Source organism: Nicotiana tabacum, chromosome 22 (assembly GCF_000715075.1).
Source record: "Nicotiana tabacum cultivar K326 chromosome 22, ASM71507v2, whole genome shotgun sequence".
Lineage (NCBI taxonomy): Eukaryota > Viridiplantae > Streptophyta > Magnoliopsida > Solanales > Solanaceae > Nicotiana > Nicotiana tabacum.
The window spans coordinates 38,524,625-38,596,713 of NC_134101.1; the positions used below are offsets into that span (position 1 = coordinate 38,524,625).

Genomic DNA, 72,089 nt, shown 5'->3' on the forward strand with positions numbered 1-72,089 from the left:
AATCATCATATGAACCTATTGGAACCTTCAAATCCCGATTCCGAGGTCGTTTACTCAAAAGTCCAATCTTAGTCAATTCTTCCAACTTAAAGCTTCCGAAATGAGGATTTTCTTTCCAAATCAACTTCGAACTTTTTGAAATTAAATTCCGACCACACGTGCAAGTCACAATACCTAAAGTGAAGCTTATCAAGGCCCCAAACCGCTGAATGACGTGCTAGGTCTCAAAATGACCGGTCGGATCATTACATTCTCTCCCACGTAAACATACGTTCATCCTCGAACGTGCTAAGAACTGCTCCGGAGTTGTCCAAAATCATTGTTTAACACCTCGTGCACCTACCCTTTCCACCACAACTCAGTTGAGCACATTATCTCGAGCCAGACTGAAAATCCTTCATGCTACCTTAGCTAACAAGCTTTAGAACCAAATTCCAATATTCGAAATTCTCCACGATACCAGATTCTAACACACGAACACCATATCAATCACCAGACACTGAACCCACGTGACCATGCTCCTCCGCTGAAACCACATCATGTACCACATAACTCATTTGCCCAAGGCAATCTCCCCCAAGCACAACAACTGAAAATTCTATTGACCCGAAGCCCGTAGTGTACCTCATAACATATATAAGCCCTGTTCCAACTCTCGCAATACTGCCACGACGGAAGAGATCCATGGTCCATCAGTTCCTTCTTCGCGATCGCGTACAACTACCCGCAATCGCGATGCACAACACCAGACGCCCCAAACAACTCTACACGATCGCGGATGTCCTATCTCGATCGCGTATAAGGAAACCATCAACAACCATGACAGCAACTTCAGCAGATCCCATGAGTCGAATTTCAATCTGTTAACCATCCAAAATCCACCCGAGGCCTTCGGGACCCCAACCAATCATACCAACCAGTCCCATAACACATTACGAACTTGCTCAAGCCTTCAAATCACATCAAACAATATCAAAATTATGAATTACGCCCCAATTCAAACTTAATGAACTGTGAAAATTCAAACTTCTACAATCGATGCCGAAACCTGCCAAATCACGTCTGATTGACCTAAAATTTTGCACACAATTCACATTTTACATTACGGACCTACTTCAACTTCCGGAATAGGATTCCGACCCCGATATCAAAAAGTCCACTTCCGATCAAACTTCTCAAAAACCTTCAAATTTCTAGCTTTAGCCAAATGACTCCAAAATGACCTTCAGACCTCTGAATCTACTTCCGGACGCGCTCCCAATACAAGAATCACCATACAGAGCTATTCCCAGGATCAGAATCCCAAACGGACATCGATAACATTGAATTGCACCTCAACCCAAATTTATGAAATTCTTCCAAAATGCCAACTTCCACAATATGTGCCGAAACGCTCACGGGTCATCCAAAACTCGATCCGGACATACGCCCAAGTCCAAAATCATCATACGAACCTGTTGGAACCTTCAAATCCCGATTCCGAAATCGTTTACTCAAAAATCCAACCTTAGATAATTCTTCTAACTTAAAACTTCCGAAATGAAAATTTTCTTTTCAAATCAACTCTGAACTTCTGAAATTTCACTTCCGACCACGCGTACCAGTCATAATACCTGAAGTTAAGTTGCCCATTACCTCAAACTGCTGAACGACATGCTAGAGCTCAAAACGTCCGGTCGGGTCGTTACATTCTCTCCCACTTAAACATACGTCGTCCTCGAACGTCCTAAGAACTGCTCTGGGTTGTCTGAAATCACTGTTCAATACCGCGTGCACCTACTTGTGCTACCATACCTCAGTTGAGCACATTGGCTCGATCAAATTTGAAAATATTCTCTTTTATTAAGGCAAATAAGCCTTAGAGCCCAGTTCCAACATCCGAAATTCTCTGCCAGGCCGACTTCCCACTTACGAACACTGTATCAATCACCATACGATGTACCAAAATATGACTGCATACCTTTGCTGAATTCACACTATGCACCGCAATATTCACATGACCATAATAACATTCTCTGATCATAATAGCCGAAATCTCACGAATCTGATGCTTACAATACACCTCATGACATATATAAGTCTTGTTTCAACTCTGGCAATACCGCCATGACGGAAGAGATGTGTATAAATTCATAACCAATTACCGAGTCAACAAACCATTGAACCTCTCCTCTTAACTAGAATCATCACCTCATTATGAACCAAATAATGGTATTTGCTCTTTAATATACTTCATATAATCCGATCGCACTGATCCCAGATCCAAAAATCTTGTCTCACCCAGTATAAGTTGTTCAGGCAACAAACCACCTCAGACACGATCAAAAGTCTCATATAATGCCACAATGGGCCAACAAGCTACCCACTCGAACGTGATACATTAGGAAAATGAACTCTGGAAGGGATTACTCAACGCACGCAACTAATTAGACAACCGCAAATGTGTTATGAACCTTCCCCAGAAAATGGAAAACCAAACGCACGAAAATAGATATAGGGGACTGTAATCAACATCCCACTGTTGCGGCGCATAACCCAATCCAAACAACATACCTGTGGTGGCGTGCCACCCGATCCGCACAAAAAGAATCTATTGGGAAATACTTACCGAGCTAGAATTCTCATTACTACAAAATATCCGAATATCGGACACAAGCATGCTAAGTGCATCATACCATCCCTGAGAGGATCGACAGCGCCATACGCTACAAAACTCAAGCACAACTAAGGTGCGATATATGATCTGAATCTCGAGAGCCATCCTACTCACATAACATCATCGCTACGCGGAACCTCAACACATAGGAAATTTATCAAGTCGTTTCACAACTCTCACAGCATAATATAGTATTACATGAAATAGCCGACGACGAAATAACATCCAATGTCCGAATACTCCTCCATAAGGAGCGCTAAGCTGAAATGAACACATCCGTCCCGATATAGAGCCCACATTCATATCTAGATCCATCCATAGACCTCAAGCCGATTCGGATCGCACCGTACTAGTCTAATAATCTTTCAAGGGTTCATAATAACCCTTTTTCCCCATAACACACAAGAATAACTATCATATCCGGAACAAACCTCCACAGTCCACAATCAAATGAACCGAGCGCCCTCCAAGCTTAAATTCTCACATGAACAATAGTACCGCAATCTCCATACTTGGTTCCAATCTTCGATCAATCATGTGACTACATGTCACACTTATACAATCTTCCCGTGGAACGTGCTCCCATGACCTTCCGCACTAGATAACAAGTTTGCACATTCATACCACAGGCCGCACAAATGCTGTAAAGCAAATCAAAAATCCGAAATCACTACTCAAAGCCTCTTACACAGGACACCAATCTCAGGTGATGCTAAAGACAATACCAGCTTACTCTAACCATCTGAATCCTTTCCTGCTCATCCGAGCTCTTGACATTCTTGTCGACACCAAACTGCAACCTTGATCCTCAACTTCCGAATCCCATGCCGATCACTTCACTTAATCATGCCAATGCGCAAGAGTGCAAGAATTTCATCTTAACTTCCGAATTATTAATAGGGTAAACACTCCATCACATAGAAACCTTTTACTTAACTCATTCCAAGAGAACCATCGCAACACGCGACTGAATCCTCATATCCGCAGAAAATACCAACCTCAGGTAGTGGTCTAAACCACCATAACCCCTCCGGGATCCATCTGCACATAACAAGCCATAATACTCGAAAGCCTCCAAATAAGATAGGTTACGGCAACCGTCAAACCTCGCACGTACTGTCAAAAATCACATGAATAACCCAACACACTGAAGGTGCTGATCATTGCCATCATCATGCCAATTCATCCATTGCTAACCAAACCCGACTTCTCCTAATTTACTCTAGATTTTCCTTAGAATTAACGACAACTCCTTTATCAATATAACAAACTCAATCTGCACTCATCCCGAGTGACCCCATTTCACGAGACCACATTGTCCCCAAAACCCACGAACCATCTCATACCCTCATTGTGCGTATGTTTGCATCTTCAACTAGTACACCTATTTTGGAAAATCCCCCTATGAATCCGAAGTTATTTCCTTCCATTCCTCCAATGCTACACCGCAACCCGAAGATAACGTAGAATACTCCAAGCTTATTTATCATAATCCACCGCAGAAGCTCGATATTCAACCATACTACAAGCTTAAAATCCTTAGGCACCCCACCTTAACTTTTGAATCCGCTAGGACCATTATTGAGAGTCACCCGTTCTGACTTGGTCCCGAATATAATCAACTCCAAGGCTCCGCTAGCACATGAGTACCCTCTTAAGGAAGCACCTAGCTGAATCATCTTCCTTGTAACTCACCTTTACACGAAGCATAATTCCTGAATCTTCCCAAAGCCTGAGCATGAATCGATAAGGCCAACTATAGCACACATTCCTCAAATCGCTTGCTCAGATTACCACTGATGCTCTCTTTCCTTAGTCGTAATAACCCATCAATATGCCGATAACCAGAAATCTTACAAATAGACGACCATGAAATCCAACTATAGGCAGTGAGACTCTCTCACTTAGCTTGAAGCTACCATTGCATAACTCTAGAACCCGCCAAGATTCTTTCTTCATTGTTGAACTGATCTTGCACAACCAACTCGTCAAATTCCTCGAAATCCTTCCATTTGACCTTTCATGAACACTCTGAATCACTAACCACATTCACATATTTGACCTCTATCGGATAACCAGTAGAATTCTTTTGTGACATCCCCATCAACACTACGCAACCGCTAACCTGCTCACAGGAGATAAATTCTATGCCGACATCATCCAATGTCGCTGCACTGGGTACAATAACTACAAAATCAGTAACACATCCTGAGCTCGTGCTCATTCACCAGTTGTACATGTCCGTTCACTCCTCATGGACATCAACTAAAGGTGCGACAAGACATTCCAATCCAAAGTCATGTTGTATCCTTCTTCATATCAAGAAACTCCCTCTTGTCACACCCAATCTTCCTCAATATAGCAGCCAATATTCCAAATTAAGTCCGTAGACCTAGTCCACCATGAATCCCAAATCACTCTAAACTTTCTCAAGGTGTGTAGTCATCCTACCACAAAACCCACATGCTACTCTGCCACTCTCCTACTTTGGTCAAACCCTCTCCTTTAAGCAACTACTCGACTTCTGTTTCTCACACTTGGTCTTCTAGGAACTTAACCACCACAATACACCTTCCACATGTCCTTCATCATCCTTCGCTGCCCAGTTGTTGCCTTAAATCAAAATCTACCTCTGTAGCACTTGAACCGATAGACCGCTACCAACTTCAAACCCTTCCGGAAATTATCTTTCTCGAACCATCAATATCGGGAATGTCGATTCGATCCTGAACCATTGCACACTGCGACCTCTGACAACCACTTTCTCGGTACCATTTATAATACTCTACCCCAAGGCGAATTGAAGGAAACCATAACACCGGCAAACTTAACACATCATAACCAATCGAGGACGATGACACCACATCACAGGCGAAGATTCCACCACGCTCAAAAATATCGAGTCCCGCTACTCCATCAACCCAAGTCTGAGCATTCTTAGTTCGATTGTCTTTCCTTCGCCGGAAATAAAATACTGGATCTCTGAATCATGCACCGAGTAAACCTCCTTTCAAGTCATTCACTGCTTCGACTCATAGACATGCATTTTTTCATTACACAAACACGGTGTGATAGCAATGCACGAATCGCCATACCAATTGACTCATAGCCCCAAAACCATTAGAAATACCGCTACTGAGCTGAGATCACAGAAAATCCTTCCACAAGGCGATGACGTTAGCCCCCAATCAAATATACAGGGAGAAACATCATGTTCTACATCATTAGTGCCATTAAAATTCCTTGATTCCAATTTATAATAAGCGCTTCGCGTTGCGTAAGATTGAATAGGATGGAAATGAGGGCATAAGCCTCAAAGGAATCGAATCGCACGATGAGGAATCAAGAAGGGAAGTGCTCCTAACAGCCCTGTAACCCCTCGAAGATAAGTACAGACGTCTCCGTGCCGATCCGCAAGACTCTACTAAACTCGCTCATGACTCGTGAGACCTAAGTGAACCTAGTACTCTGATACCATGTTGTCACGACCCAAAATCCGTTAAAAATCGTGATGGCGCCGGACTCCACTGTCAGGCAAGCCAACACTAAATAGTTAATTAAATCCTCATTTTAATATTTTTAAAATCGTAAATTTACTTCAATTTAACTAGCAAAAGATGAATTTTACAGAATAATTAACAATGTTTTCCAAATTTCAATGCTGAACACCCCATACTCATCCCAGAACCCGGTGTCACAAGTGCATGAGCATTTTCTAGGAATTTAAAATAAAATACAATAACTGTCCGGAATATAACTTTAGACAAGAAGACAATACAATACTCTGCAGGAGACTCTGCTGGCTGCGGGTCGTACATAAGCTGCAACTCACCTAAGTCCCCGTAACGACCGCGCCTCTGCGCCTACAAGGCCATTATTCATATATGTACCTGCACAAAACGTGCAGCAAGTGTAGTATGAGTACGTAAATCAATGCGTACCCAGTAAGTATCCCGCCTAACCTAGAAGAAGTTGTGACGAGGGGTCGACTCGGACACTTACTATGGGCTATAATCAATATACCAATGATATGATAAATTATGGATTTTTATGAAGCAGCGGTAAACACAATAACATGAGACAGGTAAATAGTTCTCTTGTTAATAAGGGATTTCCAAATTTATTTTCATCTTTTAACAATTTATATCTCCGGCCAATGAGGCCATATCAATTTATCAATTTATCTCATACCAGGGAGGCAACATCATTATTTATAAATTTTAAGGCAAGCAATACAAGCATGCGCAAATCATACCGAGGTCGTACGACCCGATCCAATAAATATTTAAACTGTGCACTGCCAGAGGGTCGAATGGCGCGAACCATAGATGCATCTATTTACTACCGAGGCGCTCGGCCCGATCCACAAATAACATTTATTTTCAAGAAAATACAAGTTTCTCATTTACAGTCAAGTATCTTATACAAATCTTCAAGTAAGTGGATTTAACTTTATACAATTCTTTTATCAGTTTCTATCATGACTAAGTGATTATATTAGCAAGTAAGGGCACAAACATTCCAAGTATAACATGATACGGGTCCTAAACTACCCGAACAATAGCATAATAGTAGCTACGTACGGACTGTCGTCACCTCGTACGTACGTAGCCCCCACAATTAGATACAAACCTTTGTTTAATTCACCAATGGGGTTAATTCCCTCTTACAAGGTTAGAAAGGAGACTTACCTCGCTCCGAAGTTCATAACCGGCTCCCAAGCCATTCAATTAACTCAAATCGATGCCCAACGCTCCAAAACTAGTCAATAAATGAGCAAATCCACAAATATATACTCTAATACTCATTATAATCCAATTTATAACAATTCTCAACTTCGTTCGAAAAGTCGATAAAAACTACCCTTGGGTCCACGTGTCCGGATTCCGAAAATTTTCAAAGATAAACTTTACCCATAACCCCACGATCTCAAATATATAATTTATTCTCCATTTTATGCCCAATTTCTTAATCAAAATCCAAGAATACTAATTTCTAGATTTCCTACCAAAACCCCACAATCTCTACAAATTTTCATGTCTAAATCCATATATAAACCATGTATTTAACTCACAATGTGTGGGAATTACTTACCTCATAATAGATGATGAAATCTCCTCTTCAAAAACTCCAAAAATCGCCCAACCAAAATGAAATATGGAGGAAAATGGCCAAATCCCGTATATAAAACTTCACTGCCCAGGTCCGCCCTTCTTCGTGATCGCGGAAAGACCATCGCGATCGCGAAAGCCAAAGACACACTGTGCCCAAATTTCCTCTACGCGTTCGCATTCGCGAAGCTTTCCGCCCTCACTGCTTCGCGTTCGCATACCCAGCCTCGCGTTTGCGTAGTCCAAACATTCTCAGGTCCAGTCCAAATTTCTTCTACGCGTTCGCGACTCCCCACTCGCGTTCGCGTAGGTTCCTCAAGTTCTTCACCGCGTTCGCGTCCTCAAGAATGCATTCACATAAGGCAAAAATCCATGGTCCATCAGTTCCTTCTTCGCGATCGCGATGCAAAACACCAGACTCTTCAAATAACTCTACGCGATCGCGGACGTCCTATCGCGATCGCGTATAAGGAAACCAACAACAACCATGACAGCAACTTCAGCAGATCCCCCGAGTCGAATTTCAACATCAAAATTATGAATCGCGCCCCAATTCAAACTTAATGAACTGTGAAAATTCAAACTTCTACAATCGATACCGAAACCTACCAAATCACTTCCCATTGACCTCAAATTTTGCACACAAGTCACATTTGACATTACGTACCTACTCCAACTTTCGGAATAGGATTCCGACCCCGATATCAAAAAGTCCACTTCCGATCAAACTTCTCAAAAACCTTCAAATTTCTAGCTTTAGCCAAATGACTCCAAAATGACCTTCAGACCTCTGAATCTACTTCCGGACGCGCTCCCAATACCAGAATCACCATACAGAGCTATTCCTAGGATCGGAATCCCAAATAGACATCGATAACATTGAATTTCACCTCAACCCAAATTTATGAAATTCTTCCAAAATGCCAACTTTCACAATAGGCGCCGAAACGCTCCCGGGTCATCCAAAACTCAATCCAGACATATGCCCAAGTCCAAAATCATCATACGAGCCTGTTGGAACCTTCAAATCCCTATTCCGAGATCGTTTACTAAAAAATCCAACCTTAGTCAATTCTTCCAATTTAAAGCTTCCGAAATAAAAAATTTCTTTTCAAATCAACTCTAAACTTCCGAAATTTCACTTCCGACCACGCGTACCAGTCATAATACCTGAAGTGAAATTGCTCATGGCGTCAAACTGCTGAATGACGCGCTAGAGCTCGGGTCGTTATATATTCCAACTTTCGAAATCAAGATCAGACTCTGATATCAAAAAGTCCACTCCCGGTCAAGCTTTCCAAAAACCTTCAAATTTTCAACTTTCACCAAATGACCCCGAAATGACCTACGGACCTCCAAATCCACATCCGGACGCGCTTCAAAGAACAGAATCACCATACAGAGCTATTCCCAGGATTAGAATCCCAAACGGACATTGATAACATTAAAATACACTTCAACCCAAATTTATAAAAATTCTTCCAAAATGCCAACTTTCCCGTTGTAACGCTCCCGGGTCGTCCAAAACCTGATCCTCATATACGCCCAAGTCCACAATCATCATACGAACCTATTGGAACCTTCAAATCTCAATTCTAAGGTCATTTACTCAAAAGTCCAACCTTAGTCAATTCTTCCAACTTAAAACTTCCAAAATGAGGATTTTCTTTCCAAATCAACTCCGAACTTTTTGAAATTAAATTCCGACCACACGTGCAAGTCACAATACCTGAAGTGAAGCTTATCAAGGCCTCAAACCGCTGAATAACGCGCTAAGTCTCAAAATGACCAGTCGAGTCGTTACATTCTCTCCCACTTAAACATACGTTCGTCCTCGAACGTACTAAGAACTGCTCCGGAGTTGTCCAAAATCACTGTTTAACACCTCGTGCACCTACCCTTTTCACCACAACTCAGTTGAGCACATTATCTCGAGCCAGACTGAAGATCCTCCATGCTACCTTAGCTAACAAGCTTTAGAACCAAATTCCAATATTCAGAATTCTCCACGATACCAGATTCTAACATACGAACACCGTATTAATCACCAGACATTGAACCCACGTGACCATGCTCCTCCGCTGAAACCACATCATGTACCACATAACTCATTTGCCCAAGGCAATCTCCCCCAAGCACAACAACTGAAATTTCAACTGACCCCAAGCCCGAAGTGTACCTCATAACATATATAAGCCCCGTTCCAACTCTCGCAATACTGCCAGATAGAAGATATCTGTAGAAACTCATAATCACCTGCCGAATCAATAAATAATGGAGCTCTTCTCCTGTTAAGGACCGTTAACTCATTCTGAACTGAATAATGATATTTGCTCTTAATATACCTTATATAAATTGGATCGCCCTGATTTCAGGTCCAAAAATCTCGTCTCACCCAGTACAAGCTGCTCGGCAATAAGCCACCTCAACATGGACCAAGATCTCATATGATGCCATAATGTGCCAACAAGCTACAAACTCGATTGTGATACATAAGGGAAAAAACTCTGGAAAAAACTACTCAACCCACGTAACTAATTAAACAACCGAGAAGATGTTATGAACCTTTCTCAGAATGTGAGAAAATAGACACACAAGAATGGACATGGGGAAATGTACTCAACATTACACCGTTGCGGCATGCAACCCGATCCACACATGATACCGTTGCAGCGTGCAACCCAATCCAAACAACATACTTGTGGTGGTGTGCCACCCGATCCACACATAATAATCTATAAAGAAATACTCACCGAGCTAGAATGCCCATGCCTACGAAATATCTGAATGTCGGCCACAAGCACGCCAAGTGCATAATACTATCCCTGGGGAGACAGATAGTGTCATACGCTACAAAACGCAAGCACGACTAAGGTACAATAAATGACCTGCATCTCGAGAGCCATCCTGCTCATATAACACAGCAAGCTACACGGGGCCACAACACAAGTGCAAATAATCAAGCCGCCTCATAACCCACATGGCATAATAAAGTATTACATGGAATAGCTAACGATAGAAATAACATCCAAAGCCCGAAGACTCCTCTGTAAGCAACGATGTGCTGAAACGAACATATCTGGCCTGATATAGAGCACATATTCACATTTAGATCCATCCATGGACCTCAAGACGATTTTGATCGTACCGCACTGGGCTAATAACCTATCAAGGACCCATAATAACCCTTTTTTTCCATGACACCCAAGAACAGCTGTCAAATCCGAAACAAACTTGCGTGGTCCACAATCCAAGGAATGGAATGCCCCTCAGGTATAAACTCTCTCACATTAGCGATAGTACCATAATCCATACTTGCTTTCAATCTTTAACAATGAAGTGACTACATGTCACACTTATACAAATCTTCCCCTGGGTCACGCTCCTACGACCTTTCGCTCATGTAGCAAAGTCCGCACATCCATACCACTAACCGTTCCAATTCTATAAGGCAAATCAAAAATCTGTGAGTCAGTACACAAAGTCTCTTTCACCAAACATCATTATCAGATGACATTAAAGAGAAGTGCCAGCTTGCTCTTAGCATCTGAATACACCCCCTGCTCATCCGAGCTCGTGACAATCTATCAACACCGAACCACAACCTTGACCTACAACTCCCAGTCCCCATGCTGCTCACTGTACCTATCATGTCGCTATGCGATGATATACGCATTCACCATAACCATTGAACTACTAACGGGGCTAAAACACTTCATTGGCTATAGACCTTTCACTTAACTCATTTCAGAAGAACCATTGCAACACGCAACTGAATTCCGATAACCGCCGAAAATACAATCCTCAAGACGTGATTTAAACCATCATAACTCTTCCGGAAATCCATTTAAACAACAAGGCTATTAGAATCAAATACTTCCCAAACCAATCAAATTAGGGTGGCTGTCAAGCCTCGTATGTACCACCACAAATCACATTCATAACTTAACACGCTGAAGGAACTGATTATTGCCACCATCATGCCGATTCAACGATTGCTAACCGATTCGACTTCTTCTAATTTATTCTTAACCTGCCTTAGAAATATTAATAGTTCCATTCAAAAATATAACAAACTCAACCTGCATTCATCCTGAGTGGCCCCATTTCACGAGATCACGTTGCCTCAAAAACCATGAACTATCTCATGCCTTCCTCATGCTCACAATGGCATCTCCAACTGGTACACCCATTCTGTAAGACATTCAGTGAATCCAAAGCTATTTCTTCCTTTCCTCCAATACTACACCGCATACCCGATGATAACATAGAACACTCTAAGTTCTTAGGCACTGCACTTAAGTTCTTGAACCCATTAGGACCACTATTGAGAGCCACCCACTCTGACTTGGCCCCGAATATAAGCCAAACTCTAGTACGGTACTAGCACATGAACACCCTATCAAAGAAGCACCCGACTAAATTCTTTTCCTTGTTCTTCACATCCACACAAAGCATGAAACCTGAGTCTTCCCAAAACCTGAATATGAACCGATAAGGCCAAATATAGCACGCATTCCTCAAATCTTTTGCTCAATTTATCACTGATGCTTTCTTTCCTTTAGTCGTAATAACCCACTAATACGCCGATAACCAGAAACCGCACAAGTAGACAATCACGCAATCCAATCATATACGGTGCGGCTCTCCCACTTAGCTTGAAGCTACCATTACATAACTCTGGAACCCACCAAGATTCCTCCTTCCCCATGGACATCAACTAAAAGCCCAACAATGTATTCCAAGTTCGAAGTCATGTTGCATCCAGATAAATTCCGTGGACCTAGTCACTGTCCGCCATGATTTCCAAATTGCTCTAGATTTTCCTCAAACGTGTGGCTATCCTACCACAGAACCCTTATGCTACTCTGCCACTCTCCCACTTTGGTTAAACTCTCTCCTTTAAGCAACTTCACGACTTTCGCTTTTTTATACTCGACCTTCTAGTAATTCAACCACCGCGAGACACTTACCGCCATGCTCTTCCTCATACTTTGTTGCTCGAATTTTGCCCCAAATCAAATCCATACCTATATCATCTGAAAAAATGAGTCGCTACCAATTCTAATCCTCCTAGAAGATCATCTTTCTCGAGTCATGAATTATAGAAACACCAATTCAATTCTGAACTGCGACACACTACTATCTCTGACAACCACTCCTCAGGCACTATTTCACAATACCCTACCCAGAAGGCAAATTGAAGAAGACCATAATATCGGCAAACATAACACATTCAACAAGGACAATGACACCACATCACAGATGAGAATTCCACCATGCTCGAAAATACCAAGTCTCGTTACTCCATTATCCCAAACTTGAATATCCATAGTCTGATTGCCTTCCCTCCGTTGGAAATAGAATGCCGAACCTCTAAATCATACACTGAGGATAACCTCCTTTCGAGTTATTCAATGCCCCATCACATAGACAAGCACCCTACCATTACACCACATTGTGCGATAGCAACGCACGAATCATCATAACAACTAGTTCCTAACTTCAAAACCATAATCAATACTAATACTGAGCTAAAATAACAGAACATCCTTCCGCAAGGTGACGATAATAGCCTATCAAATACGCAGGGAGTAACATCCCGCACCACATCTGCAGTACCATTATAATTACTCGATTCCCAATTGATAACAAGCGCTTCACATCGCATAAGATTGAGAAGGAATGAAATAAAGGCATAAGCCTCAAAGGTAATCATACCGCACAAAGAGGAATCAAGAAGGGAAGTGCTCCTAATGGCCCTGTAGCCTCTCGAAGATAAGTACAGACGTCTCCGTACCGATCCTCAAGACTCTACTAAACTTGCTCATGACTCATGAGACCTAAGTGAACCTAACACTCTGATACCAAGCTGTCACGACCCAAAATTCACTAAAGGTCGTGATGGCGCCTAACACCGCTGTCAAACAAGCCAACAGTGGATGATTAATTCAATTACTCATTTTAGTATTTTTGAAATCAGAATTTCATCAATTAAGTAGTAAGAAATAGAATTTTACATGGTAACTGATAAAATGTTCACGACTACAACAATGAACCACTCATAAGCACCCCCAAAACCCGGTGTCACAAGTACATGAGCATCAACTAGGAAATATAATACAATTCAACCTCTGTCTGGAATACAAATTAGATAGGAGAGTATAAATAACTCTGATGAAGACTCTGCAGGCTGCGGATAGTAACATAAAATGTAGCTCACGGTAAGTCCCCTCAACATTCGCGCCTCTGCGCCCAGAAGACCGCCAAACATATATGTACCTGCACAAAAATATGCAGCAAGTATAGCATGAGTACGTAAATCAATGCGTACTCAGTAAGTATCTAGCCTAACCCCAGAGAAGTAGTGACGAGGGGTCGACATCGACGCTTACTAGTGATCCAATAAGGCAAATACAGTAAGAAGTAAAACAGATATGGGGCAGAATAAATATGCAAATTAAACAAATATAAATATGTGGTACAGTCTTGGGGTAGAATAAGTAAATGAATTAAACAAGTATAAATATGTGGTACAATCCTTCTCTCAACAATAAGCTCAACTCTCGATTAGCAGTCACCTCCTCCACCAGAGTGTGTATATATATAATGGACCTTACCAGAGGGGTTGTCATAATTCAAATAAGGAATATTTCCAGATACACTGGCCTTTTGACAAATAATACACACGATTCCATAGAAGTATTTTACAGAAATGCCGAGGCGTACGGCCCGATCCCATCATAATCTGGTATATAACCATAGATACATCTATTGTATACATTGCCAAGGCGAATGTCCCACTCCCATGAGAGTGTGGTACATAATCCTGCCGAGGTAAACGGCCTAGTCCTATAAAGTGTGTGCACTGCCGGGGGTCGAACGGCATGAACCATAGATGTATCTATTCTGCCGAGGCGAACGGCCCGATCCCTTTAGAATAAGAAAGTTTTGATGGGTCCTTGACCCCACTCACAAAGGGACATGTGAGTTTTAGGAAAGATTTGGGGAAAGCCCTTCGAAGAGAACGCGTAACGCGAGGGAAATTCGTAGGAGAAGTACAATTATTCCCTGGAAATTCATAAAGTTTGTCCGATCTCTACAATAACGAGTCTATCACTCTACACAAGTCTAGCCTCAAGTCGTAACAAAAAAAAATAAAGAAATTTAATAGGCAAGAGACTGTTTAAATAGTACAACTATAGCATGGTGTGAGCCTAAGTCTACCCGAACAATAACATGAATCTAGCTACGCACGGAATCTCGTCACCTCATGCGTACGTAGCATCCAGAACTAGTAGCATATAACAATTACATCACCTAGGGGTGGTTTTCCCCTCACAGGGTTAGACAGGAGACTTACCCCACTCTGAAGTTACATAACCGGCTCCAACGCCACTCTAACACCTCAAATCGATGTCCGTCTCTCCAAAACTAGTCAAATAATGTGCAAACCAATAACAATATACTCTAATACTCATAATAAATCAATTTATAAAAATTTCCAACTCCGCTCGAAAAGTCAATAAAGTCGACCATCGGGCCCACGTGCCCGATTTCTGAAATTTTTTGAAAATAAATATTATCCATAACTCATATGGTCTATATCCAGAAAATCATCCAATTTTATCCATGAATCGACTCTCAAATCAGGGATTTACCATTTCTCAACTTTGGGGCTCAAAATCTCAATTTCTACAATTCAAATACGGATAAAAATAATAACCAACGAACATAATTATGAAAAAACATCAAAATAAAGGTTAGATATTTACCCCCTTGTTGAGACGAGAACAACGCCACGAAAATCACCTCAAACGGAGCTCTAGAACACAAGATATGCCCAAAATACCAAAATAACGTGGTCTGATTTTTATATACTTAGGAATTTTCGCTTTTGCGACAAAAAATCCGCACCTGTGCATTTTCAGCTGTAATATCTGCTTTTGCGGACCAATTTTCGCACATGCGGGGTTGCACATGCGGACCCAACTTTGCATCTGCGAAGCAACAACACCAACTCTCTTCCCCGACACTAAAATGAGCATAACTTCCTCATACAATTTCCAAATTTAACGATTCTTTTTGTTATGACTCCGTAATTACGATATTGATCTAATGCTTCAATAAAAACAGGAATTGGATCTCATTTACTTAATGAGGTACCATTTATTCTTGAAGAAACGAAGTCGAAACATAAAAAACAAGCACAACACAACCCAAACCTATTCGAAACTCACCTGAGCCCCTCGGGACCACGTCCGAACATACCAATAAGTTCCAAAACATAACACGGATCTACTCGAGGCCTCAAATAACATCAAACAATATCAAAACTATGAATCATACCTCAAATCGAACTTATGAACTTTCACTTTTACAACTCGTGCCGAAACATATCAAATCAATTCGGAATAACTTTAAATTTTGCACACAAGTCCCAAATAATATCACGGACTTATTCCAACTTTCGGAATCGAGATCCGACTCCGATATCAAAAAGTCCACTCCCGGTCAAACTTTCCAAAAACCTTCAAATTTCTAACTTTCGCCAAATGACCCCGAAATGACCTACGGACCTTCAAATCCATATCTGGGCGCGCTCCAAAGAACAGAATCACCATACTGAGCTATTCTTAGGCTAAAAATCTCAAACGGACATTGATAACATTAAAATACACTTCAACCCAAATTTTTATAAAAATTCTTCCAAAATGCCAACTTTCCACAATAAGCGTTGTAACGCATCTGGGTCATCCAAAACCTGATTCGGACATATGCTCAAGTCCACAATCATCATACGAACCTATTGGAATCTTCAAATCCCGATTCCGAGGTCGTTTACTCAAAAGTCCAACCTTAGTCAATTCTTCCAACTTAAATCTTCCGAAATGAGGATTTTCTTTCCAAATCAACTCGGAACTTTTTGAAATTAAATTCCGACCACACGTGCAAGTCACAATACCTGAATTGAAGCTTCTCAAGGCCTCAATCCACTGAATGATACACTAGGGCTCAAAATAACCGGTCGGGTCGTTACAGGAGCAGAGGACGAGGAAGGGCACGTGGTGCAGCCATAGCACTTGCCAGAGCTGCTATAGATGAGCCACCAGTAGCTCCAGTTGGGGGGCAGACACCATGCGCCTGTTGCTACCCCCGCACTTCAGGAGACTTTTGCCTAGTTCTTGAGCATGTTTGGTAGGGGTGTTCATGGTTCGGTTTGGATCGGTTTTTCCCTAAAAAGAAACCAAACCAAGTAAGTCGGTTCTTCAAATATTGAAATCAAACCAAAACAATTAAGTCGGTTTTTTATCGATTCGGTTTTTATCGGTTTTTATTGGTTTTTCGATTTTTTCGGTTATTTATCGGGGTTTTTTCTAAATATGAGACATACACTACCAAACATATATTTCGGAGACTAAATTTTCAACGTAACACTATCAAACCAATTGCTATTTGAAAAATCTATCATTTACCAAGATATATTGATGATAATTGAATCAACTAGTGATAAATAATTTAAGTACTCAATTAAAAATTAATTATTTTTAACATGAAATAAATTCTTGTACTTAGCAAAAAAAAAAACTACCAATCAAACTAGAATGTAAAGGCAAAGAATTAGATTATTATAATAGCAAAAAACTAGAATAAAAATATAAACGACTAATATGTACCATAAAATTTTAGAAACTTTATATAAAAATATACATATATATAGGTGTAATAATAAATTTAAATAGCTACTTCTATAGTCAGTTTGGTTTGGTTTTTTCGGTTATTTTTTTATTAAAACCAAAACCAAACCAAATTTGATCGGTTTTTAAAATTCAAAACTAAAACCAAACCAAGCCTAAAAAGTATCGATTTTTTTGGTCGGTTTGGTTTAGTTTTTCGGATTTTTATGAACGCCCCTAATGTTTGGTACTCTAGCACAGGCATGGTTGATCCCACTTGCACCGGCCAATCTTGATAAGCACATTAGCCTTGGAAGCTCTCTTCTTCTTGAAATGAGAAATAACCTCCACAACAACAACAATAACAATCCAGTGGAATCCCACAAGTGGGGTCTGGGGAGGGTAGTATGTACGTAGACTTTACACCTACCTATGGAGGTAGAGAGACTGTTTCTGAAAGACAAATGGGAAATAACCTCTTGAATAATAATGGCATTGGCCGAGGAACATCTATTACTAAAAAAAACTAGTTTGATAGGGGGCCAATAATGTCATTAAGGATCGGCTTAATCCTATAAATGATGATTTTGGAAATTACTTTGTAGATGGTATTGCATAAACCAATAGAGCAATTTTTTTTAAGATTACTGGCAGTAGAAAATTTTGGAATGAGACAAAGGTATGTTTTGTTGATCTCTGAAGAAACCTTGAGTATTAAAAGTATTACGGCAAAAGTTGATAACAGATAACTTATTTTTAATACTTTTGAAAGAAGAAATGATATAGTCCTTCATATTCCCACTACTTTTATGATGTGATTGACCTACAGATGAGGTACCACTGAAATCACCTGAAACACAGGGCCTTTTCCCTCCTGCTCCTCGTGCTTGAGCGTGCGAACTGCCTCCGAGCGCCTAGCAATCTCGACCACCAAGTCAAACCTAATATTTGTCTCAGCCTCTTGAGTCAAACTGAAGCGTAGGCCATAGCTGAGGCCATTAATGGACCTCCTGATCCTCTCTCTCTCAGCAGGAACCAAACACATTGTATAACGAGCCAGATCTGCGAACCTCATCTAATACTGAGTCACTGTCATACCTTCATGGCGTAGTGGCTCAAATTGCCTACGCAACTCCTCTCTGTGAGTCTGGGGAATAAACTTCTCTAAGAAGAGAATTGAGAACTCATGCCACGTGAGTGGTGCTGCGCCGGATGGCTTGCCCAACAAGTAGGCCTGCCACTATCTGTAGGCTGCCCCTGTCAGCTGAAATGTAGTGAATGCAACCCCATTGGTCTCCAAGATACCAGTTGTGCGTCCGCTGACACCTGTCTATAAAATTCTAAGCATCCTCTGATTCTGCTCCACTGAACTCTAGAGGATTAAACCTTCCAAACCGCTCCAATCTCTTCTGCTACTCGTCAGTCATAGGTGGACCAACCTCGGTCCTAACAGCATCAACTGGCAGAATTGGTAGTACTCTCGGTGTCTGAAGTCCCTGAGCTAGCTGCTCTGGAGTACGGACGACAGGAATATGAGCACCTCCCCAGCCTGTGAGATGGCTGATGCAACTGGAACCGAAATCGCCTGAGCTAGGCTCGTGCATACAGTCAAAATTTGGATTTGAATCTCGTAGACATGGCTAATAGTGATTATGAAATCACTCGAGCAATTTTCTTTTTCAAGCTTCTAATTAGTTCTAAGACAATTTCATTCATTCTGTTTTTGCAAGTAACTGTAAAATAACTGTATTTGTTGGTCAATTAAACTTTTGTCTACCTTCTCAAAAATTAAACTAGCAAACAAATACTATTTTGCTGCTTTATCCAAAACATAAAGTTAAGCAGATAGTATAATTTTGGAAATTTGGTACTCGGAAAACCGTACAAGGACGACTCAATAAAATTAGTAGCTCAAAGCCAAATTTAATAAGACGCCTTAAATTTTAATTGAATACAAATATACAAAAAGTTAGTGTTATCTTTCTTCTTCTTTTTTTAACTTTTTATTTATAGGATAGTGGTCTTAAAAGAATACAATTGCAAACAATATATTATGAAATGATAGAAACGACAAACAGAGTGTAAAGATTTGATCGGTAGAATGACCATTTTTTTTTTGGAAAAAGGTCAAATATACCCCTATATTTTAGTATATTATTCACATCTACCCTCCGTTATACTATCAGGCCATATTTACCCTTACCGTTAGCCAAACTTTTTAAAAGAGATTTTTATACGATTGAGCATTTCCTCAAAATTATTTAAAAACATAGCATCAATCTTTGTTTATTCCATAAATAATAATTCTTTTTACAGATTAAGCACATAATTAATGAGTAAACATAATACACAAATCATGGGATTGGTTCTTATTCTTATTTATTTTCACTCTTTCTCCTCTTATCCAAATTTCATTTAGCATTCAAATCTCTCTCTCCTCTTATTAGAGGTGAAATTGGACGAATTGATCCTAGTAGTCTTTTGATAAATTATTACCACTGTGCATACAATATATACAAAATATAATTGTATTAATTTATAAGAAATGCATATACAATATACATGAGATGTATATTTTTCAAATATATAATAAATATATATAGGATAAGTGATGATTTGTATCCCCCCCCATATATACTACTTATATATGTATAATACTTTTTGTATATATTTAAAAATATACATATAATATATATTTTAGATATATAAAATATATGATTTATATACATATAATACCAAAACAGGACAGTTTACTAGTTTACAAATTTTTTTTTGACAAACCAAAAAAAAAAAGAATTTTTCAACTCATTGCACAATTTTTAATTCTTCTATTCATAATATATATGGTATATTTTGAATTATTATATTAATACTCCAAATATACATTGTGTATATTTATTTTGAAAATAGAATTGTGTACTATCTTTATCAAAATAATATAATATTATACCAATAAAAATATTTTGATATACACTTCATAATATATTTAATAAATAATTATATAAAATTTATATAATATTTATAATGTTACAAACAACAGTTATTTATCTAAATATGCATCGTCATACAAGCATTCACATATACCAATAAAAAATTATTCATTCCACCAAATAATTATTGTGAGAGAGATAAAGTTATACCAATAAAATCATAGTTAATACAAAATCATTCATAGAAGGGAAAGGAAAGATAAAAATTATATATTGAGCATTAAATTAGCAACTAAAGGCTTAGGTTTCCATAAAGGAAACGTGATTTTTACTTGGAGGGGGAGGGGCGTTAGGGCGATGGAAACTAGCTGGATTATGATATGACTGCAAATAAAAATAGTTTCTACAAATGTTAATCAAGTAATGCTGCTAAAACTTTGTAGAATATTTTAAAATATTGGACAGTTATGTTTTTTCCTCTTTTTAAAAATACCCTCCACCCAACGAAAAACCAACAAATTAATAAAATAATCATTTTAAAAAAAATTATAACCGGTTAACCCATCATATAAAAATACGTAACCTAGTTTTCTGAGACGTCTCAATACATTTATTCATTTAGAGAAACTGAGAATGATGGCAGTAGAATTAGTAAGAACTTATATTTTTGGTTCTTAGTTGTTCATGGTGGCATTAGGATGTCATGTTATCACTTTCGGTTATATTTTTTTTGTCGTTATAATATGGCATTCCTTTGTCTAATGTAATGCACATTCGACAGTTAGTTTGTGTGTTGGTCACAACTGCTATATACTTTAACAATACTTGTGTTTGGTTAATACATGAAATTAGTATACTTAGGTTACTTTTTCAACTTGTTAGTGTACTTTCTTTCATTCTTGATGAATTTCTTAGATTGCAACTTGATATAAAATTGAATCTCCTCTAATTTTTTTTTAATTTTTTTCATTATAAGTTTTGTTGTTACTAAGAATTATGAGTATCTTATCCTATAGCTTGGAATCTAACTTTAGATCTTAAGGCGTGATTTGGTAATAATTACTCGTCGCCCAAATGCTTAAAGTAGAATGAGAAAATCATGGTGCGTGAATACTCATCAACAAAGGCTCACCGTTGGAGGAAGAAATACCTTGGTAGCTTCCTTAAGACACTCCTAACCTAATAAGATGCTTTAAACATTCAAGTCATGGTGAAAAGAAAATCATGATGAATACTCGGTACATTTAGACATGGTGAAAAAAAATAAAGAGAGAAGTTAGAAGAAAAAAAAAAATTGAAAAAGGTAGAATATAATAAACATGCAATAAGGATATTAAAAGAATTGGGGCTCAATATATAAACGAATATATGATTGTCGATAATTTTATATCTTTCACTTCTTGAGTTCAACAAGTGACTACGAAGGAGTGTAGTAAATAAAAGGGGTTTAACGGATTACTAATGTGTTTTAAAAAAAATAAGTTTTTTTTTTTACATTTGACATCTTTCCAATAGATGGAGGGTATTTTTAAAAAGTTTGACTAATGATAACAGTAGATGTGGGCCGATAGTATAACAGAAGGTAGATGTGAACATTTGGCCCTTTTCCCTTTCTTTTTCAATATGGGCAGTAAGTGAAAATATTGCGAATAGTTTGGGGGAATTCTCTGATCACACAAAGAATTGGGTGGTCAGAGTGTAATTTACTTTATTTGTAATTCTCACTTTATGGCTTCTTTCCTTTTTATTTTTTAAAAGTAAAAATAAAAATAACTATCCTCTCTTTCCTTCAGGAGTTTCGTGTCCCACAAATAAATGATATTTCACACATTCAGTGTGAGAGAGTGACTCGAGTAGGAGTGAAAAAGCACAACGAAGAAGATGCTAGAAAGAGTGCTCTCCTTACGCAGGGCATCGCCGATTACCGACGACGGCGACGGCGACGGAGAGGGAGACGAATCGAAAACACGAAAGCACTTGTCTCCGGCGATAAGATTCACCAATTACATGACTCGAACCGGTCATATTTGGCCATTCCTCCTTATAGGACTCGTGCTGGTGGTCCTCACTTCTTTCGCTTACCACTCGCGTGACCTTGTTTGTATCTCCGCTTCCTCTTCCGATCACATTTCTCGCTTGCGATTTTTTGGCTTCCAAGCCCTTGAAACAGACTTCGGATCTCTTGGTGTTCCCTGGTGTTAGTTCATTTTCCTTCGTTTCAATTATTTCTTCCACTCACTGACGCATAATAATTTATGAATTTTTTTACGGATTTCTTCTATTCTACGTAAAAATTGAGAATTTCCTTTTTATGTGTTGTTTTTGTTTGCGAACCAGAATTTTCCAGATCTGTATATTAGTCATTGGCTGATTAGAAATATATGCTTAATTGAATCTCGTGATTAAACAGATTACCTTAGCATGATTGGAGCTCTTATGGTCCAGTTTTCTTTGATTAAAAGAAAGCTGAAAGTCTAGTTTACCAAATTTTTCTGGATTTTTGGTGGAATATAAGGAACTTATAGCCCACTCCAGCTAGGTTGGGAATAAAGGCTTAGTTGATTGGGTTGAATGGAGAATTGTTAAGATGCGAGTTTACTCGATCAGCATTTAGTCTTTTCGTGGTTTGTGATTTACTCAGCGTGTAAATTAAAGACCAACCTCCAATAAGGTAAGATAAGTATGACTAAGAGTTGCTATACGGTGTAATGTTAATGGAAGGGGTTGGTGTAATGGCCTAATGGGAACATTTACTACGTGCGAATTGAATTTCTGGCTGTCTGATTGGAATTTGGTACCCTCAGATATGAACTTGGGAAACTTATTATTAGCAGTCCTTTTTTCATTTGTTTTTTGTAGTTTAACGCTATTCTGGGACTGTGTTGAGAATGCTACTCACGTGTGCAAATGATTATAGATTTAGTATAAAAATGCAGACTGCTCAGTTACCTCTTTATAGCTGCTTTGCAATCTATCATATCCCAACTAAAATTGTTTATCATCATTTCACTTCTTTTGTTTCTTTTTCTGAACCGAGTCTTAAGCTGTAGCTTAGATCAAGTGTTATTAAATGAAGTAGTTATTGAATACGGATGTGCAGGCATACATGCATTATACAGACATACACATATACATAAATACGTATCTATGTAAGTATGTATGTATGCATGTATGTATATATGTATGGAAAAGCTGGATCACCAGTTGGAATGCTAGGAGGTCTTTCTGCCGTGCATCCTCTATGAGGACAAGCCAGAGTAAATGCAATAATTGATGAATAACAATCAGTTGTATCTTCTTGTCTTAGAAAAAAAAAATCAGCTTTAGCTATCTGAACATTTTGGATATGAGCACTGAAAGATGATACTAGAATGATCCAGTGCAGCTTATAATTTTAATCCTTGTCAAAAGGCAGATCGAAACATGGCAAATCTGTTGAATGGACCACTAAGGATTTACTCAAAGGTCTGGAGGAGTTTGTACCGATATACGAGACACGACCTATCAAGAATAACATGTATGGGATGGGTTTTGACCACAGCTTTGGGCTTTGGTTTATGGCTCGATGGTTGAAACCGGAGCTGATGATTGAGAGTGGCGCTTTCAAGGGACACTCAACTTGGGTTCTGAGACAAGCAATGCCAGATACGCCAATTATATCACTTACACCGCGTCATCCAGAGAAATATCTGAAGAAAGGACCTGCTTATGTTGACGGAAATTGCACATACTTTGCTGGAAAAGACTTTGTTGATTTTGGAAATGTTGATTGGGCAAAAGTTCTGAAGAAACATGCAATCAAGGATCTTAGTGAGGTTCTTGTCTTTTTCGATGACCATCAAAATGAACTGAAAAGGTATTCTGGCTTTTTAGACTGGACGCTCTTTGCAGTGTTTTTATTGATGAATGATTTCTTTGGTCCATTGTTCTGTCTAATTGCAATGCATTAGAAACCATTATGATTTCTATCTAATCTGATACCAATTCCCACTTGTTTTGCAAAATTTTTGACTTCCCATTTTGAACTTTGATTGACAGACTAAAGCAAGCACTAAAAGCAGGGTTCAGGCATCTCGTTTTCGAGGACAACTATGATACTGGCACGGGAGACCACTATTCTTTCAGGCAGATGTGTGATCAATTTTATATAAGAGGTGTGCTTCATTTCAGCTTCTTTTTATCTTTTTACATATGTTAAGACCTAATTGGACATTTAAGCTCTTTTGCATTTAATTATTGCTGTTTAATTTGAATTTCTCTGGGAGCCTTTTTTTGGCAAGTATTATTGATGTCAAAACTAGCACTAAGAAAGTGCTGTAATTACATCCAAAAGGAGAAAAATAAGATATCGTAACCCCAGAAAAAACTAAACTTTTCAAAAGATTCTATGAACTGCATTAGGGGTTTGGCATCATCCATCCACTCCAATCTACACCAAAAAATTATACATTCTGATTTAGATCTTCAGTATAGAGCTGTTGCCTTCAAAACATCTTCTATTCCTTTCCTTCCACATGCACCGCCAAATACAAGCAGAGAATTTGATTAATGTCTCTTTCTAGTCTGACAGATGAACTTAATGTTTCTTAATATACTGTGAAATTGTAAATTCCCCTCCTTTATGATTTATCAAGACTCTTTGTGGTAATTTGAAGTTGTTGTGCTATTCTAAGTATGTATATATATGCATAATTCATTGTTCTATTTGATTACTAGGTGGGGGCCATAGCTGCTTTAAGGACAGTGATGAAGCTAGGATTAGATCAAGAAGGAAGAAGTTTTGGGAGAAGGCTGTTGATATTGAAGAACTATGTGGTCCTGGTGAAGCTTGGTGGGGTGTGAGAGGGCAGATGCGCGATGACTTTAACCACAGCAATAAAGCTGTTACTTATGCAGAGCACTTTCAAAACAGCAGGTTTATAGAGTCAGTGCTAGATATTTACTGGGAGCTCCCTCCTGTGGCTGGTCCTTCACTTACTCATCAGACGAGATATGATCCAGCTCGTGCACAAAGTCCTATTGTTGAAGATGGCAGATATGGATTGTTTCAGAGGCTAGGCTTATCTAGACTTGAGACTTCTGTATTCAATGGTTACACTCAAATGGTCTATCTTCAGGTGTCGCAAGAACCTTAATCGGTTCTAGATTTGGTTAAAAATTGAGATTTATGTTGCCACTGGATGTAGGTTGTAGTTTTGTTCTTTACATGTATCTCTCTATTTTCTTCCGTTTTTTAGGATGTATTTCTTGAGAGCCAAGTGTCAGTCATGTCCATTCACGCATGGTATGATCTACTTGCAATTTGCTTATTCCCTGATCGTTTTAAGTAGAGCACAGTACGTAGTCATATAAGTCCAATGGAGTGACAATTGATCCTCTGTACGCACCACGGATATATGCTAAAACTGCTGATGTTCGATGGATCATCCCTTGCTCCTATTAATCTTAAGCTATTTGGCAAGAAAGAATTATTTAAAAAAAAAAAAAGCATCAAGTAATAGTTGACATGTTTTTATCTTCATGAAAAACAATGAAGGTTTCATTGCCTTGTACACCTATTTGTACCTCCACTGAACTGTGCCAAAAAGAAACTCTCACTGCTGGAATGGTTCAAATTGGAATGGTTTAGATTGGAGCAACTTGTTCGGAGAGTTTGATTAATGAAGATACTGGGGGCCATTAGACGGCTGAGATTGATGGGGATACAGAAGACTGTAGGCTCATATTTCTTTTGACATGATAATCATTTTAAGCTCTAATAAGCAAACCGTCGATATGTCCGAGTGGTTAAGGAGACAGACTCGAAATCTGTTGGGCTTTGCCTGCGCAGGTTCGAATCCTGCTGTCGACGTTTCTTTAAGCTTTTGACTCTGCTCCCCCACGTCCTCTTTGGTTCATATCTTACTACAAGTTACATTATTTTCTGCCTTAAACACAGTATGCATACCAACTAGTAATGGTCTTTTTGATTTGGAGGATCCGACATGCACCCAACAACATTTTTGAAGAGTTCGAGTAATATAGCTGCCTCATACTTCTTAATAACTCACATTTGAGCTTTTGACTCTGCTCCCCCACGTCCTCTTTGGTTCATATCTTACTACAAGTTACATTATTTTCTGCCTTAAACACAGTATGCATACCAACTAGTAATGGTCTTTTTGATTTGGAGGATCCGACATGCACCCAACAACATTTTTGACCGCATCCATGTCGAAAATGCACTAAATTTGAAAGATGCGACACGCACCCAACAGCATTTTTGAAGAGTTCGAGTAATATAGCTGCCTCATACTTCTTAATAACTCACATTTGACATAGCATAATTCGACTGTTATAAAGGATTTTGAATGTAAATTAAACAACTTCTAAACATTCACTAAATTAAAAATAATCATGGTATCTTCCAATACAAGATCAAATTTATAGTTGTGAAATTTTGCACAAATTTAAACAGCGTAATAGCAGTTGATGTAGATTCTAAAAAGAAAAACTTTTCTAGTTGCGTAATACACTAATCCTTACAGTGACATAAAATAAAGATAAAGGCAGTCTGTTGGGACTCCAATTCCGAAGGGTTTGGAACTCCAAACCCAAGTTATCAACGTGCTTGCAAGCTTAAGCCTTAATACTAACTAAAAAATTTAGTTTAATTTAAATTCAAAAATCAATTCCAAAACAAGTTATGTCCTCCATTGTTTTCCGAAAATCAAATCCAAAAACCAAATATACCAGTGGAGTACAGGGGCGGAGCTAAAGAGCGAGTTACGGGTTCGATCGAACCCAATAACTTTGGTTCAAACTTTATATTTGTTTGATGAAATTTATTAAACATATACAAATTATTAATTTAGAATCCAATAATTTAAAAATAATTAGAATTCCGAATCCATAAGTTTTAAATTCTGGCTCCGCCCCTGGTAGAGTATATTTGGCGTGGTTTTAATTGTTCCTTTCCCCTAAGAAAACTAGTGGTGGGCACTATGACGAGACTTACAATAAATCTTGAAGTGCGAGCTTCCACGACTCATCATTTTTAGAGACGAAACTACCCACTGGTATACCTAACCCCTCGTAATATTCACAACTCATTAAAAGTTTGGTATAAAATAGATAACATAAAAAATTTAAAATTAAATTATTTTTAAATTTAAAAATATATTATTTATTTTAAAAAGAACTAAAAATTAAAGTGTTCAATTTGAAAGTACTATGTTTTCTAAATAAACAAAGACGTCAACTTTTTATTCTTTCTACGTAATAAATAAAGACGTTAACTGTTACTGTATTTCTCAAATTGACTGCGTGGTCTGAGAGTGGAGGACTAAAGTCAGTACCAAACTGAATAGGTCGCTCGCCGGCATCCGGGAAGCAGCCGCCGGCGACGATTACCAATTTCTTCATCGCATATCTCTCTATGGTTGAAAATTCATCTGAATAACCTCTAGCAGTATTATCACTGTCAATATATGGATAGGCAAAACCTAGCTTCATCGTCCTCTCCCGATAATGGTGCCGCCATCAATCATCCCCCACAACAAGATGCTTGGGTCAATACCTACCGGAATTCAATTCCTCAATGGCACTCTCTTGCTACCTCACAACAGGTACTGACTTTAACTTGTGTATCAGCTCCGGGAAATTTTCCGTTTGCCTCCGTACTTATGTTTCATTTTATGTCCAGTTGTTCTTTTGCTACAGTAATTGTTCACAAAATATAATCTTTCTTATTGGAATTAATCCACAAAAGTATTATAAGAAATTGTTTCAGATTTTATGACAGTAGGATGTGCTTTTGGCTCTCTATTGGATGAAATCAGTTATGGAAAAATTGGTGGAACTTAGAACATTCTTCAAAAAATATGTTGTGATTCTGACTTTTGTAGATTGTATTTTTCATTTGCTGGTTTGAGATTAGAAAATTGAATTCAGATCCCCTAGCCAGTCGGGGATTAGCTTAAATTTGCTTCAGGTTACAGGCCACCTGGAATGATATTATTTGAAGTATTATAGAGAGAGGATCTTTTATTGTGAAGCTTCATAGTTATAAATTATGATGGCTAGAAATACGAAAAATCCATCTTAAGATAAAGATTAGTCATTTTCTAGGAACCTTTGATGGTTTTTAGTGTGTTTTTCTCCTTTGAATTTTACTTGTTTCTCCATTGTAACTCACAAAAAACTGTTCCCATTCCTTTTCTGTTGTAAAGTTCTTAAAAGCAAAATCTTTTTTCTGTCGGGCTCAGAGAAGGTTGAAGACAGAGTTAGGCATTTTGAGGTTTTATTTGCTGAGTTGTTTTTGCTCCCAACTGCTGAAATTTCTTGTTAATGACTTCTTTTGGCAGTCAGTGATCCCAATTTCGATATCCAGAGTTAATCAAGTAGATGCTGGCAGACTGGACATCGAAATGTCAGCCATGCTAAAAGAGCAGTTGGTTAAGGTTTTTTCTTTGATGAAGGTACCCATCGTGCAACTTTTTTATTTTATCATCGAATTCATCAAGTCTTCATGATTACCTTATCAGTCAGGTTTGATATGTTTTGTTTTTTGGGATTAGCCAGGAATGTTATTTCAATATGAGCCAGAACTTGAAGCTTTCCTCGAGTTTCTAATCTGGCGATTTTCTATCTGGGTTGATAAGCCTACTCCTGGTAATGCTCTCATGAATCTGAGATATAGAGATGAACGTGCAAGTGAGATTAGAGGAAAAGGTTAGAAAATCATCTTCACTTAATCTTGTTCCTCCCTTTTCATAAGTAGCTCATACCAACCTTTTCCGTATCTCAGTAATGTTGGACATTTGTTATTATAAAGTTATCATGTCGTGTTGCAAGCTATGGATATTTGTGGATGTTGTTTTGTACTTCAGGGATGTGAAAAATACTAATAGTTTGGAACTTTGGATATCCTTTTAAGCTATGTTGCTCACACTCTTCAAAAATACCACTGCGTGCATGTTGGATCTCCAAAAGTAGTGAATTTTGGAGGATTCGGCACGGGTGCGGCAATATTTTTGGATAGTCCGAGCAACATAGCTTTTAAGTACTCGTGTTTAGCTTTGAGGCGTTGGCTTCATTTTTCTGAAGCCAAGTCGGTTGTACGTTATGCTCGTTCTCCTTCTCCTTTCTTTATTAAGCCATTTTTTGTGCAAATAATGGCACCTCATCTTGACATATTCTTTATTTATCTTCCTTCGTCGGCTCCACTTTTCTTGCAGAAGTCGGCAACCAATCTAGAAATTACTGTATAATAATTCTTTTATCTTCTTAAGACTCACTTAGAGGATATGTGGTATTTGGAAAACGAATGTTTCTTTTGGATTTTCTGGAGAGGATCTCTGACTCTGAGTGAGATGATCCTCTTTGTCTTGAATAACCTGAGTTACTCAAGCCTCGCAAAGTTTTAAATTCTATAGTTTGGTAAGTCTAAATTGGCGTGTACATATAACATCAATTTGTGATGGAGGGGCCAGTGGGATTGACTTAAAATATCTCTTTGGTCTTAGTTTGTGGTTGAAGTGCAGAGGTTGACAGCTTGATGTAATTGCATTTCCTCTTGCCTCAACCACTATAATTTCAGTTGTAGTTTTATAGCTTGGCAAGTTTAAATTAGCAAGTGTATAACATCAATCTGTGATGGATGGAGTCTTGGAAAATCTTGTTGGTCTTACTTTGTGTTTGAAATGCGGATGTTGACAGCTTGATGCAACTGCATTTCTTGTTTCTTGCATCGACGGCTATAATTTCAGTTGTAGTTCTTTTTCCTTTTCCATGCTTGTTTCAGTGCGAACTGGATTAGAGGGACCCGGACTTACTGCTGCTCAAAAGATATGGTACTGCGTGGCAACAGTCGGTGGTCAATATATATGGGCCCGTCTACAATCTTTTTCTGCTTTTCGGAGATGGGGCGACTCTGAGCAGGTACTACTCGCTCTGCCTCACATATTCTACTTGTCTGTTTAACATGCCATGTTTTAATGGTTAGAAATCTGTGATCACTAAGAAAACTCCTCGTTCTCTAATAGATAATATTCTTCAGAGTTGTTGACGCCATTTGTTAGAGATAATAAGTTACAAAGTTCTCTAAAAATCTAATTTTGTATAACAATTTCTAGCCATGCACAGTAATTCCTTCTATTTTTATTTTATCTTGGCTTAAGCATATATGTTAAGAAGGAAAATTGAAAGGTTTTTTATGACTCTGAAACTCCAAAAGGTGCAGCTTCAAATTAGATCAGGAAAGGCATTTATCACTGATCAACATTGATAATTGATATGAGTAGAATATTAACAAGCATCCAAGGGTGTAGCCTTGTGGTCAATAACATTTAAATGGACTATGACAAACCAGGGTTCAAATTTCAGCCAAGGCAAAAAACAATTAGGTGATTTCTTCCTAGAAGTCTAAGCCTTGGTAGACAGAGTTACCTGATACATGTGCTGGTGGGAAGTGCATGCGAGCTGGCCCCGACACCACCACTATTATAAAAAGAGAGTAGAATATTAACAGAAATGCTTCATGGGATCTTTCAGTTTGCGAAAATAAGAAGTAACTTTTCACTTAGACAAGAACAACGAGATTCTTGTAATAATATGTCCAAAACAAAACTTGGTTTGTTATGGCATGGATCTCCACAGCAGGCAATATTCTACATATCGAAAAGAATACCAAATGAAAATATTTTCAGTTTGTTTTAAATCTAATATTCAGATGAATACTACTTTTCATTGCTGATAAAAAGAAAGTTGAATACTAATTTTTCCTTGAGCAGTTTAATACTTAAAGAACTTCTGAAAACTTCTTGAATACTACCAAAGCTAAGTGTCAATTTGAAATACTAGAGCAGAGCAGTCTGAAATCCATATTCCAAATGTATTCTTTTGCCTTTCTGTTTTTGTCCATCAAAAATTGTATTTTCTTGAAAGGAGATACTTGCATACACTATATGATACTTATGCTATCGAATGGTATCATGTACATTCAATACTATACTGATATTTTATCTAGAAGTTAGTTCTCTTTTCTCCTTAAACTGAATCTTTTTAGCTATCTTATTAGAATATGAGTTGAAATGACCTTATAAGAAATTTGAAATTGATAAGGTCACATTTAGGGACTGCACGTTACTCTTTGAGGTACTGCGATTATTTAGATAAACAATATATTGAGTGTCTGCGATTATTGTGATGTGAGATGAACAATGTATTGCTTAATATTAAATGGGGAAATATGTAAGACCACAAGATTAAGTTAGGTGGACAATTAGGTTCAATATAATGTCATAGACCTTTCATTTTAAGGGAAGTTGACATAAACTAATTCAAGAGGATAATTCGAATATGGAGTTGAGAATCTTGAGATGGAGTAAGCATTGAAAGTTCAATGTCCCAGAAAAAGTATAAGTTTATCTTAAGTTTGGAAACCATGTGCATTTGAATCGTAAAGTTTTTAAGTCCTATGTTGCTATTGCTGTCCAGTAAGACAGTCTTTTGAACTAGTATGGAGAAGTTTTAGCTAAACGAAGAATACTAACTTGTATATTACTGATTTTTAGAGTGTCGACATATAATTTATTGGTCACTTGTTAATTTTATGTTTGCTTCAGAGGTCTTTGGCACGTGGAGTATGGCTGTTAATGCAACGGATGGAGGGGATCTATAAAGCAGCGTCTTTTAGCAATTTACTTTTCTTTCTTTACACGGGAAGGTATATCTCTTACTGCAAATTTGCTTCTTATTTCTTTTCTAACGACATGACCACCAAATAGAAAAAGAGAGGAAAATCTAGTTCGTAAGGTAGTTGCTGTAAGTAATACTGCTTGAATCTGTGCTATAGTAAAACAGACAGGCAGATTTGAGCTTGTATTGCTTTATGATAAATTTTCAATGGGAAATAACTAAATTAGCGAAGCTCCTAAAAACTTGTGAAGAAACTTACAAGTTCCTATTTTTTAAACCAGTTATATATTAGAAACTCTTTGGAACCATCGTTGTGTGAAATTCCACTTTTAGTAAAAGGGCATCCTTGGAACGGGAAAACTTGCAACAAAAACCCCATTTGTAATTTATATACAATGTAGACAGACTTATATTCTTCTGAAAAGCAAATGGGCCTCTAAGTTTCATCATTCCTTTGATTTGATTGGTAACTGTAGTGAGCTATGGTCATAATATCTGTCATCAATGTTGTACACGCATCTCCATCCAGACATACGGTGATTCCTAGTTTGGAGGACTGAGTGCCACAGTTATTGAGGGAATCATGCGTCATGATTAATTTTGTAGCACATGAGATGGCTGGTACTGCTGATTCTAAAAATGTATGGGAGCCAAATGTGAACAGAGCATCGTTTAATTGTTGTGAATGTCCCCTGCATGTGATCTATCCGATAATTTAACACATTACAACTACATGCAGGTACAGGAATCTCATTGAGAGAGCTTTAAGAGCTAGACTAGTTTATGGGAGCCCAAATATGAACCGAGCTGTGAGCTTTGAGTACATGAATCGTCAGTTGGTGTGGAATGAATTCTCGGTAATTGTCCTTCTGTTGGCAGTTTCTTGCAGAATTCCTATGCGCATTCAGGAAGTATAGAGTATTACGTGTCTTTTAGTTGTTTTACATGCTGCCCGAGAGCTAACATAATCATCTTTTAATCTCGCATATGCATGCCCTTTTTCCTTTTCGGTGGTTGGCTTTAAATTTTATTGTTTTGCAGTTCAACCTTTGGAGCTATTTGTTTCGGGCTTTGTCAATTCAGTTCTTCAGTACACTATGAATGGACTTAGATTTTGAGCAATGTTCTAATATGCAGGAACTGCTGCTCTTGCTTCTTCCCCTTCTCAATTCAGCATCTGTCAAGAGTTTCCTTCGTCCATTCTCAAAGGACAAATCTTCAGATTCTTCAGTAGATGAAACTTTATGCCCCATCTGCCAGGGAACCCCATCAGTTCCATTTCTAGCTATCCCTTGTCAGCATAGGTATCTATGTTTACTTGCTTTCCTTTATGCCATAAAATTGTACTGCAGTATTCTCATAAGTATAAGTTTGTATGCCTTTATTAAGAGCATGCTTTTACGGAACTTCATCAAAGAATTATCCTTATCAGAGAATAAGTTGGCTTCATGAAAATTGCAGCTAGATGATCATAGGTTAGTGTAGCCATTAATTATTAATGCTCTTTCCAGGGAAATATTGCTTGGATCTCTGTGCTGAGTACAGTTCCAATATTACTGGTTGCACATAACATGAGAGTTGAAACTACTATTACTTCAGGGTTGTATCCACAATAAGTTATCATTGCACTGCTCTTGTCACGTCATCTGCCCCTTAAAAATGATTTTGTCCAGTTTTTACAGACAACCATGGCATTCATATATATTTGGAGCTGTTACATATTCATTAATATCCGAACTTTGTAACAAGTAAATAGGAGCCGTTGTGTTTTTTAGAAATCGCATGATGACGCCATCTTTAATGGGTCTTTTGTCATGCATTAGGTTTCACAGCATTACCAGTCTTGTTCCTACCTCTTAGTCTACTATGCTTAAATGTGTGTATGAAAATTTTAGTTTTATTTGTTTCAATCTTATAGGTACTGTTACTACTGTCTTCAAACAAGGTGCTCTGTATCTCCATCATTTCGTTGCCCTAGATGTGGTGAACCAGTTGCTGCTATGCAACGGCATGGTGGTTTAGTCAGCAACATTCCTCAGAAACAATGATTGTTCTGCAAAGTGATGTAAATGACAAAAAAGGGAAGCTCAGTTAAACTATAGATCAAAAGTGTCCTAAAAGACAACTTGACAATGGAACTAGGTCTCTAGATTCCTTCATAAAGCAAGTTGTTCTGCTTTATTGAGTGCTTTAAATTTTTTATTAGTGTGGTTGTCCCTTTTCCTTTATTTACATCTTATTTATTCATTTAATTGAATGATTTTCTCAAATGTTGGATCAGTCTTCACGCAATTGAATCAATATTGATCGAATGACTACTAGCTATTGTTTTATAAGCTTTAGTTACGGTAAATTTTTAGGGAGAAAATAAGCACATTTTTCATTTTCAGAAAGGTTGTCACGTTGCAAATTAGCAAAGATAAAAAGTTTGAGTCGGTTAACTTTAATAATGGCCAAGTGTTTTGCAGAGAAATGCTCCTGTAAAGCTCTCATAATAGTATTTGATTTCATTGGGGATTCGTGGCAGGCTAGTCTCGTTTGTTGGTAAAAAATTATTGCACCAACAAATATATGCCACATGTTTTGCCCTACGTATTTAATTACTCCTTGATTTGGCCTGTAGGAGAATGAATTTGGTTTTTTATTCTAAATTTTGAAACGTACTATCTTTGAGCCATCCTTCTTTGTATGTTGATTTCTCTTTTTGATTGACTCGATCGCTACATGTCGAAAAAGTCCTATTGCAAGCTACATTTCGGTCAACAGATTTGTATATATGCTTGAGCTTGAATAAAAGTTGGGAGTACGAATTCTGCAAAAGAGGATTTACTAAATGCGTCTCATGAGAATAAGTTTCAAGACTCTTTCTATTCATTGTCTTCTTTCTCGTTTGTAATGACAATGCTCCTTTAATTTTGCCGGTCAAAAAAAGTGATCTTGTATTTCGGAAACTGTTTACTATTGATTGTTACAATTTGTTCTGTGGGTGCTGCCATTGAATAAGGTCCCTAGGTGTTTGTTGAGAAAATGGATGATTTTTCTTCTTCTTCTTCTTTCTTTTTTTCGATATCTTTTGTTTTCCTTCAGTTTATCCATGACATGACATGAATTAGAGTTTCTCTCACCTCCACCTTTACCAATATAATGTCAAAATGACGATAGAAGAGTCTGTTCCTTTTTTTTTTTTTTTTTTAAAATTTAAGTTTTGGCAAATAAAAGTTAGACATGAAGTTTTTCCTCGATCGATGCAGCTGTTCAATAAACACCTTAGTTATTGACATGAGAAATCAACCTCTTGAAACACCGAAGTTAGACATTTTCGAGAAATCTGACTCTTAAGAGACCAAAAAAAAAAAAACAAAACGTACATAACAATCGTTCTAGCGAGGGTGTTAGGCAAGAATTTCAATTGTTTATGAAGTTCCTGTTTGTTAAAGGCTTTACCTCCCGCTAAACCTATGTATACTGTAACATCACTATTAATGTAAGATACTGTAATTATTAGCGTCCCTACAACCGATTAAGATTTATACAATCTAAACCTGAAGGATGGCACAGTTGATTTTGTCCAGATTGACTAATACTTCTCCGGCTAACTATTTCAACTTCATTAAACCAATCAAATACTTCAACTATTTCTAATCGTTTTGACCGTTTGGCCGAGGAGTCTGCATCCATGGTGTAAGAACTGTCTTTTGAATTGTTTTCAAAAGGCTGGGAGAGTCCTTCGAAATTATACTAAAAGAGAATATTACAACGGGATTTTGTCAATTGACTTACATTCATCTACTAATTAATATAAAGATTTATCGAGAAAAAAAAATCTCCTCCTAAATAAAATTTTTTAATGAATACATTGTGAATATTTGTTTTTATTGTTGTGAGAACTAGAGATCCTCAATTTATAGATTTTCAAGATTTTTTTTTCCAAAAAAAGAATATGTCATATGAAGGATATTAATTTCTTTTGGTAGTTTTTTTTCCTTATTTAAAGAAAGAAGGTTCTAATAAATTAATTAATTCAGGGCAAAACCGTAACAATCGTATGATTAAGCATTTAATTTCCAACTGACATTACATTTTACACTATTACTGTAAAGTAACTGCCGTTATAAGTTGTCTGTTTTATTTTTTTTACTGTACGTGTTTGTAGTTATCTTATAAATGTCTTTATGGTGCAACTAAAGATTCTTTTACACAGCCTGTGAAAAAAGCTATACTCATTAATTAATAGAAGAACACATAAACTTATACTGCTACGGTAACAGAGCATGCTCCTATTTTACTTGATAAGATCTAAGAATGCAGTTCTATAGCTAGTAGTAACAGAAAAGAACAATCCCTTAGTTACCACTCCAAGCCAATGTGTGTACGGGTAAAAACCGGGTTCATGATACACTCTGGCCTCCAACAGGGTAAAACGAGCTCGAGATATGATTGCGAATGATCGCAATCGAAGCAAGGATATCCTCGAATTAGAGTACGGGGGCATGATTCGAGATCGACCTAAAACTTGAAGGACTTCGGAGGGTGTCGCCGGGTAATCAAGCACGGCCAACAGGAGGCCGTAATATCCGTGACCGTGATCAACCGAATATCACGGCATGGATCTCGGCACGTATCGATGTAGAACCGGCAACCAATTAAATAGAAGATTTTTTTTACCTTTTATAGAGTTATACTTAGAGTAGAATTCCCTTACTATATAGGGGGAGGGGGGGAGGGGGATGAGATCTGATAATTCATTAATCACATTGTAACATGCATTCCAAAATAATATATTGTTATTTTCTCTATTATTAGCTCTTTCCCTTGTTCATCAGAGGTGGCCATAGCGAGCATGGATCGATGGTAAATATTTCAATAAGGCTGGAACTATCCCCTCGTGTGGTTTGAATCTATTTTATCTTTGTTTGTTCAATTTGACTTAATCAATCGCTTTGTAACAAATTAATCAGTGTATCCTTAAAATCACTTACAAATTTAATTGTTATTCTATTTTGAGGGTAAACAGTTTGGCGTCCACCGTGGGGCTAAGGAAAATAGTGGCAATTTGATATAAATTTTCATAACACACCCTACTTCACACTTGTTCTTTAAAGTGTCTTTGATTTCAGGTATGCGTTGAGAATGTCGAACTCCCAATTTGCCCCTCTAAACACGGAAGCTGAGTCTGGCCACCATGGCGAGAACAATAATATAGTGCCCGGTAATGGGGTGCCCCCCTGATCCCAACGGAATCTCGGTCGCGGACCCGATCGACGCCAGCTCATATGTGGCCATCAATACGAATTTGCCCAGCGATCCTGAGAACAGCGTCCGCGGGGGAGTCCGGTCGGTAGCCCAAAATGCTAGTGACGATGAAGAAGATGGGATCAACTTACGGGTGATCTTCGAAATGCTGCAAGCTCAGTAGGCAGCGATAGCCCAGCTGCAGAACCAAAGTCGCGCTCCCAGTGGAGTTGAGCACGGATCATCCCGGGAGAACACTCGCAGAAATGAACTGGCCGCAGATAGGCCAAATGAAGCTGAACCCGAGACCAACCCCAAGATAATAAAGATGATCGAGGAATTGAAAAAACGTGTGGAAACGGAGAAAAGAAAGTCGAAACCAATGATAAAAAGGTGAAAACCTATAATTCTAGGGTCGATCAGATCCCAGGAATACCGCCGATATTAAAGGGCATGGATTCCAAGAAGTTCGTTCAAAAACCTTTCCCTCCGAGCAGCTCTGAAGCCAATCCCTAAGAAGTTCCGCATGCCTGAAATTCCTAAGTACAACGGGACAACTGACCCTAATAAACATGCGACCTCATATACATGTTCTATCAAGGGGAACGACCTCGAAGATGATGAGATCGAATCTGTCTTGTTGAAAAAGTTCGGAGAGACCTTGTCAAAAGGAGATATGATATGGTATCACAACTTACTCCCCAATTCTATTGACTCATTTACCATGCTTGCAGATGCTTTCGTGAAAGCGCATGCGCGGAGCTATCAAGGTCGAGACCAGAAAATCAGAACTTTTTAAGGTAAAGCAAAGAGATAACGAGATGCTCAAGGAGTTCGTGTCAAGATTTCAAATGGAACGGATAGACCTTCCACCGGTGGCAGACGATTGGGCCGTTCAGGCCTTCACCCAAGAACTCAATACTCGAAGCTCTTTGGCTTCGCAAAAGTTGAAGCAAAATCTGGTAGAATATCCGGCCGTAATATAGGCCAATGCACATAACCGATATCAGTCAAAAATTAGAGTCGAAGATGATCAGCTTGGGGCCCTTTCCGGGTCTATTTATCCTATCTGAGCTAGTGATAGACCCAAAAGAGACATTGATTGTGAACCAAGGTCAACTAGGGATCGATATCTACTGTATAACAGTGATCATAGAGGTAACGGGTCCGGACGAAACCCTGTGAAAAATGAAAGGAGAAGCGATCAGAGTCAAAATAACTGGGGACTCATGAGCAAAAACGGTTTTGACAGGTCCATCGGGCCTAAGGAAACGCCAAGGTTGTCGGAGTACAACTTCATCATCGATGCGGCTGCTATCGTATCGGCCATCGGACGCATCAGAGACACCAAATGGCCTCGACCTCTACAGTACGATCCAGCCCAAAGGGATCCCAACTTAGTATGCAAGTATAATTGTACACTCGGCCATAGAACAGAGGATTGCCGACAATTAAGGGAGGAGGTAGCTCGGTTATTCAACAACGGACATCTCCGGGAGTTCCTGAGTGATTGAGCCAAAAATCATTTCAAGAATAGAGATTCTAATTAACAGACCGAGCAGGAGGAACCTCAGCACATTATTAACATGATCATCGGTGGGGTCGATGTCCCCTAGGGGGCAATGTTGAAGCGTACCAAAGTATCCATCACGAGCAAAAAATGGACGCGAGATTACATACCAAAAGGGACCTTGTCTTTCAACGACGAGGATGCTGAAGGTATCGTGTAGCCCCACAACGATGCACTCGTAATATCTGTACTCATAAATAAATCTCAAGTTAAGCGTGTGTTGATTGATCCAGTAGCTCGGCCAATATCATTAAATCGAGGGTCGTGGAACAACTAGGTCTACAAGACCAAATCGTGCCTGCAGTCAGGGTTCTAAACGGATTCAACATGGCATGTGAGACCACTAAAGGGGAGATAACATTACCGGTGAACACCGTCGGGACCATTCAGGAAATGAAGTTCTGCGTGATCGAAGGGGATATGAGGTACAATGCTTTGTTCGGGAGACCGTGGATTCACAACATGAGGGCAGTGCCCTCGACGCTACACCAGGTGTTGAAGTTCCCAACGCCGGTAGGGATAGAAACAATTTACGGAGAACAACCGGCCGCAAAGGAGATTTTTGCAGTAGACGAGGTGGTCTCGATATCCGTACTTTTTACACCAAAGGATCTGGGTTCGATCAACAAGGGAGAAACTAAATAACAACTACTGATAATAGCCCCGCCCCAACTGAAAAAGCAGGAGACAGGTGAGGACGACGACTATGGAGTTCCCAGGTCTTTCATAGCCCCCGACGATTCCGACGCTACCAAATCAACAGTCGAGGAACTAGAGCAAGTCGTACTGATTGAGCACTTGCCCGATAGAAAGGTATATACCTGGGCACGGGGTTGAGTCCCGAGCTCAGGAAAAAACTCATTAAATTCCTTATAGCTAACATTAATTATTTCGTTTGGTCCCACCTTGATATGACAGGGATACCGCCGAAAATAACCACTCACAAGCTGAGCCTGGACCCGAAGTTCCACTCGGTCAAGCAGAAATGGAGGCCCTAGTCCGAAGTCAAGCATGCTTTCATCAAGGACGAAGTATCTAAACTCCTTAAAATAGGGTCCGTCGGGGAGGTGAACTGGTTAGCAAACGTAGTAGTAGTCCTTAAAAAGGGAAACAAATTAAGAATGTGTGTAGACTATAAAGACTTGACTAAAGCATGTCCCAAGGACTCTTTCCCTTTACCTAATATCGATCACATGATCGATGCAATGGCCGGCCACGAGATCCTCAGTTTTCTCGACGCTTATTTTGGGTACAACCAAATTTAGATGGACCTGGGCGATCAGGAAAAATTTCCTTGATCACTAAGTACGACACCTACTGCTATAACGTGATGCCATTCGGACTAAAGACACTGGTACTACTTACCAACGCCTAGTAAATCGGATGTTCGAAGAACAAATAGGAAAATCAATGAAGGTTTACATTGACGATATGTTGGTTAAGTCCCCGCGAGCAAAGGACCATTTAAAACATTTGCAGGAAACCATCATCATATTGAAGAGATACAATATGAAGCTGAACCCGGAGAAATGTGCATTCGGGGTCGGGTCTGGGAATTTTCTCGGATTCATGGTGTCCAATTGGGGAATCGAGATTAATCCCGATAAGATCAAGGCCATCGAAGATATTACTGTTATGGACAACGTCAAGGCCGTTCAAAGGTTAACCGGGCGCATAGCCGCCTTGGGGCGATTCATCTCTAGGTCCTCCGATAAGAGCCACAGGTTATTCTCCCTATTAAATAAAAAGAATAACTTCTCATGGACCCCGGAGTGCCAACGAGCCTTGGAGGAACTCAAGCGATATCTCTCGAGCCCACCTCTGCTTCATACTCCTTAGATAGACGAACAATTATACCTGTACCTAGCAGTATCCAAGGTAGCGGTAAGTGGGGTCCTGGTCCGGGAAGAGGAAGGTACGCAATTTCCAATCTATTATGTTAGCAGGACTCTAGGCGAGGCAGAAACTAGATACCCTCACCTAGAAAAATTGGCGCTCGCTTTGCTAAGCGCCTCTAGGAATTCACCCCATATATGATGTAACTACTTACCCGTTGAGGAATGTAATGCATAAACCCGAGCTCTCGAGACAATTGGCCAAATGGGCCGTGGAGATCAGAGGGTACGATATCAAATATCGACCCTGGACCGCCATTAAATCTCAAATTTTGGTAGACTTTGTGGCCGACTTTACGCCGGCCCTAATACCCGAGGTAGAAAGAGAGTTGTTGTTGAAATCGGGGACTTCTTCGGAAATCTGGACCCTCTTTACGGACGGTGCCTCGAATGCAAAAGGGTTCGGACTTGGCATCGTATTGAAGCCACCAATAAGTAATATAGTTAGACATTCTATTAGGACTTTAAAATTAACTAACAACGAGGCCGAATATGAGGCCATGATTGCAAGTCTCGAACTGACCAAAAGCTTGGGGGTAGAGGTGATTGAAGCCAAGTGTGACTCCCTCCTTGTGGTGAACCAAGTTAACGGGACGTTCGAAGTCAGAGAGAAATGAATGCAAAGATACCTGGATAAGATGCATGTAACGTTATATCGATTCAAGGAGTGGACTCTACAACATGTACCTCAGGATCAAAACAATGAGGTTGATGCCCTTGCTAACTTGGGGTCATCGGTCGATGACGATGAGTTCAACTTGGGGGCGGTCGTATAACTCATGAGATCGGTAGTGGAAAAAGGTCACGCCGAGATAAACTCAACAAGCCTAACTTGGGACTGGAGAAGCAAATATATAGAGTATATGAAGACCGAAAAACTACCCTCAGATCATAAAGAATCGAGGGCTCTGCGTACGAAGGTAGCTCGGTTCAGCTTGTCCAAAGACGGTACCCTGCTCAGAAGAACATGTAGACCACCCAAGCTCTGACGCGAAGCATGTACACATTTGTAACCTTGTATATTATGCACAAAAATAAAAGAAAGTTTCTCCTTGCGGATAAATATTTTGTCCCTTAAACATTTCTACATTCGGTCCCCTAAAGATATCGAGCCTAAGGGCCACCTTTGTCCGGATCCAAGAGATCACCCTCACTCTGGGACTTTCGTCCAAGGCAGGCTCGGGCGACCCGGGGTATCGATGCCCGGAGGCACAAAGCTTATTAGGCAGTGCCCGAACTTTTAAGGCTACAACCATCCCCATTCGGAACTGTTGTCTTGGACAAGCCTAGATAACTCGGGGGAATGAGCCCATTGGGAAACATCCAAACTTAAAAGGCTATGATCGTCCTAGAACGGCTCGGAGATGTTCGAGATTCGTAACCAAAACATAAGGCCTTCAAAATTTCTAAACCGGTTTGAAGGCTACCCTCGGCAAAATTATAAAACATTCTAAGTGAACATTTCGGAGAAAGCTTCCGGTCATACCAAGCTCCCCCACGAGCCTTAAGTAAAATAGTCTCGAAAACAAACAATGTTCGAACCTCCGAATAAGACCTAATTATTACGAGCTAAGGCATCAGAAATCTTTGCAATCATAAAGAAAAACGCAAAAAGAATCAAGCTTGAAATTTGCCGAAGGAAAAAGCCTTTTATATATATATATATATATATATATATATATATATATATATATATATATATATATATATATATATATATATACACACACACACACACACACACACACACACACACACACACACACACACACACACACACACACACACAAAATACAAAGGTACAAAAGCAAAAATTACAAGGCACCTAAGAAGCCTAACCCTCACCGGAGCCCGCCTCATCACCGAGCCCGTCAGAATCTTTCCTGTCTTTGGATCTATCCGAACCATCGGAATCTTCCTCATCCTCGGGGTACGCCAAATTCTTCGCCTCGGCCGCAAGCCTCTTAACATTTTCGAGCTCAGCCGATAAATTGAACCCCCGGGCATGAACCTTTTCGAGAGCCTCCCTCCGGGATTGCCACTTCACATAATTGACTATGGCCTTTAGGCATTACTGAGTTGCCTCAGCATCGGCTTTGTACTGGGCCACCATCTCATCGGTATCGACCTTTGCTATTTTAGCCACTGACTTGGCTGCTTTAAGCTCCTTGGTGAGGGTTTCCCGATCGGCAACAGCCGAGCTCAGTTGGGACTAGAGCTCCTCAATTTTCCAGGACCGTGCCTCTGCTTTCTCCTTCATCGATCGAAGTTGGGCCTCTGCCGAGGCCAATTGCTCCCGGGCTGTTTCCTTTTCCGAAGCCAGCCGGTCCATCTTGCCCTTCCACTCCTCGGCCATGGCCTTGACTTTGTCCATCTCAGCCCGGAGCTGGTCAACCCAATCAATCTTCTGCTGGACCAGTAGATTCTGACCGTTAGACACCGTGTCTAGCTCATCATCACTAACTTCAAAAAATTTTACCCGTTCCAACAGGTCGGTATGTTCTTTCTAAGCCTTATCCAACTCGGCTCGGAGGTTCTTGATTTCACCCTCACGTTGCTCGCTGAGAAGTTTAAACATGCTTCTTTTCTCACCAAGCTCTTTGGCTTCGGCCTCGAGTTGGATCAGCTCATCCCGGTATTGGAGGAAAGTCTCGTGGTGAGCACCAAGGCATGCAAATACGAGGAAAGATATTAGAGTTATCAAAAAAATTAGTTCAAATATCAAGAGAAATATTGGAATCATTAGGAATTATCAAGAGTTACCCGGTTCAGCGCCGGTTGTGCTTCGTTGAACAGGTATGACGCATCTACCTCGTTTATTTTGGCCTGGTCTTCTTCAGTCACCAGGCACCGAAGTAACTGCCTATCCCTACAGGGGCGAAGAGGACCCAGGCATCTTCCAGAACCGTGATAATAACGATCCATTTTCGACCAGGATCCGTGCTCGGAGCAGGGAACCAGTTGGTTAATTTCAGGCTCGAGCTCGACCCGCCAGATTTTGAAGGTGGACTTTTCCTTAGCACCTCTAACTCACCCAACTTGGTAAAATCCTCTAGGACAGATGAGTCTATACTGTCAAAAAATCCTCGAAGGGGATCATCCGCCCCGTGGGCCTCCTTTTGGGACCGCTCCATCGTCGTTCGAGCTTCATCGAACATTGACTCTATGAATGAAGGCGATCCCGAGATATCTATAACACCGGGCGGGGCAAGACCAGTATCTCGCAAATCCTCGACCCTTACTTCGACGTCGGCCTCGCAAACTTGAGGGGGATCAGCTTCGGTCGCTTCCGCCTCGGCTGCCACCCATTCCTCGGGGATAGATGGAACGTGGGCCATGAAGATGTGGTCATCCTCAGGCTCGTCTCTGAGCCAGAGGAGTGATGCCGAGTCAAGCACTCGGGAGTTGGAGGTTTCCTTTGGCTGTCGAACCAGCCTCCTTCTCGTTTTCTTTTTCTCCGAGCTTGGTGAACTCAGGACCCTTTTTCTTTTCTTCTCCGCTGCTGTGACCTCGAGCTGTCCTGAAGTGGAAGAACCAGCATGTAAGTCCTCGTCCCCAACCGAGGGCCTAAGTTCGACGGTCTTAGGCAAACCTGCAAAAGAGAAGTAAAGAAAAAATAATAAGAACATAAAGCTTAAAAAAAGCCTAACACAACCTACTCGGAAAAAATCTTACCATGGGAACGGGCCTCCTAATGGCCCTTCGAGAGTTTGCGCCATGAGCGCTCAGAGTAGGGCATCTGTGAGATGATGCCTTCGACCCACTCCTTGAGACGAGGAACAATGTTTGGGACTCAAAAAACGGCTGCACCACCACAAATACCAATAAGAAAAAGGAGAATTAACTCATAATCAATATTTGAAGGAAAGTTTTTACTTACGTGATGTATTCCACTTCTTAGGGAATGGAATGAATTAAGCAGGGATCAAATCCGAGGTCCTCACCCGGACAAAACGATCCTGCCATCCTCGGTCCCGGTCCTCGTCGATACTCAAAAATGTGGCTTTGCTAGCCCAACGAACAAGCTTTATCAGCCTCCCCCCCTAAAATAATATTCGGGGACTGTATAAGCGGAGCAGATGATCGATGGTGAAGGTGCGCAAATCAGTTTTATTTACAAAAAGTCGGAGGAGGATCACAATCCTCCATAGTGAAGGGTGGATTTGGCCGAGGCATACCTCGTACCTCTTGCAGAAGTTTATGATGACCGGATCCACCGAGCCCAGCATAAAAGGGATAAGTGTAGACACTTAGGTATCCCTCAACATGTGTAGTAATGGCCTTTTCAGAGTCGGGGACCACTATGTCTTTTTTGGCCCAGTTATAGTCCTTTCGGACTAAGGGGAGATCGTCTTCGGTGATCGAGCAGATAAATCTCAATGCCTCTTCACCACGACCCTGCACCGAGGAGGGTTTTTCGACCTTGAAGTCGTCAGCACCTCCGGAATGAACATCTTCAAGGGAGGTTCAGGAGCCGTTCCTCGATAGCCACATTAGCAGGAGGTCTCCCGAGGTCGACCACATCGGAAGTAGTCTCGGCAGTCATTTGGGAAGTAGAAGTAACCTTTTGGGGAACAAATTTTGAGGTTTTGGCCATTGTTCCAAGAGAAATCTTGAAGAAGATAGAAAACTGGAGGCTGAGATGTGTTAGCCTGAGTGGATGTTGAGTAAAAATTTCAAAGAAATCTCGAATACCGGAGGTAAAAATGCTAGAATGTGAAAGGGGGTAGTGAAATCCTGAGGGTACGAGGGTAGACAGTTTACCGCAAAGTGAGAAATGAACGAAAGAGGGGGTATTTATAGTGGTGCCATGATGTTTCGCCTCTAGGGACAACTGGCTGACGGGTGACATGCATTTAATGCCATTATGACATGACTGTCGAGACGTTTATGGTTTCTGTCGCTTATGTCACGGTGTATCGAAGAAGGGATCAGGACATTCATGTCGTTTATCATCAGTTTACTTTCCGAGAAACGAGGGGACTATCTGTGTACGGATAAAAATCGGGCTCATGATACACTCTGGCCTCCAACAGGGTAAACTGAGCTCGAGATATAATTGTTAATGATCGGAATCGAAGCAAGGATATCCTCGAGTCAGAGTATGGGGGCATGATTCGAGACCAACCTAAAACTTGAAGGACTTCGGAGGGCGTCGCCGGGTAATCAAGCGCGGCCAACATGAGGCCGTAATATCCGTGACCGGCTGGATATCATGGCATGGATCTCGACACGTATCGATGTAGAACCGACAACCAATTAAACAAAAGATTTTTTTACCTTTTATCGAGTTATACTTAGAGTAGAATTTCCCTAATATATAAAGGAGGTCTGCTAATTCATTAAGCATATTATAACACGTATTCCAAAGCAATATATTATTATTTTCTTTGTTATTAGCTCTTTCTCTTGTTCATTAGAGCTGGCCATAGCGAGCCTGGATCGAGGGTAAATATTTCAATAAGGCTGGAACTATCCTTCTCCTGTGGTTTGAATCTATTTTATCTTTGTTTGTTCAATTTGACTTAATCCATTGCTTTGTATTAAATTAATCCGCGTATCTTTAAAATCACTTGCAAATTTTATTATTATCCGATTGTGAGGGTAAACAACTATAGGTTTAAAAAAACTCCACGGGCATTTGTTTTTGGGCGTGACCCACCAGCCTTTTTCTGCCTCCACTTTACAATAAAGCTAAAGCAAGGAAAAAATAAATAAATAAAAAGAAGGTATCAATAAGGGGAAAACAAAATACAATCACAAAGCTTCTCAACCCCACAAGTAAGAAATACTACTAAGTAAATGTTACTCAGTTGACAATGATATATTGGTTTCTTCAACCTCTTATGAGTAAAGCAAATACAGCCTTGAAAGCCTTCAAGAAAGCCTCGTTTTTGTGCACAAAAAAGGAAAACTAAACATCTAGTGATTTGTACACTAGATCAAAAAGTAGTGAGAGAGAGAGACCGACATAGAGGAAGACGAAGGACTGCTTATGTGTTCATAACGCGCAGAGAAAAGACAAACAATAATCTTTGAGTTGAGTTGAGGATCAGCTAATAATCATAAGCAGTAGCAAATGATGGCTGGAAACCCTACTAATTGGTGGAGCATGCTAATGAATGGAAACAATATGCATCAACAATCCGAGCATATTTCTTCTTCTTCTTCTTCTTCGCATTTTTATGGAGCTTCAAATTCTTCATTAGATGACAATTCAACCCAAGATTTCTCTGCTCGCTCATTGAGCCAACTACTTCTGTAAATACATATCTTTAATTTCTCTCTCTGTCTTTTCTTTGTCATGTTTACGTAGCTTGGTTCAATTCTTGTTTACCTTTATCATGTTTTAAAGTTTCAAAGATTATTTTTTTGCTGATTCCGAAAACTTTCCCCTTTGGTTGAGCTAATAATTATCATTTGATCAATTTCTAAAGGTCTTCATGCTATGAGCTTAGGCGAATACAAGATCTAGAGACAACGAGTTCAAAATGAGTGCAGTTTTATTATATGTATATGTATATATAGTTCAAGCAGCAAGAAATGAGCACAATTGAACACTCAGAATCCGCCCTAGCTAAAGCAGCCTTTTGTTAATTATTACTAAGATTTATATTTTTGAGTCTTGGTATTACCATGTTAGAGTATGACTAAGGTGAAACTTTTTCCTATTAATTATGTTGTTAATTAATTACTAATCTCAATTCAAATTGCAGGAGTGGATTTTCTGGTGATGAAGAAAAGTTTGGTATTAGTCCTTTTCATCAAGCAGGAAACTCAGAAGACCAAAATTTGAATTCAGTCCATATTCCATCAGCTTCTAATTTTAGGGTTAATCCTATTGATGATGTAAAGCCAGAGCTTGGCCAATTATACGACTATCATCATCATGTCCAAAATGAATTTCAAGCATCGCTACAAGAAAAACTGGAATTACCAACGGAATTTACCAAACACGCCGCGTACACGTGTCGATCTCTTCTTGCTAATTCTTGGTCTCAACATCAAGATATGCCATCACCAGCTAGCTCTTGTATTACAACAGGTTTATTAAATCATAACGTTTTGAACTTCTCCAGTAATAAAAATAGCAAGGGGGAACTCAAGCATCAACATCCAGACAATTCATCTGAGGTAAGAAATTAAAAAGAAAAAGAAAGATAGGGTAAAAAGTTGATTTCTACATCTCATCTTTGCATATATATAAGTCAATAAATTCATCATTAGCATTTTAAAAAGGAGAAAGTGATACATATAAATGCCAAAATAAGTTCATGATTACCATTACGAATTAATCATACAAAAAGATAGGTTAATTAATTACTACTCCTAGCTAATATTTACTCTGAAATTTTTTGGTTGATCATCATTAGCATTAAGTTTGAACTTACTTTAGTGGGTAATATGTTTCTTTTTCTTGACTTTATTGACTTTCTTTTATGCCTCCATTAAAGTGTAACAGCACAAGCAGTGGTGGGATAAGTAAAAAGGCTAGGGTTCAGCATTCTTCAGGCCAACCTTCTCTAAAGGCAATTTTCTCTCCTTTAGATACTCGAGCAATAACAAGAAATTATATTTACTGAAAATATGTAGCAAATTAAAAGTCCTTAACAGAATTTTGTTGTCTTTTTCGAAGCAGGTAAGAAAGGAGAAGCTAGGGGATAGAATAACATCACTCCACCAACTTGTTTCTCCATTTGGAAAGGTAAAGTAATTAGAGTTTTAACTTTTAATTTTCTTACACTATTAAGTCACGATAATTACATACATAATTGTTCACAAAAAGTGGTCGATAACCTAAAAATAAGTTAGGTTACTAGGTTAAATACATTGATATTTAAAAGCTTTTTTACGCTGTCACTGTATACAAATTAAGTCTTACTCTTTCTTTCTGTTGCTTAGCTTCCTTCCCATGCTGGTGAAACTGTACACTGAAATGAAGGCCAGGAATAAACAAAGAAGACTAGACTAAATTGAAGGAATTTTATTGTTATTAGTGTACAACAGTTGATAGTTTATGATGAAATCCAGAAACACATCAAGATTCCCTTTTGCTTTAATCTTACCCATAAAGCCCTGTCTTAAAGTTTTCAACACAAAAAGAAGTTTTGATCAAGAAAAGAAAAAGAGAAAAAAAGAATAATATGGCTTTTTGTATTGCTGAGATAGACATGTCATGTTTCTCTTTTGCAGACTGATACAGCCTCCGTCTTGTCAGAAGCTATTGGCTACATCAGATTCCTTCAGGATCAAATTCAGGTCTCTTTTTTCTTCATTTTTCCACCCTATTTTCGAAAGCACATTTAACATATACTAGTATACATTAATAGTGTTGCCAGTGAAATTGAATATGTTATACAGTTGTAGCAGGTAATTAGCCCTGCTTCATTTTTCAACTCACTAGTTTTACTTACTACAGACGATTAACTGTAATTATCTTTAAGTGATTTGATAATATTATTACACACGGTTAACTATATTTATCTTTAACTAATATGATAATATTATTACGGATGATTAATTGTAATTATCTTTAAGCAGGGGCAGATCTAGCTTATTATATGTGGTTCCCGTGAACCTAATAACGTTTGCATATACCCTACATATATATAAAAAATCCACTAAATATTCATAAATATTTGATCGTGAACCCAATTATTTATTGTATATTTACTTAAGGTCGCTATAAGAACGCATAAACTTTAAATCTTGAAAACAAAAAGAAAAAAAAGGATTGGAAAAATTATCCCCCCAGTACAGTAGTTTCCTTTACAGAAGCTCTTTGCTATTTTTGCTGTAATTTTGTTTTTACTTTTTGCTTTATTTTCGTGCACCAATGCAGGCATTAAGCTCTCCATACTTGGGGAATGCATCAGGAAGCATGGGTCACGTTCCCCAACAATCAGTGAGTCCACCATTTTATATATCAGCTGGCATTTTCTTTTCACATTTTCCGATGCACGACCAAGATTCTGCAGTCTCACACATTCATATATACACGTGCGACTGACTAATCATATGTTATTAATTGATTAATTATGAAAGAATATCTCTTCCTTGAATTCAAGAAAATAGTTAAGTTATTACTGCCCAAAACAGCTTGATATATTGTGCCTGTTTTATTGGATTTCTCACCACCAAAAGCAAGCTATGTATGAGAGACTTTGCATTTGTAAAGCTAGTATCAAACGTAAAAGTGATCTTAAAGAGAAATGACGTTAAGTTCCCAACTTCATGAACTCCAATAATAATTGAAGTTCTTCAACTGTATGATTTCGTATAAAAGGGATTTTGTTTTTTAGAAAAAGGGCTTAATATACACTAGTTAGTTAAGATAAAGGGCTAAAGTTTTGAACTGATCGGAGTCTTTTAGTTCTTGTCTCATAGATACTGATTTAATTCTGATCCATTTTCATCTAGTTTTTGGATGGTAGTTCCTGAAAAAGGAGGTCCGCATATATGCAGGTATATATATATTCTGCGTAGAGTTGAAGTTATATATATTGTTAGTATTAAATTTTTCAATACTAACAGGTTATCCAAAAGATAAACCCATAAAAAGTGAAACCTGTAACCTTGAAAATAGAGCAGTTTACGTGCTACAACAAGTAAAGTGACTTAAATTGTACCCTGATAGTATATCGTATAGCTTAAATTCTTTCATGCATGTGACATACTGCCATTTACTGGTATCTTAATTAGCAAAAGAAATATTGAAATTAGTCTACTGATCATGATAGCCTTAATTAGCAATTATCCAACTTCCTTTATCCTGTAATTACAACTACTAACTGCAAATGAAACTTTTTGTAGGATTCTCAACACAAAACGAAGGATTTAAGGAGTAGAGGGTTGTGCTTGGTTCCTATTTCTTGCATGCAAAATGTAGGAAGCGACACGGGCGCCGATTACTGGGCTCCAGCTCTAGGTGGATCAGGATTTTGATGTAACGAGTGTTTACTCTGACGATGGGATTTACGTTAATTAATACACTGACAGTGTAAAGATCTTTATTTTACACTGCTACTGCCGAGACGATGATGAAGTGATGATACAATGGAGCTAGCTAGCCTCTGTCCTCCTGGAATATTGAATGATACTCCATATAACATCATCAGCAGTCATTTTCAGCATGAAAGTCAGAGCTGACTGTTGGTGATGCTATATCTTTTACATTCAAAATCGGATGAAGGATGGTCCGATTTTCTTGAATTTATGAATAATCATACACTACAAGCTAGTACTTCATATATAAGTGTTGTATATGTAACTTGAAAATCACTTATCAGCCATTGATCATTTTATCTTTCATTTCAAGTAAATATTTCTCTTCTGTTTAAGCCAAATGGAGATGGAAAAGCATAACGAAGGAAAACTTTGATTATTGAATGAGACTGGCTGGTGACATATAGTGTGAGATTGTGACTAAAGTTGAAGCTTGACTTTTTTCTTTTATCTCATTAGTTAAGGCTAATTAACCAGTTTCAAAGTTGCACTATATATGCACGTGTTATCGCTCAAATACCAATAAGTGGATAATGTTTCCTAAACTTTCTGTTTCCCCATTATTTTGCTTCTCCCCAGGCAATTTGCGTATTTGCTGACGCACAAATGCCAGTCCCATGGTTTATGTGGATGTTGTGCGTAAACCCTACCTTGATATTCTTCTTTTTTCAAGTGGGAGCTAGGTTATGGGAGGTGAATCTCGGACTTAAAAATAGTGGGTTATGTAAGGGCATTGCGTGCCTTGGGAGTCCCCGCCCATTCAAATCAAAATAGACGAGGATATGTGATTAAGGGGCAGGGTGAGAGAATCTCATAATACGAGGGTTAGTGACTAGTCAAGTCATCAAACTTAGCCATTTTGATCAACATAGGTGCAAGTAGACTGGTCAAAGCATTAAACTTAGCCATCTTATAAAAGTCGTGGCTACTTCAAGCAAACAAAAAACGAGCCCCTATTCAAACCAAAAGAAGTACCTCATCTCACTTACAAGAAGTTGTTAGATTGGAGTTCGGGCTCTAAATTGTGAGAGTTTGCTTTTTATCTTTCTGATCATAGCGGTCTGATCAAATAGGAGAATCAGACCCCTATTGACGTTTTTACTAGTCATTAATAGTTGGCTTAATTAGTACTATTTATGTATGTGTTGTGAACACTTTCATTTTTTGCCTCTTATCTTCTCTAGACAAGCAAAATTCGAACAGATAGAATATATGGTCCAACTACATAACTTTTTCTTTTTTATTACTTTCATGGTCGTGCCTTGTGGCATGTCAGCTCTCGTACTTTTGAAATGGTTCATCAATAGAGATGTTCCCACATGTGCCTTTTCTTCAATGGTACTATCACTCTTTTATCTATCTTTTGGTCTATTTACATTTCAAAAAATTCATATGCCATGCAGACGAGAGAGCAAAAACTGGAGTCTACAAGGGACTAGCGCGCGCACATGGATTTTTCTTTGACAGAGTCTCACTTCTTTAAGTTTAAGTTCCGCTTGCTGCTTTTCTTTTGACATGAGTAGTTAGTGCCCCTGTCTACGAGAGTTCTTTCTTTATACAAATGTTTATATGCAAAAAAGAGACCTTTCCGAATACTGTCTCATTCAACTAGCTACTATTAACTTATGTGCTATGTCTAGCGGCTTTAGCTAAATCTATGGGTGGCAAATGGGTGGGTTGGGCTGAATTTGAGCAGATCAAGATGGGTTAGGTCAATAAATAGATCATTGCCCAACCCAGCCCAATGTGTACTTGGATTAAGATGGGCTGGGTCAAGATGGGCTAAACAATGGGTCATAGCCCAACCCGCCCAACTTGACCCATGTTTTAGAACCATGCTCATTTTACATAAACAAATCCTTTTACCTTTTATACACCTATGTGTGTTCTCTACTTTCTTAGATTCTTCATAATTTATTCATTCCATGCACTGACGATAAATTTCTATATATTTAATTTTAAATTTTTAGCGAAAAAACACATATCTCCACGGTGTGGGATAATACTAGGTATGTTGTTGTTGTTATAGCGAAGAAACACATATGGATTAATATTATACTCAACTATTCATGAGCTTTTATGAATTTCTAAAACTAAATAAATATTTAAAAGTGTATAGAAAGAAGAAAAAAAAGCAAAGAAAATAGCAGTTGAAAAAAAAAAGTTTTTTTTTCCCGATGTTGGAATTGTTGCATAAACAATTCATTTAGAAAAGAGCCTTCCGGCCACACATAATTTTAAGAAAACTTTGTTGATTAAATCTTTTAGAGAAATAACCCGGACAATTTTCTATACAAACTTTGATTTATATCTATTTATGTAGTTATTACTTGTTCTTTACAATGTAACACAAGAAGCCCTACTCCCTACTTAAGAGTATTCCCTCCTTTCCAAAAAATAAAATACTATTAGTATTTTGAGAATTATTATTTTATACTTTAATGCCACACAAGAGGGGGGAGGGGAAGAGGGAGGGTGATTTGTGTGATGTCCAATTTTTGCGTGCACTGATTATAGAAAGGCCTGGTTCTTTTATGTATTCCTCATACTACTGTTGCAGAAATAGTAAATGCGGAAAGTAAAGAACACAAGTATTTTATGTGAAAAACACCCGACTCAAAAGGTAAAAAAATCACGACCTACTACTCAGTAGGATTTTCTCCAACACTTCACTAAATCACTGAGCCAAAACAGAATTTACAAAACTCTTTGTAAACCTAAGGATTACCTCTAATCCTGTTGTGGCAACCAACCTCTAACTATTGCGACAACTTCAAGTTAACTCTAACTTGAATACTTAGAGTACCTAATACAATTGCCTCTAGATAAAGATGAAAGGTACCATTTGAAAACACCTACTACAATGAAACTAGAATAAAAGACAGACACTTGGAACTGGTTCTTCTATTAAGTTCATATAACTTCAGGTTCGCACACTTGAATCACACAAGAATTGCTTGAAAAATGCCTTGCTTTTCTCTCAACTCAAGTTTAACTTCAGCGTTTGTGCGTACCTGTAAAATGAGAACATCCTGCAATTTATAGAGTTAGTAGAATAGAAAATAACTAGAGTTCTGATGCTATACTCTTCTATGGTGGAAGAGTTCTAGTTATTTTCAACTTCTAACTCCTCCCTTATCTTGGATAAAGTTCTCTTCGAGTAAGGAGTCATTCTCCTTATAATTTATGCAACTTTTTCGATCAGGAAATATCAGATATAACAACTTAATCTTATCTCCTTCAAGTGCATCCCTTATGCTCGAATCTGCTCGTGTCTATGTACACTGTGTATGGACCTGGTTCATGCTTGATTTCCTTTGTCAATCATCAAAAAAACTTCACTTGGGCCAATAAATTTCCCATTTTTGATGATGACAAACTCTGTGCTTTTCATAAGGATAGGCCTTGTGTCAACTCAGCTCAACATCAACACAATGTTAGAACACTTTCCATTTTAAAGTCACAAATCATCAAGGACCAGGTTCATTAGGTTATAAAGATCACAATCCAAAGTAAGAAGCACAACCTATCTTCCCCCTTTTGGCATCATCTAAAAGTTGAATAATTATGTTAGATAGGCAGATTTTAATAGAAATTACTCATGGCCACTCGGGCTACTTCAAATGCAATCATGGAGTCAATCATCATTTATCAATCTAATGATATTAGCCATCTAAGAAGCATCAACAAACATTTAGAGCACAAAAACAGTTGATTATCATTGATACTAGTCATCCACAAATCATAAAGAAAAAAAACAGTGGATCATGAGCAAAAAGAACAAAAAAAAAAATCCCATCCGGGTCACTGATTTGTCTAACTAGGCTATAAAGGTTTCAAGGTTAGGAAGGACCAGGTTCTTGGTTTCTGGCCTGAAGTAGCTTCAGCATATCATGAAGAATGCTATCATTCTTCTCCTTCTCCTTTTCAAGCTCAGCCTTGAGAGCATCCCTCTCAGTTTCTACTTCAGTCAGCCTCTTCTTCAGCCTCTCAATTTCAGCATCCTTAGCCCCACTTTCTTGCACCAAGGCTCGCACTTTGGTGTTCATAGGTACCTTCTTGGATAAACCAGGTTCTTTGGGAGTGGTGTGGACTTCATAGTCACAAGCAATCAAAGTGTTTGCCCCAAAGTAATCCTTCCTTGTACCGACTTCCCATTTCTTGATGGGTACCTTGAAGTGTGCTACTACAACCGTGAGAATGAAACCATAGGGTATGGCATGAGTTTTGGTGCCAGTCAGAACCCTATCAAGAATTTAGATGATAAACCCAGGCCAATTTATTTGCCTTCCACTGTCCAAACATTCCATAAGGACCAGGTCCATGAATGTGGCAATGTGCCTTCTTTCCTGCCTAGGCAGCACAACTTTATTAACAAATTCAAACAACACTTTGTGGGGTGGATTCATCTCACTTTTGTATATAGCCTTGGATTGAAGCTCTTCTTTATTGTCACCAAACTTCCTTGTAATAGCAAGGGAGGTAGTGAGATTCTCTAGACTTGGACATTTGAGTTTCTTGTAATCGTTGTACCCTTCACCAGGTACACCTAAGATCTCTCCTAGTTACTTGTCATAAAAACTCACTGTCACCCCCTTCACCACACTAGTGACTCTGCCATTTGTTATCTCACAATTTTCCATGAACTCCACAATCTCAGTTCTGGCAAGCTTTCCATCCATCTGAAGGACCATGTCCTTCCAACCCTACAGTTGTAACTTTTTCAGCAGCAGAATCATGCCTTCCTCCTCCATGTCCCTGAGGAATCTACCTTTCAAGATGGTTTTTTTTTCAAACTTAACCATCTTGTCCTTCTCCACATCAGGTTATTCTTCTCCTTCACTCTCTTATTCTTCCATCACTTTTCTAGACTTCAAGGTAAAGGGCTCTGCAGACTTTGTCTTTGAAACAGGCTTCTTTGTGGAAGTCTTGATTTTCTTTGCTTTTGGAGTTACAACCTCAATTTCTTCTGCCTCCTCTTCATCACGAAGAACCATGTCCATCTCCTCAATTTCAACTGCCTCAACAGGCTCAACCATCTTCTTCTTTCCCTTTGCAGCAGCTTTTCTCTTACTTTCTTCATGAGCTTTTTCCAGTTCAGCTCACTCTGCTTCTTCTGACTCCTTGTAGTTCTTCCTCTTGTAGGGAGGAGTCTCTATAGGGATAGAAAAGGCCGCCTTTCTCTTCTTGTTTTCCCAACTAGCAATACCAGGGACTTGAACTCCCGGACCCATTTTCTTTTTAGGATTATAACTGTCAGACACTTTTCTCAGTAGGTTCTCGAGGGGTTCTTGCACAGGTGGAACAGGTTCTTGAACATTCTTCCCCAATCTAACCAACCCTTCAGCAGCTTCTCCAGACCCACTTCCACTTTTTCTCTCACACTTTCTTCTTCTCCAGCAGATTCCTCACTCCATATTACCATAGCCCATGTTTCTTCAGTCAAACCAACAGGAGTGGGTAAAGATTCATCCACTCCTTTTTTCATTCCCCTCACATCGCCTTGAGCACCCTCACTCTCTTTTTCTTTATTCTTTTTATTTTTACCACCCAATTTTCTAGACTCAGTTGTTTCAACCCCAGCCATAGTTCCTACCAACACAAACCTATTTTCCAGATTTTCAGCAACTTTAGAGATAGGCTCATATGTAATTTTTGGACCATATGTTACTTGCTCTATTTTAGACGAAACGGTTTCTTCTCCCTCAGTTGAAGACTTGAAGGAATCTTCAGATTTTTGGGGTTCATCTGCCTGACTTGCCTTCAGTTGCTCATTGATTTTCTTGATTTGTTTTCCTCCAGCAACTACTTTTCAAGCAAATCTACCTTTCTTAGAAATAAGTGTGGTTGACGGTGTGGTTGAAGGAGTGGGTGTGGATTCTTTGGGTGGTGATGAGGGATTTTCAGAAGTGTTAGCCATTGATGGTTATAGGATGAGAGAAGATGATTATGTGTGTTTGGAAAATGAGAAAATATTAGAGAGAATTGTTTGGCGGTTGTGAATTAGAAGTGAAGAAATGACTTAGGCCAAATCAATTTAAAGAGAGATACTTTGATTGGGTAACGACAGCTTTTTTAGAAGTTCACAAGTCTAATCAAACTGGGAGTCAGTTTGAAGAGATGTTGAAGACTCTCCCTAGAATCTAGGCACTTATTGCGTTTTTGGGACTCTATATGGATGAAACTGGTTCACTTTATAACGGATAAGCTCAAGGAAGTTAGGATTAAATGGGACTCTCATTTTGATCATAATCCAAATATAATTATTTCAAAATATGCAGGGTGGAGAGTACGTACCATGTAATCTTGATGAACCAGGTTCTTCACTGAGAAATCTGTTGTGTAAGTCTGAATTTTTCAAGAAAATAAAGATAATATCATTAGATATTAATGAGATATTTTAGCACATGGCACATGAGTATACTGATAAAAGTATGAGACTAAGCAAAATCTAATCTAATTATGTACAAAAATTCACAAATTTCCTAACCAAAATTTATGAGTTAGAACTGGTTCCTTTTAGGTGATCTTAATCATCCCTAATTCTAACTTGTTCTTTTCAAAGTGATCTCTACTTAGAGCTTTTGTGAAGATGTCACCTATTTGCTTATCAGTAGCATAAAATTTCAGAGTGATCAAACCCTTTTCAAAGTTGTCCCTCAAAAAGTGATGCCTAACATCTATGTGCTTAGTTCTTTTGTGATGAGCCGGGTTCTTGGTTATACTAATTGCACTAGTGTTATCACAAAAGATGGGGATACAACCTATATCAATCCCAAAGTCCATTAATTTTTGTTTGATCCACAACAATTGAGCATAACATGAGGCAACAACAACATACTCAGCTTCAGCAGTAGATAAAGCCATATAATTTTGCTTTTTGGTGGCCGAAGACACAAAACATGAGACAAGAAAGTGTGCCATACCTGAGGTGCTCTATTTATTCACAAGAAAATCTGCATCATCAGCATAACCCACTAAGTTAAAATTACTACCTCTTGGATACCATAGACAAAGGTCAGTGGTGCCTTTTAGGTATCTCAAGAACCTCTTGACAGCAGTCAAGTGAGACTCCTTTGGATTTGCCTAAAATCTAGCACAAAGGCCTACACTGAAAACAATGTCAGGTCTGCTAGTAGTGAGATATAACAAAGAGCCAATTTATAAGTGAAAATTTTGACTACTTATTAGCGTCTTTTTGCTTTTGTTTTAGTCTAAAAGCATTGAATTGTGTTTCCAAAACTAATGAAAAGTACAAAATTGCAGGAATGTTGGAAGTTGGACTCCTGAGATGAAATCTAACTCAAAAAGGAGTAGTCTGTGCTCAAGAAAACAAAAGGGTATAGAAGCATACAAAGTGCGGTCCGCAGAAGGAATTCTGAGGCCACCGAAGAAATTTTCGTCCACAGAATTCCATCTACGGCCGCAAACAACGAAGGAAAACTCATCAGACTTCCTAGCAAATTGCGAACCGCACATGAATTATGCAGCCGCAAAAGAAGAGCGTGAGACCAACTTCAGAGGGTGTGCAAAATTTCCAAGTTCCGAGTCCCTTAAAATTGTGGACCACACAAGAATTGTGCGGTCACAGGGAAAGTGCCTTGTGGTCTCAGACATTAAAAGTGCGTACCGCAGAAGACTAGGTTGCAGCCGCAGTTCTAAATCTGCGGACCGCAAAAATGTTGTCTCGTGGTTGCAGTTCAAAATGTGCGGTCGTAGAATCCCAGCTCCTGCAAGATAAAGAATTCTGCGGACCGCACATGGAATTGTGCGGCCGTAAAACCTCCCGAAGGATTTTTGTCCGAAATTTCTAACCTTGTATAAATAGATGAGTTTCGTAAAATTAGGTCAAGTTTTGACATCAGCAAGTCCTGTAGCCGTTTTTCTTTGCCTCTTTTGGAGGTTTTCTATATTTTGGTGTATTTTAATACATATTTTGTAATTTTAACTTTACATTATGACTTTAATTAGTATTTCTTCTTCTCTTTCTTCAATTTCAAGCATTAGTAGCTAGATTTTTAAATTAGTACTTATTTATGATTGGGTGTTTATTATTTAGCTTAGTTCATGCTTTAATTTGTGGAATTAATGGTTGCAAACATGAGTTCATGCCTATTTGACTTAGTTTCTACTTGAGAAAGAGAAACTTAGTCTAGAAAAACTTAGCTAACAAAGAATTGGGTCAATCGAGAGATTGATTAACCCAATTAAAGAGTTCAACCTAGAGGTAGTAATAACCCGACTGGAGCTTTTATCAACTGTATTGTGTGATACCCATTTGGTTTTGAGAAAGCCAAATTGGGCAAAACTATTCTCTGACCGAGAGGTATTGAATGAGTAACTGAGAGTTGATAGCTATAATACACCCCGATCAATAAAACAAGCATTAAAATTTTTATCCCATTAGGTTAACACCTAGGTACTGGTCACATCCCTAGGATTTTACTAATTTGAAAAACATCAAAAATAATTATCTTAGTCTTATTTCTCTATTTTGCAATCTTTAGTTTTAAAATAGAAATAGCAACAAAACCCTTTATTGTGGAAGTGCAAATTAAGATAATTTAATTTCACGCATTAGAATATATACTCCTAACTCTCATCTATCTCCCTGTGGATTCGATCCCGACTCTTCGTTGGGTTACTATTATTGCAATCAACCGTTTCATACCTTGTTTTGAGGTGTGCATTTGAGCTCGATTTAATTTTTGGCGCCATTGCCGGGGAGTTAAAAATGATGTTAGCTATATATTTGGGTGTCTTTTTGGAATATCATCTTTTCCTTCCATGTTACTAACGTGTTTGAGAAATTGTAGGTGCAACCATGGCCAATAATGAGCTCGAAAATATTACTTTAGGGGATGTGAACATCGAGGATGATCAAGTGGATGAGGTTCCTCTTGAACCTCAAGCTAAGAGAAGAGGCCGAGTGCCTTATGACAATGTGCCCGTTCCACCCCTACATCCACCACGAGTGGCTCCACAGCGGGTGTTGCCCAATGAAGAATATGCAAGAGTAATAGTCCCTCCTCGTAAAAGGGCGGGAAACTTCCAAATAACCAACGTGATGCTCACTTTGCTAGAGCAACGAGGCTTCTTCACCGGTGCTCCAGGTCAAAATGCATATAAACATTTGAAGGGGTTTGTGGACACGTGTTGGGGGAGTAAACAGACAAATGTCTCCGAGGATGCTTTGAGGCTAAGGCTTTTTCCCTTTACTTTACGGGGGAAAGCTTTAGATTGGTTGGAATGTTTGCCGAACCATTCCATTCATACTTGGTATGAATTGGAGGAAAAGTTTATTTCTAAATACTTCTCTCCGGGGCACATGGCTACACTTAGGGATGAGATTCTAGCATCCAAGCAAGAGCCCAATGAAACACTACATGAGATATGGGAGCGATATAGAACAATGGTTAAAGAATGTCCCAACAACGATATGACGGAGAACATGATTCAACAAACTTTCTATCGTGGGATCAACACAACCAACCAATATGTAGTGAATCAACTTGCCGGTGGGAACTTCATGACTACACCTTATGTGGAGGCATGTGAGATCTTAGATAAAATGGCGGACACATAATCGGCATGGAAATCTTGGGCTAATGTTCCACAAGGTGATCCCAATGTGATTCACCTCCACAAAGAATTGCATGACCATGGGCAAGCCATAGCCGAATTGACTACCACCATGAATCAACTAGCAAAGGCTCAACTTCAACAAGTGCAAAATCCTAGGCAAGTCAAGGCCATAGAGGGAGTAAACATGATGGTGAACAAATGGAAAACCAGGGGTCTACAAGTGCAACAACGAGTGGACAATTTTGTGCAAGAAGATAGTGAATTTGATCAAGATGATTCTTACAATGACCAAGAAGAGGAGGTTCAATATGTGAATAACTTTCAAGGGAAACGAAATAATTTCCAAGGCCCAAATCAACAATAATGGCGACCTCAAAACAATCAAGGCAATTGGAATTCTAACAACCAAGATAATTGGAGTGGTAAAAATAATCAAGGGAATTGGAATAACAACAACAATCAAGGAACTTGGAATGGAAATAATCAAGGTAATTGGGGAGGTAACAATCAAGGTGGATGGAACAATAATCAAGGCAACTGGGGGTCGGGTTTTCAAAGGCCCCTGATGTATTAACAACCGAGCAACCCGCCTCCTTATCCTTCCCATGGTCCTAGTTCTTCCAATAATGAAATGGTGCATATTGAGAATATGTTCAAGCAAATGATGGAGAAGAATGCCGATTTTGATGCTCAACTTGCCTCACACAACACATCGATCCGCAACTTAGAAGTGCAAATGGGGAAAATCTCTCAAGCTCTAAATTCTCGTCCTAAGGGGGCACTACCAAGTGACACGGTGGTGAACCCAAAGGATGGGAACAACATGGGGCATGCCATGGCCGTTACTACAATAAGTGGAAGAGGTAAGAATGCACCCACCTCAAGTCAAAGGCAACCTGTGGATGATGAGCAAGTAGTACAAGAAGAAGAGGTCCCGAGCAATGTGATGCAATCAAATGATGATGTACGGATTGATATTTATGACAAAGTGGAAGAGACTCAAAAGGAAGTGAACCCATCTAGGGATCATGTTATTGACATACCGAACCGGTAGTGTAAAAGGCTAAGGCATCATTGCCTAAGCCTCCTCCTCCATATCCTCAAAGTCTTGCCAAGAAAAATGGTGAGAATCAATTCAAGAAGTTCATTGACATGATGAAGAGTCTCTCGATCAATGTGCAATTAGTTGAAGCTTTGGAACAAATGCCCGGTTATGCAAAGTTTATGAAGGATTTGGTGACAAAGAAGCGGTCGATGAATTTTGAAACTATCAAAGTCACTCATTAAGTGAGTGCAATTATGCATTCAATGGCTCCTAAATTGGAAGATCCCGGTGCTTTCACAATCCCTTGTACCATTGGAAGTGCCGTGGAAGTGCCGAGTTTGCTAAAGCTCTTTGTGATCTTGGGAAAAGTATTAATTTGATGCCCTATTCGGTTTTCAAGACTTTGGGAATTGGGAAACCAAGACGCACATCTATGAGATTACAAATGGTTGATTGCATCATAAAGAGACCGTTGGGAGTGATTGAACATGTATTGGTTCGTGTTGATAAATTCATTCTTCCGATGGATTTTGTCATTCTTGATTGTGAAGCAGACTATGAGGTGTTGATTATTCTTGTAAGACCTTCCCTTGCTACGGGGAAGGCTCTTGTTGATGTGGAAGCCGGAGAACTCTCTTTCCGGGTGCGTGATGAAAAGGTGGTATTCCACATGTGCAACTCTATGCAGAAACCAAATAGCAATAAAGTGCGTTCTTTTGTGGACTTGGTGACCGATGTGATTGTTGATGATACACGTGCCACGATCAATGTGGGTGATATATTGGAGGTCGTCTTGCTCAACTTTGATGATGGCTAGATGGATGGCTTCATGGAATATGTGAATTCGTTGCAAGGAATAGGGTCGTACAACTATGCACCCCGGAAACTCTCCTTGGATCTTGAAAATAGGAAAAATCCTCCTACAAAGCCTTCAATTGAAGAGCCTCCAACTTTGGATTTGAAGTCGTTGCCCCCACATCTTCGGTATGAATTTCCTGGCCGTTGTTCTATTTTATCGGTTATTCTTTCCTCTTGTTTGACTAACGTGCAGGTTGACTCTACAATGGCGGTGCTACATAAGAGGAAGAAGGCTATTAGATGGACATTAGCGGATATTAGGGGAATAAACCCCGCATTTTGCGTGCACAAAAGCAACTTGGAGGAAGACGCCAAACCATCTATTGAACATCAAAGGAGACTCAATGAGGCTATGCAAGAAGTGGTCAAAAAGGAGATTATCAAGTGGTTGGATACCGGGGTTGTCTACCCCATTTATGATTATTCGTGGACCTCTCCGTTGCAATGTGTCCCAAATAAGGGGGGCATGACGGTGGTCACCAATGACAAGAATGAGTTGATTCCCACAAGAACGGTGACCAAGTGGAGAGTATGTATGGACTATCGCAAGCTCAACAAAATCATAAGGAATGATCATTTTCCACTTCCCTTCCTTGACCAAATGTTTGATAGGCTGGCCGACCGTGCTTTCTATTGCTTTTTATATGGATATTCGGGCTACAACCAAATCCTTATTGCTCTAGAAGATCAAGAGAAAACAACTTTTACATGTCTCTATGGTACTTTTGTATTCAAACGGATGCCATTTGGTTTATGTAATGCAACAACGACTTTTCAAATGTGTATGATGGCTATCTTCACAGATATGGTGGATGAATACCTTGAAGTTTTCATGGATGACTTCTCGGTGGTTGGGGATTCCTTTGATGATTGCTTCGAAAATTTGGATAAAGTATTGGCAAGATGTGAATAAATAAATTTATTGCTAAATTGGGAGAAGTGCCATTTCATGGTCGAGAAAGGCATTGTCCTTGACCAAAAGATCTCTAAGAATGGCATTGAATCGACAAGGCAAAGATTGAGGTAATTTCTAAACTTCCAACTCCAACTTCAGTGAAAGGCGTGCGGAGTTTCTTAGGCCACACAAGGTTTTACCGGCGCTTTATCAAGGATTTCTCTAAAGTGGTGAACCCGTTGTGCAAGCTTTTAGAGAAAGATGCTAAGTTTCACTTCAATGTTGATTGCATGAGATCATTTGAATTGTTAAAGTTCAAGTTGAAAACCACTCCCATTATCACCGCTCCTGATTGGAGTATCCCTTTTGAGCTCATGTGCGATGCTAGTGACGTAGCGGTTGGAGCTGTTTTGGGGAAACGAATCAACATAATTTTTCATCCGATATACTATGATAGTAAGACCATGAATGGTACCCAAGTCAACTACATCATTACGGATAAAGAGCTCCTTGTCATTGTGTTTGCAATTGAGAAGTTTCGCCCGTACTTGATGGGTGCAAAAGTTATTGTCCACACGGATCATGCGATACTTCATTATCTCATAAGCAAAAAAATTACAAAGCTCGTTTGATGAGATGGGTGCTTTTGTTGCAAGAGTTTGATATTGACATCCAAGATCGAAGAGGGAGTGAAAATCAAGTGACGGACCACTTGTATCGTTTGGTGGAGGAGGGGAGGATGCATGATGGCCTTGAAATCAATGAATCCTTCCCCGATGAGCAACTCTTGGCTATTTCAATGAAGGAGGTTCCATGGTTCGCGGATCTAGAAAATTTCCTTGTGTGTGGAATTATCCTGGATGAGTTCTCTTCAAACCAAAGGAAGAAGCTCAAACGGGATTGTCAAGATTATTATTGGGATGAGCCATACCTTTTTCGGATTTGTACGGATGGGGTAATTATAAGATATGTGCCGGAAGAAGAGCAAAGTGATATTCTTGGGGCTTGTCATTCTTCGCCATATGGTGGTCACTATGGTGGAGAAAGTACGACAGCCAAAGTGCTAAGTTGCGGTTTCTATTGGCCCACTCTCTACAAGGATGCAAGTGATTTAGTGAAAAGATGTGATGAATGTCAAATGGCTGGTAGAATCTCGAAGAAGAATGAAATGCCTCTCACTACTATTTTAGAAATTGATATCTTTGATGTGTGGGGTATTGACTTCATGGGTCCTTTTATAAGTTCTTGTGGAAACACCTACATCTTGGTCGCGGTTGATTAGGTGTCTAAATGGGTTGAGGCCATTGCTCTACCCAATAATGAAGCGAGAAGTGTGGTGGAATTCTTGAAGAAGAATATTTTCACAAGGTTTGGTAATCTGCGGGCTATCATAAACGATGAGGGGTCTCCTTTTTGCAACAAGGCTTTTAACATTTTACTTATCAAGTATGGTGTTACTCATAAAGTTACGACTCCGTATCATCCACAAGCTAGCGGTCAAGTGAAAGTCTCCAACCGGGAGATAAAGAGTATCTTGTCCAAAACAGTGAATGCAAACCGGGCGGATTGGTCCAAGAAGCTCGATGATGCATTATGGGCTTATCGGACGGCTTACAAAACACCTATCGAAATGTCTCCATAGCAGTTGGTGTTCGAAAAAGCTTGTCATCTTCTGGTGGAACTTGAGCACAAATCCATGTGGGCTCTAAATAAGTTGAATCTTGATTGGGATGTAGCCGCTAACTTGAGGGTTGCACATTTGAATGAATTGGATGATTTCCGGTACCATGCTTATGCAAGTTCGTCCTTGTACAAAGAAAAGATAAAATATCTTCATGACAAATACATTTGGAACAAAAAATTCAAGGTGGATGATCTTGTATTGTTGTTCAACTCATGATTGAGGATGTTTCTCGGAAAGCTAAAGTCTAAATGGAGTGGTCCTTTTGAAATTGTGGGTGTGACACCTTTTGGTGCATTGGACTTGAAAAACAAAAATATTGAGGTATTCCGAGTCATTGGTCACCGGGTGAAACACTATTTGGGAAAAGTTGGTGATGGCCACGTCGTGGCGGTGATTCATTTCAAATGATGGTAATCTACGTGCGATGTTAAATCAGGCACTTCTTGGGAGGCAACCCATGTGTTTTTTTTCTTTTCTTTGTTTCTTTTGTAGTTAGGAGTTATTTTAGGCTAACTTGATTTGAAGTGTGTTGCGGGGATGAGTGTGCTTTACAGGAATTATGCCCGAAAATCTAGTTAAGTGTGAAAAGAGGTGCGGACTACAATTGCATTGTGTGGACCGCACAATTATAGTTGTTGCAGCAGAAGGTGATCTGCGATCGCAGAATTACATTGCAGACTGCACAAATTGAAGGTGGAAAGTGATAGCTCTTTGAAGTTTTCCAATCAAAAAAGAGCCGATCTGCGGCCGCAAACACAATTTGTGTAGACCACAAAAAAAAGGGAAACTGGCCCCCCAGGTAACAGAGTGCGGTCCGCAATAGGAATTTTGCAGCCGCACTCACTCCCCCTTCTCTTGAATAAAACCGACAAGTATAAATAGAGAGCTTAGAGCTATTGTTCCCCTTTTCCCTCTCTGAGCTCACAACTTCAACAAAAATTTGAAATTTCATCTTAAATTGTGTGCCTGCACGCCTAGCATCTGTTGATCACTCATCTCTTGCACTCACTCATATCTGGTATGCTTCATAATCTTGTTAATTTCTTTTAATATTTAGATTTTCAATAGAAATTTAGACCATTTGTCTATTGAATCTATTTGAACAACTATGTGGGGTAATTATGTAGTGGGTAGACTGGACAATGCTCTAGGGGGAATGGGTAAATAAATTTCCATGCTTAGATGTTATTTCCATGTCAATTGTGCAAAAATTGAAAGCCCTAGGTAAAAATGAATGTATGTTCGTAATTGGTTCAAATATGCGGCCGCACAAGAAATTGTGCGGTCCGCAGAAGCTAAGTCTAGGGTACTTTAATAAGGCATGGTTCTGCGGCTGCAATGAAAAATGTGCGGACCGCAAAAATCCCATTGCGTCCGCAGAACACCTTATTTCCTGTGATAAGAGAGTTGTCAAATTGGTGACTCTCATGTGCGGCCGCAAGATAATTTGTGCGGAATGTAGAAAACAGTTTGCGGACGCAAAAGAGCCAATTCTCTGTCATCAAAGATTTGGCATGTTGGTGGTATCTGAGATGCGGTCGCAATGAGATATGTGCGGACCGCAATCCAATATTGCGGACGTAATTGAGAATTGTGTGGTCCGCAAGTCCCATTCTGTGGCTGCAATAAAAAATCTGCGGAACGCAAGTCCCCACCCTGCACACATGTATCAACTATGTTGCTCACTGTATCTTCTGGTGTGTCCTTCCATTCATTGTATGCCTGAACTTGAATTGCATCTAACAATCGCCTTTGCTTGGTACATAAAATGGTTTGATCTAGAGGCAGAGGCGACACTTGAAAAGGAAGGGGTGACCCTTCTCAGGGACGAGGGAAGAGACCCTTACCTAGTGCCCAACAACTTAAATTCAGAAAGAAAATAGCAGCCGATATTCTTACATTCAATATTTGTCTGAACTTGAATTGCAAATAACAATCGCCTTCGCTTGGTACAGAAAATGGTTCAATCTAGAGGCAGAGGCGACACTTCGAAAGGAAAGAGTGACCCTTCTCGGGGACGAGGGAAGAGACCCTTACCTAGTGCCCAACAGCTTGAAATCAGAAAGAAAATAGCAACCGGCAGAGGGAGAGGTGCAGAACTTTTCGAGACCAGTTCTTATGCCCCATCTAGGGAAGCATCAGAGGGCAACTCAGCCTCTGTACATAAGCAGCCGGTTGTCCAGTCAAGGCCGCTAGAGAGCTATCAGCACAGGGATGAGTCATCCACATCTCATAATACTTCTGAGGGCTCAGAAAGTTCTAGTCAGGCTTCTGAGCCATCTACTACACCTGCCCCTGAGCCATCCAACTCCAGTGAAAGGCGTGCGAAGTTTCTTAGGCCACGCAGGGTTTTCCCGTCGTTTCATCAAGGATTTCTCTAAAGTGGTGAACCTCGTTGTGCAAGCTTTTACAGAAAGATGCTAAGTTTCACTTCAATGTTGATTGCATGAGAGCTTTTGAATTGTTAAACTTCAAGTTGACAACCACTCCCATTATCACCGCTCCTGATTGGAGTATACCTTTTGAGCTCATGTGTGATGCTAGTGACGTAGCGGTTGGAGCTGTTTTGGGGCAACGTATCAACAAGATTTTTCATCCAGTCTACTATGATAGTAAGACCACGAATGGTTCCCAAGTCAACTACGAAGAAAGAGCTCCTTGACATTGTGTCTGCAATTGAGAAATTTTGCCCGTACTTGATGGGTGCGAAAGTTATTGTTCACACGAATCATGCGGCACTTCGCTATCTCATGCGGCACTTCGTTTGATGAGATGGGTGCTTTTGTTGCAAGAGTTTGATACTGACATCCAAGATCGAAGAGGAAGTAAAAATCAAGTGACGGACCACTTGTCTCGTTTGGAGGAGGAGGGGAGGCTGCATGATGGCCTTGAAATCAATGGCTCCTTCCCCGATGATCAACTCTTGACTATTTTAATGAAGGAGGTGCCATGGTTTGCCGATCTAGCAAATTTCCTTGTGTGTGGAATTATCCCGGATGAGTTCTCTTCAAACCAAAGGAAGAAGCTTAAACGGGATTGTCAAGATTATTATTGGGATGAGCCATACCTTTTCCGGATTTGTACGGATGGGGTAATTATAATATGTGTACCGGAAGAAGAGCAAAGTGATATTCTTGGGGCTTGTCATTCTTCGCCATATGGTGGTCACCATGGTGGAGCAAGAACGGCGGCCAAAGTGCTAAGTTGCAGTTTTTATTGGCCCACTCTTTACAAGGTTGCTAGTGAGCTAGTGAAAAGATGTGATGAATGTCAACGGGCCGGTGGAATCTCGAAGAAAAATGAAATGCCTCTCACTACTATTTTAGAGATTGATATCTTTGATGTGTGGGGTATTGACTTCATGGGTTCTTTTGTGAGTTCTTGTGGAAACACCTACATCTTGGTCGCTGTTGATTATGTGTCTAAATGGGTTGAGGCCATTGCTCTACCCAATAATGAAGCGAGAAGTATAGTGGCATTCTTGAAGAAGAATATTTTCACAAGGTTTGGTACTCCGCATGCTATCATAAGCGATGAGGGGTCTCATTTTTGCAACAAGGCTTTTAACACTTTACTTAGCAAGTATAGTGTTACTCATAAAGTTACGACTCCGTATCATCCACAAGCTAGCGGTCAAGTGAAAGTCTCCAGTCGGGAGATAAAGAGTATCTTGTCCAAAATAGTGAATGCTAACCAGATGAATTGGTCCAAGAAGCTCGATGATGCATTATAGTCTTATTGGACGGCTTAGAAAACACATATCGGAATGTCTCCATACCGGTTGGTGTTCGGAAAAGCTTGTCATCTTCCGGTGGAACTTGAGCACAAAGCCATGTGGGCTCTAAATAAGTTGAATCTTGATTGGGATGTAGCAGCTAACTTGAGCGTTGCACATTTAAATGAATTGGATGAGTTACGGTACCATGCTTATGCAAATTCGTCCTTGTACAAAGAAAAGATGAAATATCTTCATGACAAATACATTTGGAATAAAGAGTTCAAGGTGGATGATCTTGTATTGTTGTTCAACTCACGATTGAGGATGTTTCTCGGAAAGCTAAAGTCTAAATGGAGTGGTCCTTTTGAAATTATGGGTGTGACACTTTTTGGTGCATTGAACTTGAACAACAAAAACAATGAGGTATTCTGAGTCAATGGTCACCGGATGAAGCACTATTTGGGAAAAGTTAGTGATGGCCACGTCGTGGCGGTGATTCATTTCAAAAGATGGTAATCTGTGCCGTGCCGAGACGTTAAATCAGACGCTTTTGGGAGGCAACCCATGTGTTTTTTTTCTTTTCTTTGTTTCTTTTATAGTTAGGAGTTATTTTTAGACTAACTGGATTTGAAGTGTGTTGCAGGGATGATTGTGCTTTACAGGTGGGAACAACTAATTTTTGACCTCACCTAAATTCTATACTATTTTAGTGTAAATATTTCTTTTAGATTTAATCTTAATATTTAAACTTTTATCTTACTCTTAATAGGTTTTATTTTTTTTAAAAAAAGGAAAACTATATATATATATATATATATATATATATATATATATATATATATATATATATATATATATATATATATATATATATATATATATATATATATATATATATATATATATATATATATATATATATATATATATATATATATATATATATATAATTAAACTATAGAATTTTTCTTAGTATCACTTAAAGTACATGTAAATATTTAATTTTCCTATATTGTAAGAAATGTTGGTTAATCTTCTTATCTTTATAATTTAATTTATCTTTTAAAATAAAATTAAAAAAAAGAAGGCAAAATGAAGTTAACATGAAAGATATTAAGTTTGTTATCAAACTTTTATCTCAAAAAAATATTTTTTTTTACTTGCTAACAACTATCACAATCCCATAATCCCCATATAAGTCCTAACTAACCCCCACGATCTACTCCTCCCAATCCCACACTTCCTTAACTCCCTCACGTCTCCCCTCATAAGTCCTCCTCACATCAATTATAAAACAGACAATGCACTATATAATACACTCACTTTTAGCAACAAAAGAGGCACGGAAAAAAAAAAGGATTTGAAGAATATCCAAGAGACAAATATTGAGAGAAAGCAGAAATTCTTTGTAAAAGAAAAAGGTTCTACATCCTTTTTTCAATAAAAATTATCAGGCAGAAAACATGGAGTTCGAGTAGAGGTTAAGTTCGAGATTTGGGTTCCGATTTTCTTTAGAGATTTCGGCTCTAACTGTGATTTTATCTCTATTCATTGTTGTCACTTCGCTTGGGATTAAGAGTTGAAACCATATATCAGTTTCCTACTATTATTCTTAAAGAAGTTTCATTCTGCAGGTTTTCTTCTAATCATTGTTTTATATATTTTAATATGTCCTACTTTGAATATGAACTTGAGCCATTTAAAGGATTTTTTTGTAGTTTCAGTTCTTTAGTTTTTTGAATGTTTGAATATTATTTAGGTGTTTAGCTTGCGATAATATTTTGGTTCATATTGTCTTCTTTTGATTCAACTTCGCCTTTTGTCTTTAATGTACAGTTGATTGTCTTAAAGTATATGAAAGTTTAGTGTCATTTTTTAGACTTTGATTCTTAAAGACTTTTCATTTGTCTGACTCTATGTTGATGAATTAAAAATCTGAAAACTTAGGACATTAAATTTTGTGCCCTAGTAAGATTGTTTAATAAAAGACGGTCATATTTGCATCATAAAAGAACTGATTTACATTCAATGTAGAAATCCATGTAATTTTGCATATGATCTTTTTTTTTTTTTGCAAATTATAAGTATTAATAAAGGTTGAAGTAATAATTAGCAGATATTTGTGGTGGATTTCATTCTAATATAATAGATATTCTGTATGTGTTTTAATTTTAAGATGATTTAGTTAGTTCATTTTAATTCTTTACTTAATTTCTACTTTTAGATATTTAGAAAATAATAGAGATAGTAGCATATTAAATAGTTCAATCGTAGTGATAGATTAAAAAAAACAATTCAAAGATCATTAGATTTTTAGTTGTCGTTAATTAAAAAAACTTTAACTTCACAATAATATCAAAACTTCTTTTTTTGGAAAAATAATTCTTAATTCGTAGAAGGCTTTAGGTACACTTTAATCAATTATTGTGATTATGTACACGTTCGCGTGACATAGTTACGAATTCCCAAATTAAAGGCAAAGTATGCGTTCGCGCAACTTTGACAAAACAATCTTAAAAATAATAAAGTGTTATTAATTGTGTACACGTACGCGTGACATGATTCATGACATACCAAACAAAATGAATACATGTACGCGTGATTCGTTTCAAGATAATTTCATAATTACGAATAATAAAGCAATTAAAAGCGGTAAAAAGGTAAATGTACATAGGTTCTAAAATGAGTAATTAAATAATTTAATTAAGCCAGGTATGATTAAAGCGACCGTGCTAAAATCATGGAATCCGAGAGTGCCTCACACCTTCTCTCGGGTTAACAGAATTCCTTACCCGGTCTTCTGTGTTCGCGGACCGTAATTCGGAGTCAAAACTTCCTCGATTTGGGATTTCAAATAAACCGGTGACTTGGGACACCAGAAATTATCCCAAGTGGCGACTCTGATTAAATAAATAATCTCATTTCGAATAATGTCACTTAAATTGGAAAAACTCTTTTTTTTCTTATCCCACGAGAAAAGTAGAGGTGTGACAGCTCTGGCGACTCTGCTGGGGAAAAGAACCCAAAATTTTGGTTCAGGGTTCAGAATTTGAGCTTGTAATGTGATTTATACTTGGCTTTATTAATTGTATGATATTATTGTGTTTGTGGGCCTAATGTGCTAATTGTTGCTTATTTACCGCTTTGATACTATTTGAACTGTATTAAATTGTCTTCTTACGCCTCCCTTCTGAGTCTTCTGAATTTATGGTGCACACGTGCGCGTGGCCCACTTTTCTGTTAGAAGTCATACCAATTAGAACGAGGCTGGGTCATTAACTAGGCCGGGTAGACTTTCGTGCTCCCGGTACGTTTACCCTCACCTCGGCTCGAGCTGTCCGCTTGGGTAAGCCAGGTCTAAAACACTCCCCTTAGGATTTAAACCTAGAATAACATAGCCTCATGCCGGATCCCTAGTAGGAACGTTTGTTTGCATCATGTGCATTTGACTTTGGGGACTCAACACAGGGGTTGGGTCCGTCTAGGACAGGTGTACCCGAAATTACAAGACCATCCTGATGCATCTTATGTGCTACTTGTGCATTATGT

At 38.9% G+C, this 72,089-nt stretch overlaps 3 protein-coding genes and 1 non-coding gene across 5 annotated transcripts; all 4 read left to right on the forward strand.

The window, feature by feature from the left end:
• Positions 1-22,160: 22,160 nt before the first annotated feature.
• On the forward strand, positions 22,161-25,632 carry LOC107830006 (uncharacterized). Its single transcript, XM_016657479.2, has 4 exons — positions 22,161-22,571; positions 23,786-24,230; positions 24,413-24,528; positions 25,091-25,632. The coding sequence occupies exons 1-4, from the start codon at positions 22,256-22,258 to the stop codon at positions 25,507-25,509; spliced, it is 1,296 nt and encodes a 431-aa protein (XP_016512965.1). The 5' UTR covers positions 22,161-22,255; the 3' UTR covers positions 25,510-25,632.
• Positions 25,633-26,143: 511 nt separating this feature from the next.
• TRNAS-CGA (transfer RNA serine (anticodon CGA)) lies at positions 26,144-26,225 on the forward strand. The gene has a single exon. It is a non-coding gene; the product is annotated as a tRNA-Ser (tRNA).
• Positions 26,226-27,406: 1,181 nt separating this feature from the next.
• On the forward strand, positions 27,407-34,365 carry LOC107830005 (peroxisome biogenesis protein 2-like). The gene is made up of 8 exons (XM_016657477.2): positions 27,407-27,981; positions 28,720-28,833; positions 28,933-29,086; positions 30,159-30,295; positions 31,981-32,081; positions 32,793-32,910; positions 33,191-33,357; positions 33,972-34,365. The coding sequence occupies exons 1-8, from the start codon at positions 27,844-27,846 to the stop codon at positions 34,099-34,101; spliced, it is 1,059 nt and encodes a 352-aa protein (XP_016512963.1). The 5' UTR covers positions 27,407-27,843; the 3' UTR covers positions 34,102-34,365.
• A 12,131-nt stretch (positions 34,366-46,496) lies between these two features.
• Positions 46,497-51,061, forward strand: LOC107793877 (uncharacterized). 2 transcript variants are annotated; one of them, XM_016616318.2, is made up of 8 exons: positions 46,497-47,011; positions 47,467-47,884; positions 48,205-48,279; positions 48,390-48,455; positions 48,944-49,009; positions 49,593-49,655; positions 50,171-50,215; positions 50,564-50,700. In XM_016616318.2, the coding sequence occupies exons 1-7, from the start codon at positions 46,830-46,832 to the stop codon at positions 50,189-50,191; spliced, it is 891 nt and encodes a 296-aa protein (XP_016471804.1). In that variant the 5' UTR covers positions 46,497-46,829; the 3' UTR covers positions 50,192-50,215; positions 50,564-50,700. The 2 variants fall into 2 exon arrangements, with proteins under 2 accessions (XP_016471804.1, XP_016471803.1); XM_016616317.2 differs by lacking the exon at positions 50,171-50,215 and having other exon boundaries at positions 46,498-47,011; positions 50,564-51,061.
• The last annotated feature ends 21,028 nt before the right edge of the window (positions 51,062-72,089 follow it).

Excerpts from the sequence above, each read along its gene's own strand:
- LOC107793877 (XM_016616317.2), top strand. The coding sequence starts at position 46,830 with ATGATGGCTGGAAACCCTACTAATTGGTGGAGCATGCTAATGAATGGA. Across the intron at positions 49,010-49,592 it reads TCCTTCAGGATCAAATTCAG|GCATTAAGCTCTCCATACTT; the intron begins GTCTCTTTTTTC and ends GCACCAATGCAG. Across the intron at positions 49,656-50,563 it reads GTCACGTTCCCCAACAATCA|GATTCTCAACACAAAACGAA; the intron begins GTGAGTCCACCA and ends AACTTTTTGTAG.
- LOC107830006 (XM_016657479.2), top strand. The coding sequence starts at position 22,256 with ATGCTAGAAAGAGTGCTCTCCTTACGCAGGGCATCGCCGATTACCGAC. Across the intron at positions 22,572-23,785 it reads ATCTCTTGGTGTTCCCTGGT|GCAGATCGAAACATGGCAAA; the intron begins GTTAGTTCATTT and ends CCTTGTCAAAAG. Across the intron at positions 24,231-24,412 it reads CATCAAAATGAACTGAAAAG|ACTAAAGCAAGCACTAAAAG; the intron begins GTATTCTGGCTT and ends TTTGATTGACAG.
- LOC107830005 (XM_016657477.2), top strand. The coding sequence starts at position 27,844 with ATGGATAGGCAAAACCTAGCTTCATCGTCCTCTCCCGATAATGGTGCC. Across the intron at positions 30,296-31,980 it reads GATGGGGCGACTCTGAGCAG|AGGTCTTTGGCACGTGGAGT; the intron begins GTACTACTCGCT and ends TGTTTGCTTCAG. Across the intron at positions 33,358-33,971 it reads GCTATCCCTTGTCAGCATAG|GTACTGTTACTACTGTCTTC; the intron begins GTATCTATGTTT and ends TCAATCTTATAG.